This window comes from Mytilus trossulus, chromosome 2 (assembly GCF_036588685.1).
Source record: "Mytilus trossulus isolate FHL-02 chromosome 2, PNRI_Mtr1.1.1.hap1, whole genome shotgun sequence".
NCBI classification, from domain to species: domain Eukaryota; kingdom Metazoa; phylum Mollusca; class Bivalvia; order Mytilida; family Mytilidae; genus Mytilus; species Mytilus trossulus.
Genome location: NC_086374.1, coordinates 103,433,569 through 103,494,516, shown reverse-complemented (window position 1 = coordinate 103,494,516; position 60,948 = coordinate 103,433,569). Strand labels below are relative to the sequence as shown.

Sequence of the window (60,948 nt, the reverse complement as noted above, 5' to 3'; positions counted from 1 at the left end):
TTGGCTGAAAGTTCATTAGTTATTACAAGGAAACTATTGGCAGCAGCTCACTGTCTCACCTACCGTACTTTACCATTTAGATACACAGATTTTTAAAACCATACACCAAAATATCAATAGCTGGTGCGTGTAAACTATTTCTTTCCCCAAATATTCCCCTCAGAAGTCATTATTAGACCAGTTTCATGAAATATTGACATATGTCACATATGGTTAAAAAGTATCATCCGGTAACCAAAATTTTGTCAGAATTGCAATCTAAATAGATGCCGTGAACATCACATTTGTCTAGACTAAGTGATCAACACTAAATCGTTTTGACAAAGTATCTTTTGTTTTGGGGTTTGCATTTGGATATTTAAAGTGTTGTTATACAGTGTATATACAGTGTATATACATCCATCTTCTATTTCGAAATGCGCATCTGGTGCAGAAAAATTGGTACCGTTATTATTAATTCAGATCTTTTGTTAAATTCAGTTTCTCATCTGTTGTTTCACTAGCTTCTTTCATTGTACATCTTTTGTTACATCAGTTTGTCATCTTTTGTTTCATCAGTTTGTATTCTGTTGTTTCATTTGTTTTACATTTGTTGTTTCAAACGCTTCATTCCTGTTGTTTTATCAGTTTTTATTAGTTGTGTTATCCGTTTCCCATTCAGATTGTTGTTTCGTTTATTTTCATCTGTTGTTTCATCAGTTTTTCAAAAGTTGTTTCATCAGTTTCTCAAAAGTTGTTTCATCAGATTCTCATCTTTCGTAAGTTAAATCTGTTGTTTCATGGGCCATTTTATTCATTTTTCATCAGTTGTTTAATCAGTTTCTCATCTACTGATTCATTTTATCCGGTTCTCATTTTTTGTTTCACCAGATTCTCATCAGTTGTTTAATCAGTTTTGCATCTTATGTAATATATCTTTCATCTGTTGTTTAATTAATTTCTAATCTGTTGTATCATTAGTTTGTCATCTGTTGGTTCAGCAGCTTCTCATCTGGTGTTTCATCAGTTCGTCTTCTACAGGTTCATATGTTTCGTATCTTTTGTTTCGTCTGTTTCACATATATATTGTTAAATCTGTTTCTTATCTGTATTTTCATTAGTTTTTAAACTGTTGTTGCATCAGTTTGTCATCTGTTGTTGCATTTGTGTGTCACCATTCTGTTGTTTGATACTTTTTCCTCTGTTGTTTAGGCAGTTTGTCATCGGTTGTTTCATCGGCTTCTCATTTGTGGTTTCATTAATTTTACATCTGTTGTTAACTTCTTAAATCAGTTTGTCATTTGTTGTTTCATCCGTTTGCTATTTGCTGTTTATTTTTTCTCTCCTTTGTTGTTTTGTCTTCTTCTCTCCAGTTCTTCACAAGTTTTACATCTGTTGCTAATCTGTTGTTTCATTCGTTTGCTGGTTTTTTTTCCTTTGTTGTTTCGTTTGCTTCTCTTCATTTGTTTCACAAGTTTTACATCAGTTTGTCATCTGTTGTTTCATCCGTTTGCTATATGCTCTTTTATTTTTCTCCTTTGTTGTTTCGTCTGCTTCCCAGTTGTTTCATAAGTTTTACATCTGTTGGTAATCTGTTGCTTCATCCGTTTTCTATTTGCTGTTTATTTTTTCTCCTTTGTTGTTTCGTCTGCTTCTCTCAAGTTGTTTCATAAGTTTTACATCTGTTGGTGATCTGTTTGTCATCTACAGGTTCATTAGTTTTGCATCTGTATAGTTTTCTCACCTTTTTTGTCATAAATTCTCATTTGTTTTTTCACCAGTTTCTCATCTGTCGTTTCACCCCTTTCTCGTCTGTTGTTTTATCAATTTCTGTTGTTGTTTTATCAATTTCTGTTGTTGTTTTTGTCATCTACAGGTTCATTTGTTTTGCATCTGTATAGTTTTCTCACCTTTTTTTGTCATAAATTCTCATTTGTTTTTTCACCAGTTTCTCATCTGTCGTTTCATCACTTTCTCGTCTGTTGTTTTATCAATTTCTGATGTTGTTTTGACAATTTTTCAACCCTAGTTTCATCAGTGTTATATCTGTTGTTTAATCAGATTCTCATCTGTTGTTTCTCTGTATATTTTCAAAATAACTATTAATATAATATGTGGTTCTACCGTGTATTACCTTCACTGGTGATCTCATGGGTGAAATTGTCACTTGTAAAGTACTAATGTCATCAACTCTAAAACAGATCCATGAATCCATTGGATCATCAGTGAACGTGACACACGACTGGTAGCACATATTATATTTATAATTACTCTTAATATCAGCACAACAATGTAAAATATCTTTACTAGCCTGGATTCGAACTCATGGTATTGGGATATCGGGACAACACCGCCTACATTATGGCCAACGCTCTAGACCACTCGATCATCTAGGCTGAACTAAAAATTCTGCATTCGGTAGCCTAGTGTTACCCTTCCTCGTCACAAGAGTTGAAACATTTATAGATATATTATTTTCATGAAGAAAATTAATGAAAATCGATTTGCTTATTTTGTTACCATTAACTTATCAAATTTATAACAGAAATCAGAGCAATTCTTTGATATACTGCAAATATCATAGCTAGAAAATTATGCAGAATTTGGCTTCCTTATTATATGAGAGTTTAAAATACGAAAACTCAAAGATCATCTAGGACTATTATACTATAGTATAATTGTTCCATAGATTATCTAGTTGATAGATATAGAAAGATGTGATACGAGTGTCAATGAGACAACTCTCCATCCAAATAACAATTTATAAAAATAAACCATTATAGGTCAAGGTATGCCTCAACATGGAGCCTTGACTCACAACAAAAAGCAAGCTATAAAGGACCCTAAAAATACTATCAGGGTATTGAAATAGCCATCATGACTGTGCATGATATGTTAAAAGTAAACTACGTTGACTCATAGATGTCATTTTCAGCTATTTATCATTGGCTTACTGTTTAGCCATATGACAGTTAGTTTGCACCAATTACTTAAGTACCTCAAATAATCTAAAGAGCTACAGCTTAATTGGTCATTAATATCCATACATATGGATTCATATTTGAATTTGTGAACCACTTAAGATTAAGAATACAATTTTGAAATGCACATATGGCTCATATTTAAAATGTCTTACAGTAGGATAACAGAAGATCAGAATAGCCCTTATAAAACAAAGGTGAACTCTATGATATTGTGTTGATTTCTGACAAATAAATGAGAATTTCTTACAGATATTTATCTACTGCCCAATCAAACATACACACGTACCTTTTGATTCCATTGAAACATTGAAATGGTGTTCCTTTATTGACTTTGTAAATAATACGTAATTGACATCAAATGCAAATCAAGATTATGCAATACAATCCAATTCTCCCTACAACAGCATGAATCTGCTTTAGTTCATCTCAAGTCAGAAAATCAATCAATAGTTGATTTTACTTTTATCAATTTGCAGTCTAATAAATCACAACTTGTCGGTTTAATTTTCAGCTATAAACACTGCATAGTTGAAACAGGTAGGTTGACCTCTATATGTAATTTTCAACTTGACACAAGGTATAAACACTGCATAGTTGAAACAGGTAGGTTGACCTCTATATGGAAGTTTACCCCCTTCTACATAGTAGCAGAGACTTTTATAGTTTATACCTGTCCGCCGGTCAATGCACCACAGTTTAGCACAATTTCTTTACTTTGTATTGAACCTATACTGGGATATATAGTAACAAGTAATAAGAGGAAGATTCCTCTAGATTTTTAGGTCATCATGTTAAAGGTCAAGGTGGTAGTTAAATAAGCACCAATTTCTCCAGGTAATGGTTTCTAGATGCTAAATTAATTAAATGTTGACACAGAGATATGTCTTGCTAATCAGCATACATCTCAGAAAAAAGACGATATGCTTGACAGCAACATTGCTCATCAATTCAGTCCTTGGACCAAGATCTTGGTCAGGGCTTGAAAATGGTCAACCAACTGAAGTATTCAGACAGTAATGTTATTTTATTATACAAAATATCATTGATATATCACAAGTAAATTCTATCAATTTAACTTGAGCAGAAAACATAACATTGAAAAATTCTAATTAATTCAAAGTCACTGGACCATGTCCTAGTGGGCAGGGCCTCAAAATAGTCATCAAACTGATATGAGCTGGTAGTAAAGTAACTTCTAAGTTAATATCACAAGTAGTTCTAATCAAACTAACTAAAGCAGAAAACTTTACAATTGTTGACGCTTGAGCTGAGGCTGTTGTTGCCAGATGAGCAATCCCTGTCAGGCTTTCTACAACTTTCATCAAAGACAAGCAATCCATGTCTTGCTTTCTGCGACTTTCATCAGAGACAAGCAATCCCTGTCTGGCTTTCTGCTACTTTTATTACAACCAATTTTCATGCCACTTCCTTAGCCTAAAGTTACTAAATAAATTGAAATTTGAGCAGATAAATGCTATTGGCTTCAGTTTTGCCCCAACTCTATGTATTACAATAAAAAAGTCATGCATATAAAATGTTTAACACATATTTTCTGTTTTAGTTTTAATCCTCAATAAGTAAACAACAATTACATACAGTTTCATAGACTTTACACAAAACAACTAACAGTCTGCATTAGATCATTACACATACAACTCTTGAAAAATTATCTTATAAAAAGAACCATAGTACTCTCAATCAGGTATCCATATGTCGTCTGCTAAACCAATTGCATGTGCAGATAATGGCAGATAAAATAATGTAAGGTGTATAAATAAGAGGCAGCAGATTTTAACCTATGTTCAAATATATATATAATTGTACTTGGACATTCAAAATCTAATGGATTATGGGTAATTTCATTGTTTGTATACTAATCTGAAATTGAGATTAACCAAAAGGTAACTTATATAGAATTTAATACTTTATTAGAGGCAATCATAACATTTTTAGTGTACACCTTTGAAAAAATTACCCAGAAAGCATCATATTCTGGAACAGTGAATTTGGCATAATAATTTTGTCAACGTACAGGTAGCAATAAAAAAGAAAAGCTGTTTATACAAATGTTTTTACGCATAAATAAATGCTTGCCTTTTAACATTTCTATATTGTGAAAATCATTGCTTATAATCTAAATATTACCAAAAAAACATTTATTCTCTTTGAAATTTAGTTTTTACATGATTTAAATTACTCTAAGATGATTAATTTCAACAATAAATCAAATTCTATAAAATACTGGTCTTAATAATGAAAAATATAACAAAAAGTTAATTGCAATACAACAAAGTTTACATGTCCAACCAGACAAGGGTATATATTAGCTAATAAACATTTAATTGTTGGTCCTAATCAATTCCTTGCAAAATCTGGGACAAAGTAAATAATTCCCTTATGGTTGCTCCCTATGAGTTTACCTGATAAAACTAGAGGCTCCAAAGAGCCTGTGTCGCTCACCTTGGTCTATGTGAATATTAAACAAAGGACGCATTTGAATTCATGACAAAATCGTGTTTTGGTGATGGTGATGTGTTTGTACATCTTACTTTACTGAACATTCTTGCTGCTTACAAACATTCTATCTATATTGAACTTGGCCTAAGAGTTTCAGTCGAAAATGTTAATTAAAGTTTACAAATTTTATGAAAATTGTTAAAAATTGACTTTAAAGGGCAATAACTCCTTATGGGGTCAATTGACCATTTAGGTCATGTTGACTTATTTTTAAGTCTTACTCTGCTGTACATAGTTGCTCTTTACAGTTTATCTCTATCTATAATAATATTCAAGATAATAACAAAAAACGGCAAAATTTCCTTAAAATGACTAATTCAGGGGCATCAATCAAACAGCGGTTTGTCCGATCCATCTGAAAATTTCATGGCAGATAGATCTTGACCTGATAAACAATTTTATTCCCTGTTTGATTTGCTCTAAATGCTTTGGTTTTTGAGTTATAAGCCAAAAACTGCATTTTACCCCTATGTTCTATTTTTAGCCATGGCGGCCATCTTGGTTAGTTGGCCGGGTCATGCCACACATTTTTTAAACTAGATACCCCAATGATGATTGCGGCCAAGTTTGTTCAAATTTGGCCTGGTAGTTTCAGAGAAGAAGATTTTTGTAAAAGATTACTAAGATTTACGAAAAATGGTTAAAAATTGACTATAAAGGGCAATAACTCCTAAAGGGGTCAACTGACCACTTTGATTATGTTGACTTATTTGTAGATCTTACTTTGCTGAACATTATTGTTGTTAACAGTTTATCTCTATCTATAATAATATTCATGATAATAACCAAAAACAGCAAAATTTCCCCAAAATTACCAATTCAGGGGCAGCAACCCAACAACAGGTTGTCTGATTCATCTGAAAATTTCAGGGCAGATAGATCTTGACCTGATGAACATTTTTACCCCATGTCAGAATTGCTCTAAATGCTTTGGTTTTTGAGTTATAAGCCAAAAACTGCATTTTACCCCTATGTTCTATTTTTAGCCATGGGGGCCATCTTGGTTGGTTGGCGGGGTCACGCCACACAATTTTTAAACTAGATACCCAAATGATGATTATGGCCAAGTTTGGATTAATTTGGCCCAGCAGTTTCAGAGGAGAAGATTTTTGTAAAAGTTAAAGACGACGGACGACGCCGGACGCCAAGTGATGAGAAAAGCTCACTTGGCCCTTTGGGCCAGGTGAGCTAAAAAAGGTGCCAGATACGAGAGAAAGTTTTCAATACATTTTACAAATGTTACGCTAAGAATTTCAAGTTATCTTCTCCACCACCAAGATTGTTTTTAAGAAAAAGCCATAGACATTTTATCATTTACGGTGCAGGTGCTCTTTTCACCAAAAAAATGTTAAGACAAAAATCATCACTTATTTTTAAATGTTCAGGACTTAAAAGTAATTTTTTTTTTATGAAATAGATGTCTTTAAAATAGCAATAGACCCTAGACACAAGGAATGTAATCATAAACATAAAACCAGTTTTATGTATTCCACTATTAACAAAAAAAATGTATTTGTGACAAAGATTCTTCATTTTTGTAAGATACTGGGTTTAGTAAGTTTTAAAGCCTCTTTGCTTCATACCAGTAAGATAACAAATAATAAATATATGTTTTTGAGATTTTTTTCTCAATTTTGGCATTTGCTGCATGTAACCTAGGAAGTATACTCAGTCTAATATATATATATATTCCTGGCTTTATATAAAAAAAAATAACATCATTTTTTTTAATTGTGACATTTCTTGACCATTGCAACATGTCAAAGTATGAATAATATTTTACATCCATCACAATAGTTTGTTATATAGGCCATGTTCCAAAAACGTTCATACTGGTGTCATCTAAACAAGTTAATCAGGCATGAATCAAAAACTTTGATACTGGTGTCATCTAAACAACAGTTAATCAGGCATGAATCAAAAACTTTCAGCATAAATGGGGGAAATTGTAACTAACTAGTAGTATATTTTCTTTATTTACCATGCAACATCTACTCTGGATTTAATGTATTCGTTGGATACCAGTTTTGGTGGATTTCATGGCTTTAGGTTAACCACAAGTTTTGATGTTCAACAGAGTACACATATTTGATAGCTTGTTTAAAGATTTAAGCAAACTAAGAAAACAAATATCAATGAAAGAAATTAAATGTGGGTGTTCGTGTTTGTGGAATTAGCCATTCTCTCCCTAGTATTATGGTAATAGTGAATATTAGGGGCAACATTTTATATAAATCACCTTGGTTTACTTGAAAAATCTGTGAAGAGTGAAGAAGAAAGTGCATTAACCCACTTGCATGGAAAGGATTAACGAGATTATTTATTGTATCTGTAATAGGGATTTCTTTCCTTGGATCTTTTAGGACTATATATAAATACTACAATATAAATATATCCTAAGAAATTCAATGTACTTACTTAAAAACTTTAAATCCAACAGGCAGAAAATGGACCTTTATTTTTCCTACTAAAAATCATCTTATTCAGCAGGAAGAAAATAAACCTTTACTTTGATAACTTTACGAATGAATAATTTTTATCAATAAATACCCATGGGCAGTTTAGACACCAAATTAGCAAATGTGTATTATCATCAATAAAGACTACAAAAGAACATCCACTAAAATCGTAATCAAATTGTAATAATATGTTGTAAAAATATGAATACAAAAACAGAAAATTACAACACAAACATATTCTTCCACTTCCTAAACATTTAAACTGCATTTACACAAAAGCTGAAACTTGTACACTAAAGACATTTAAGTCCTTACCAAATTTATATACGTGACCATAAAAATACACCACCAAAAGTAAATGCTGCTCAACCACAAATTCCCACACGAAACATGGGCATTATAGAGAAAAGTGTTAAAATAAATGTACAACAGAATTCAACCAGATTAAAACAATTCCGATGTCCCTCAGACATTCTTTATACAAAAAAAAAGAGATTAAAATTTATCACCAGTGATATATGGAAATGTTTGTGAATTATATTATCTTTATAGGTTTTTGTGAAAGTTTTTTAAGTTTTTTAAAAAGAGCTGGAGAAAATTATTTGATGGCAGTAATTTAAAGAATTATAGGCATAAATAGATGTTTTGTTGCAGTAATGTATTACTTCCTTAAAAATATATAAACCATCAATTGAGGCATATGTTATGTCAACTCTTCAAATATGTCTAGCTTTCAATGAATAAAAATGAAAAATCAATCAAAATAAATGAACAGAACATAAAGCTAGACGCTACCTTCAAAGTAACAAACAAAATTCCTCAACAAGATTTTTGGTTTCTATGGGTACTATCTTACAAGTACTGCTTTAAATAAAAGAATTGGTGAAACAAGGTCAACTCTCAATGCATATTACTGATGATTGATTTAGTTAAAGCTGTCATGTTGCTGTAAATACCTCAACAAACTTTTATATTTGTTACAAAAGTATCAACATTGCAGATTACTATATATCTGTGGCCTGTAGTTTTGTGACAACTACTTATATAGAAAGACATTACAGATAAGTAATTACAAAAAAAAAAAAAAAAACTTTAGTGCCTCCTATCTATTTTCACACAATAATATTTTAACACCCTTAGTGACTGACAGAAAAAAGACCACCATGCAAGATATTCTATAAACTATGCAATGTCTGTATCTAACCACTTGTACGTACAATTAATAGATCTTATTACAATGAAATAGTAAGGTCTAATTTGCTGGTGAATTGTGAACAAAATTCTTAGGATGATATTTCATGTCAGGAAGTCATTAATAAAAAAAAATATTTCAAGAATCATATTCACTTCTTATGATAATGGAATGACATTTAATGTAGAACTATTCTCCTTAATTTAAAAATAATTGCACCAAAACATAATACAGAAAAAAAGCATATTAAATTTATTGATATAAATTTAAATAAAATTAATTAACAAATTAATAACAACACATACTATTAAATGAAATATAAAGATGCTCTCAAAATCATTGTCAATTTCCTTTCTCAACACATATCAACTCTTTCTTACACCGCATGCACCTTATAATGAAGACAACTTTTTCACATTCATTTTAAAGAAATTTATGTATAATATCTACACTAATGATTGAAGTCAAAATAAAGAATGCTAAATTATAAAATGTGACCTCTGATTATTGTGGATCTAAATAACAAGATTCTATCATGTATTAACAGGGTACAAAAGTCTGTTTTCGGAAAAAATATCTTTTCAAAATAATAACTTTTGAAAAAAAACCAAAAAAAACCATCACAATCATACAAAGGCATTCACTTAATATATCCCCAATTCACCCTAATGACAATATATGACCATTTTGAAATCAATGATATTAAATTTTTACATCTTTATAGTATGAAAGAATACAAGAACTATACTTTTAATAGTATTCATAATTCTTCAAAGCAAATAATTTGGAACTGTGGATTCATTTATCATGTGATATTGAAGAATTTTAGGGGAACCTGTAAACAGTAATTTAAATTTGCAATTTAGTAAAGATTTCTAAAGGCTTGTATGCAGACTAAGAAAATACCATGAAATTAAAAATAAACAAAAATCGAATTTTTCCTTAATTGACAAAAATTGAAATTTGAACAGTATTTATTCAAATCTAGTACTTTCTTATACATTCAAATACCATCATCACTATCTCATTTTTTAACAAAAGTTAAATATTTCTTAACTCATCGAAAAGGTTTTAGAAACCTAAAAACAAGCTAAGAAATCAATTATGGTATTTCTAATAGTTACATCTTATATTCCTTCATCGACACAAATTTTTAAGTTTTTGAAAAAAGCTGAAGTTTTAATTTTTTGTGACTATAAAAGCCAAGGAAAATTCTAACAAATCATCCATGAAAACAATTGTTTTTAAATAGCAATTAAATAGACATTCCACTTTCTCACTTGTACCATGTTATTATCAGATATATACTGGCAAATATTTTATACAAATTTTAAAGGAACCCAAAAAAATGTCTCAGATGATATGTTCCAAATTCTCCAACAATAAATTCCAAAGGTGACCATGTTCCTTTAGTGTCCATGCTTGTTATAATCAAAAACACAACAGACTCATACAAAGCATCCTTCCAGTTCAGTCAAACCATGTGTCCCAACAGCATCCATACCTTATTCAAATAACGCGTCTAATTCTTTGATTTGCTGAGTTTCTTCCCCTTCTTTACCACAGGCTTGTGTTTGATGGAACCAGTCTTCTTTTTACCAGTCTGTAAATAGAAAATCATTCCTCTTAAAAAAGTGGTAAAACAACAAGTTCATAAAAACAACAAAAATATGCAGTCATATTCAACAAATATATCTAAAAATTTTCATAATCAAGTAAGATTCAAATCTTGTGGCTACAATTTTTAAAAACTGTACAGTTTATACATTGTTCCATTTTTAAAAAGAATCCTAAAAATCAGCTTGTCTAAATTCATATTCAATAGCAAATACAAGGCAATTCTGAAGATCGTTTTTGAAATATAAATGTGACTACCATTCCTACCCCTCCCTAAAAAAAAAAATCTGATAAATTAACTTTAAATAACCAATTAAAGCATTATAAATAAAAAAAAATTTTTTTAAACATTATATATATAATTAACAGTATAATATTTTGTTTTTATTTGTCAGAAGGATGCTTATCATTTCACTTTGAAAACCAACAACATAATAGGCCCAAAAGAAAGTTCTTCAGTGTAGATGTGTTACATATGAGAGTCTCTTAACAATACTACATATCCTTAAATACACAGATAATTAGGTCATACTGTATCAATCTAGATCTAATTTACCAACAATCTGTGCCAAATCTGTAAGTATAATGAAAATGTCCAAATAAGTTCTAGACAGAATGGCTAAAGGATAAAAAAAAAGATCACACAATATGCCTATGCCACTCAATGTCTGAGAATAAAAATGTTTGGGAGTCACATATACAAATTTTGAGAATCACCACCTATGCACTGGTAATAAGACATCTGTGTAATGATAAAACCCTTCTATTTACTTATATTCCTGAATTTTATCCTTTAAAACAACTACCTTCTTGCTCCTCTTCTTTGGTTTAACTTTTGGCATAGCTTGATTTGTGACAATATCTCTATTTGTCAAATCTTTGACCCGATATATCCTAACCAACCAATGTTCAGTAGTGTAAGCCTCTTCTAAGTGTGTCAAATCAAAGTTCTTGTTTCCAATCTCTACATTTCTTGTCCTATCAAATCCAGGGGGACTTCTGAAGTCAAGCTGGAAAACAAGATTTAACCTGTTATTAAATTATTATCTTCATATTATCAGCATATTCCAATGCGAAACTATCATTCATATGGGATGCATCACCTGCAATTTTAAGTAGTTAAATTTCTGACTGTCTGGGTGAAGATTCACATGTACATTGTACTGCAGATTCCAAAGATGACCTAAACAATAGTGATCTTAAAATATTTCCACTGATTTTTTGCAATGTTGATTTTTGATAGCAGTGTGTTTGGATGCTAAATTGCAATTAAAAGGAATAACATTTTAATCTTAATTTGATTAGTCCTGTAATATTTCACAGTAAGTTACTTCCTCATGTTTATAATTTTCCTTTTCTTTTAATACCTACTTAATTTTCTTATGCTATAATCAAAAACATAACTTATTCGTTAACTTTTACAAATTATGACTTGGATGGAGAGTTGTCTCATTGGCACTCAAACCACATCTTCCTATATCTATAAATTATATTTTTAAAGTAATTTACCTTAAACAAAATTTCTTCAAATCTATGTACAGGTATTAAAATTTTCTTCATGCCAACAACACAGATAAGTGTTATAATAAATGCAATACAAAGCTAGTTACCTGAAGTTCTCCAAATCTGTAGTAGGATAGTTTGTACATCAAACAATTCAGTAATGTCTTAGACCCAGCAGAATCAACACGGAACTCTCCTTGAGGTGTAAAATAATCACTTTCCTGCAAATGGAAATTTATCAGTTTTAACAAATATGATTTGGTTTAGTTCTATTGCATAGAATTTCTGTGATTTTCTAGAAAGTAATTTATGCTTTTTGGTTTTTTTCAATCTGTTGGTTTAATATTTTTATATCTGAAAAAAGGTTGTGTTGATTGGTTGGTCAGGATTCTGGGACAATAATTTCAATTGTTTGCAACTAACTGTAGAAACGTCATGAATTGTAAACAAAATTACATACATCTTTTTCTGTGTTAAAATATTTTCATAAGAAATTTTCAATAGTGGAGCATAAATTCAAAGCTTTTATGGAATTTACTTGTAATTCTTTATAATTCTAATATCCAGATGATAAATTTTGTTTGTTAATATGTATTTTTAATTGTAGGATTGTCCTTGACCAAATGAATATTAAGATGTAGCCATTGAAATAATGGAAATATTGTAATATCTTAAACGAGCAGCCTTTTAATGTTGCTTTTCATCAAGCTATTTGCTAAATATGATTTTCAGCAATATTGTTAAAAGATGGTCCTGTAAAACCGCATGCATATTTACTTCTAAATTTTTTGCTGTTCTTCTGTCTTACCCTTATATCTTTCGGATGTTCACCTTCTGCAATTCTAACCATCCATAAGAATTTGTTGATATCATCTCCAGAGTAACCTATGACCCCACCAAATATCACCAATACATAGTCCACGTCTAACGCCCTCATGATGTCATAAGCTGCTGTCTCATTGGAGGACATGGCTTTACCAACCTATATCAAATATGAAATAATAAAATTTAAAACTTTGCAAAATTAAAACACTCCATGGAAGACTACTGTGTCACTTGATATGGTCTTCAAAAAATATATATTGCTCAGGATGGGTATATTCTTCATGTCTTGTTCAACAGCCTGAATGAATGGAGTAAAAGCTCCTATTCAAACATTTTAAAATCTGTGTATACGTAAAATGAGTGAGAAAAGGGAAATTAGGTTGCACAAGAGGAAAATCTTGGAGAGCATTGGGTAAGATTAAAGTTTGTCTCAAAATCAGATAAACTAAAAAATGGAAATGACAATAGTTACCACTTTATAATCTTCATACTTTAACCACAACCAAATTCTTAACAACTTTTGTCATGTTATTCTTAACTTGGGAAAACAGTATTTTTTAGACCAGAGAAAAAATATAATATCCTCTGCATGACCTTATGTTTATTGTTAAGTACAAATATCATTCTGCTACTTTCAACCAAGAATATGGTAGCTGACATACTAACCAGAGCTATGTGACTATTGTTCCACGTATTATTATCCACGGTAGAATAGTAACATACTAACCAGAGCTATCTGACTATTGTTCCACGTATTATTATCCACGGTAGAATAGTAACATACTAACCAGAGCTATGTGACTATTGTTCTACATATTATTATGATATGGTAGAATAGTAACATACTAACCAGAGCTATGTGACTATTGTTCCACGTATTATTATGATATGGTAGAATAGTAAGATACTAACCAGAGCTATATGACTATTGTTCCACATATTATTATGATATGGTAGAATAGTAAGATACTAACCAGAGCTATATGACTATTGTTCCACGTATTATTATGATATGGTAGAATAGTAAGATACTAACCAGAGCTATATGACTATTGTTCCACGTATTATTATGATATGGTAGAATAGTAAGATACTAACCAGAGCTATATGACTATTGTTCCAAGTATTATTATCCACCAGTGTTGTCCTGTTCCCCATACCCGCTATCTGGTACCCATAATCCCACCATGACATTACTCTAGCTTTGTCACCAGTATTCTGTCTTAACCAGAAATATGCCTCTCTGAAGTCATCCAATATTGTTCTGCTTCTATATAACAGAAATGAGAACAATTGTATTTTCAAAAGTCAATTTGTGAAGAATGAAAAAGTAATACAAATGTAATAAAACATAACAATTTCAATTTCTTGAGTGTAAAATTCCTAATTTTGTAGGAATGTGCATTATGATCATGATGATATAAAAAATTGCTGATGAGATTCAATCTTAATTTAATTAAATTTTACCAAGCTTTACTGTTTTGATTTAAACAATCATTTTTTTTACCTTCTTTTATCTCAAATCTAAGACATATCCAACGTATAAAAAATTAAAACAATGTAAATGGGAGTGTTCAGCTAAAAATGCATCTAAGGCACGATTTGAAGGTTGTACCTTGACTTATAATGGTTTACTTTTATAAATTGTTACTTGGATGGAGAGTTGTCTCATTGGCACTCATACCACATCTTCCTATATCTATCAAAACTTTTTTGCATCCCTTAAACTATATCTAAAATGAACAGGTACAAAGAGACTATTTACCCATCATGATTATAGGAAGCCAGTACAATACTAGGACTAGAGTAAGCACTACTTGTGACCCATGTACAATGGACAGCAAACAACATTAACATCATCAGTAGGGCTATAACAATGATTGTTTTAATGTTCATTCCAACACTGTCCTGATCTTTTGGACGGTCTTCTTTTACTTTCTTTGGTTTGGCAACCTGTAAAAAAACATGCTAGTTTTAAATAAGTTTGAAACACTGGGGAGTATATTAAAATTCAGGAAAACAATTATGCATTTTCTGGATCAGGAATCATTTTCTGACTTGTGAATTCCTGGTTTAAATATAAGGATGATTGTTTCTTTGTGTTTAAATCCAGTTGTAGCACTATTGGCTATATCTTGGCAGCCAGGTATTGTTATTGAAGAAGCTGATATGCTCAGGTAGAACAACAAACCTTTGACAGGAAAACTAACAATCTTAGTCAATTAAGTTTGGAGTGGAACACACATGAAACCTCAGTGTTGAGTAGCTAGTGATACAATATATGATCTACTATAGCAACCTATGTCCCTTTTTTGATTTTTCAAATTGTAACAAATAAATAATGATCAATCTAGACAACTATAGAATCCAAGTACCTGAGGTTTGTCGTAAAGTCTGTCGTTTTTATTGTCTTGTTTCTTTTCTTCCTCTTCCTCCTTAGAACTGGACTTTGGTGAATCATCCTTTAGATAGATCTCAAATGTCTTGGAGAATGCAATGGCAGCTAAGACACACACCACAGGAGTCAGCGTCAACATCAAACGTACCATTACTCCAGCGAAATAACTGGCAAAGATTGCATACAATATCACTGAAAACAATACAAAAAATAGAATTAATGTCAAAATCCTGTCAGTACTAAAGCAAAATGTCTTGCCAATTGTGGGCACACAAAAAAAAATCTAAAATTAATGAGGTAAATTTTGTTGCTGAGGAGTCATTTAGCAAACATCCATTTGATCTTGTGAAAAAGTATCCCAAATTTCAATGCAGCCAATGCCCACAGAGACAACAAGCTAAAGTATTCTTATCAAGACTATCATAATAAACTAGACATAAATCTAACCTCCCTCATCATTAACTTCCTTTACACAATACCATACACTAGCAGGGATACACTCACTAAAATATGAGACTTAATTATAAATATCTTACCAAACACACGCTCATCATTAACTTCCTTTACACAATACCACACACCAGCAGGGAATGCACACACTAATATATGAAGATCAAAGAAGAATGAGACCCATGTTGTAGGCTGATGTTCTGACACACTGGCAATGATTGGGATGTGGATTTTAGCATATCCTGTGTCCCATAGGGAATAAAATCTCCCACTCCATGGATGAATGTAACCTACAAAAAAATAGGACTACTTTTAATATATCTTCTATTAAGTATGCAGTTAGTTGAAGTAAGACTAGACAACAATATTTCACATTTTTTTTTATTTAGACACTTCAGAAACTTTTATTCACATTTAAGGACCCAAATCAGACCATGTAATAAGTCAGGAATATGTCTTTTTTTTTGTCATTTGATTAGTGACTATCAGTTTTGAATTTTCTTAGTTCAGTATTTTTGTGATTTTACTTTTTAAGGTGTTTAGTGGTAGCTTTTCTTAAGTACTTTTCCAAACAATTTTTCTTTTATTTTCTGTAGAAAATGTTAAAATGTTTTTAATTATAGAGAAAATTGCAATGAGTTGGGTTAGGGTTAGGGTGTGTATGCAGCATTTTTGGAAATCACTAAAATAAAACTTGCATGTGTGTTGTCCTACAATTTCCAAGTCCCCAGAATGTAGGAACTAATTTTGCTCAAACCAAAGTGAACAACATTATAACAAAATCTACACATACCTGCCCACGTTAATCCTACGACAGTACAGAATATAAAGCCTGCAGCGCTTGCTGCTGATACTAAGAAAAAATATTTAAATTCTGCTTTGCTTAAAAATGATTGTGTATACTTCAATGCGGAATAGGCTATCACTAAGGCAAATACACCTGCAATGAAACAAACATAGGAATAAATGGAGGTGTTAATATATGTCAATCAGACAGTAACCCAAACAAAAACAGACTAAAATTTAACACGATAATTTTTTTTAAAGTTTCTACCAACAATTTGAAATTATTTGAACATATTAATTAAACAAGATGAATACATAAACTATATAAAAAAAATGACTAAAGAGTGTCACATGCCTATAACTACTGTTCTTAATAAGAATTAGTTACCTGCTGATGCCATATGTTCACTTGTTTTAATTGGCTGGAATCCTACAAATGGTATCTGCATTGAACATATTAATCCTACGATGAAAAATGATGTGTATGCTGAAAAATAAAAGTAGATACTGTAAATTCAGGGCATTGTAGTGTGAATGTAAAATCTTCAGTATATATAATTCTTCTATCTTAACATTCAAAATATTTCCAGTTTTTTTCTTTTCTTTTTCATGAAATTTTTTTTTGTGAGCCTTGTAAATTTAACAATTATTTATATGTGCTAGAAAATGCATAGAAATATTGAGATTAGGTGTTATCCTAGTGATGAGTGATATATATATTTCTCTAACTCTATGGGAATTTATCCCTTTCCGAACCCATTGTATAAAAAAATTTAATCAACGTGTGGTTGCTGGTGATCTCAAAAGATCATTGGATGATTTTAAGGGTCATGACCTTTTAAGCTAACTGAATGAATCAAAATATGATAACAGGTGTTAATGAAATTGACAACTTCGTGCAATGTGAAAGGCACTCGAAGGGGATTTTCGGTTAACAAAAAAAAGGAAATGTCTTTTTAATCATTAGAGAAACAGATTCTTACATAGTTACTCGTGGATTATCGGATTTATCCAATCTCGATAGTTAAATTATAAATTTTAAAGTCCTCGCCGAGGCGGCTCGGACTTTAAAATTGATAATTTAACTATCTCGATTGGATAAATCCGATAATCCACTGGTATCAATGTAAGAATCTATATATATATACAGACAGAATAAAAGTTCAAAAAGATTTTGCTCCCTCAAACTGCAATCGTTTTTGGTAAATTTTGTAAATCTTATCAAAAGTAATGTTTGAGACATGCCTTAGAAAAAAGAAAAAATCTCAAAATTATCAGCAATTAACAATGGTAAAGATTGATATAAAAGCCGGAAGACTCACCTATAAAGATTCTTCTAGAATATCTACCCATGAGTAGTAACACAAATACATGAAGTGGTATTAGATTTATAATAAACACATAGCCTCCCCATGCTGAGACCTGGAAAAATATAATATAACTGGTGTGTATTACAGCTTAATCATTTGAGTATGTTATCACTTCATAGAACAAATTTACTATTTGTTTAGTGAACTATGCCATGGTTCTAAAGAAATGCATTTTACTTTTTGGGTGATGAACTATTCTGACTCCTACAACAGGAAGCAAACAAATTTAGACCTTTGTGTCTTTTAGTCATTTTTAACTGATTTTTAGTTTGTTCTTATACTGTGCTGTAACACCAACATAATTTGTTGCTGAATATCATATTTTGTTGTTTTAAAACTAAATCAGGCTGTCAGTTGACTTGTATAATTGTTTTACATTTGTCCTGAAAGGGCTTTCTAAAACTTGATATGTTGTATGGGTTATGCTCATTTTCAGAAAGCTGTACAGCAACCATTATCTGTTTGCAGTATGTCAAAATCACAACATCCAATTTTCATGAACATACAATTCTTTTCACTCAACTAAAATAAGTACCCAAAACAATGAATTAATCTTTGGCAAGTCAACTGTAAGCATATTTGTGCAGCTAGAATTGACATATTTTTTTACTGTATAAGATATAGAAATATTTACTATTGCCCCAAACTTACCATATAAAAGTAAGATAAAGCTGTTAAAACTGCCCAGAACACAGATCCTGTTTTTACTGCTTTAATCTGAAACATAACAATTATTTTTTCATCTATTTAACTCAATTACTAATGATATATAATAATTTTTTTTTATTGCATACAATTTTTATTTTAATGAAGAAAAAAAAATTAGAGTTAAATTTTACCTGGTAACTTGTAACATTATCATTGTCCATAATTTTATTGCATATTTGTTTTCCATTTATATCAAGAGAAATCCATCTAATTTTCTTTGCATAAAATTTTGTTACATTTAAATGGCCAAAAATGTTGATCCACTCCTTTTGTGATTAGTACTGTGAATTTATTATTGGTACGATACCAATTATCAACAATTTCATGGGTTTAGGCAAATCTTGAATTTAAGGTTCAACAAAGTACACTTTTTCTGAAGGCTTGTTCGTAGTCTTGAGCCAAAGCATTAATTCAAGTATCCATGATATAAATACATTCCTCTTCCCACAAAAATTAGTAATCAATGAAAAAAAAGTAAAATAATCCACAGTTAGTTACTACAATGTTTATTTATTCCATTTTCAGCAATGATCTTAATATCTAAAATTTTCTCTGTATTTTCTTACTCTACTTCTGTATGCATTCACCCAACAGCACTATTTTTCAGTCCACATTGTTTTTTTTTCAATTTTTTAGGTAAGTATCATGAGTATCCATGTAAATGTATAATAGATACTCTATATGTGTGTGCAAACTTGAAAACATTCGTTTTATAGTACATGTAGTAAGGAAAAACTTTAAATAGTAACAAATCAAATTCAGAAATGAAACTTTTAATTATTAATGTACATGTTGTGCATACAATTTATCAATATAAGAATGTGTGTTTCACTCACCCATAAATAATATGTAAACATTAAGGCAAATATAGCTATTCCTTCATTATCATAACTTCCTGCTACAGAACGACTGATATAGCCTGGCACTACAAAAGTAAATAAACAACTAACTATTGCTCTAAGTTGACAGTCCATTTAAGAATCATACAAAATCTTATTCATGAGTTGGGATGCCTTTAAATTTATTTTCTTTTGGGAAAATATTATTTTATTTCAATGGGATATAAATATATATTGAAATGAATATAGTTTCCCATATAAACCCTTACCAGGTGAGATGCAAAATTTATATAGAATGCGATGTAAACTTGTACTAAGGTAGACAATTCCCTTAATCAAGTTTATTCTCTTCTTTATAACATGTGATTTCAATGACACTGTGTTAACTAATTTATTTCCATGACTACACATGTACATCCTAATTATCCGTATGCAAAAAAAGGCCACCAGCAGAGTTTTTTTTTAATGTCTTTAGTTACAGTACTATATCATAAAACATCATACTTAAACCTTTTCATTGAGAGTTTTGACCCAAAAGAAGAATGCCTAGTTGAGTACAAACCTATAGCTATAAAGCATGCAGCAAAAAGCCCTGCTCCTTTACTCCATATTTCTTTGGTGAAAAAGTAAGTGGCCAGTGCTGTTAAACCACTGTAAATAAACAAATTTATATTAGTCATTCCATTCAATAAATATTGATTTTGTTTATATTTTTCATTCCTTTTATGGTACCAATTTTGAGGAAAAATTGTATTTTTCATGGATATTTGATTTTGTGGTTTTGCAAGAATACAAGTCTATGGAACATTGTGCAATATCTATACTTCCTTGAACATTTAAAATAAACCAAAAAAATCCACAAAATTTAATATTCTGTGAACAATAATGACCACAGTAGTTGACTAAACAATCTTATTATTTTCAATCATTAAATATATGTCTGTTCTGTCTCAAATTCTTTTTTTTTATTAATATGAATCTGGTTATTAGCCTTTAGTGATACCAGGATTAAGTTTGATGCACAAATTGATGCTTCAACTCAACAAAAACATGTAACCCTAACCCTAACCCTAACCCTAACCCACACACTAACCTGAATATTGGTGCTAAAAATACACATATATCTCTAATGTGAACTGGTATATTGAGGTGACTTAGGACCCAGTGAATAGTTCCTGATGTCACCATCAACCCAGGGTACACCTACAATAAATATATACATTCAATTCACAGTAAACTTTCAACATGTACAATAAATATACATTTCATGCGACATATTTATTTTGTTTTTGTACTTTATAATGAGATTGTAAAGCAGATTATGACATTTTTTGGATTAGCAAAAGTCTACATGCAAGACAATAGAAAATTTGGATATTGTTGAACACCTTAACTCTTTCACTGATTGCTGCCTAGACAGAAGCTACTCTGAGACGATGGCTTCCCTGGCTACATTTGTACTTTTACTCAAGTGGGAGATCTTCATAATAAATGTCAATAAAAACTTGTTTGTAGTTATTTGTGTATTTATTTCTTTTACTAACACCATGTTCACAGTTTTGTTCATGTTTTGATTTTTTTCTTCATAAAATATTCAAATTTTCAAATTTTCAGGATTTTCTAGGTGAAATTCTCAAAGTTCTGCTTATTGACCCCAAATCGTAATTTTTTAACCCAAAACGGCAAAATTTAGAAAAATTTTATGAGGCTGTACAAATTCCTCACACTGAACGATGTCCATTCCGAGTGTTTTGTACATAAAAAAACATTTTAAGTCAAAAAGTATACTAGTTTGGCTTCAATTCTTCCATATTCTTTCAAAAAAAATGTTCCCTCATTTCAAATTGTCGTAAATTCCGTAAATTTCCTCTGATTTTAACACGGTAATCAACAAACGGAAGCGCCATGTTTACACTTTCATCCTGGTATTCATCAAAGAAAGATAACTTATGTTTGCACTGTTTTGAGCGGGAATCATAAAAGAGGTATTCCTATCCCGGTAAAACGGGACTCATTGTCAGCTGTCTGAAGCCTGAATCCTGGTAAACCGGGACTCTTTGGCAAAAAGGTTAATCTATGTTTCATCATTATCCAGGAAAATAAGTAATACACGGATAAAAAATTGTTGTAAAAAATGTATAATATTTCTACTCACAGTACCCCCTACAATCCTCCCTAGAGGATACCATGCTCTGTCATCAAACCAATTTAGAAAATTATAAAATCCATTTTCTACCATATAATGTGTTGACCTGTAGTTAAACCTACAAAATAAACAAGAATTCATTAGCAACAGTTACATAAATAAGAAATTCTTGTTTGATTTGAATATCTAAGAAGAGGCTGTCACAACAACAGCAAACTGGATTTATTAAATTTATTTGTGTCCTGGCAATATCACAAGAACCATTACTGATGAATGATGAAAGTGAAAATCGTCAAAATAAAATTTGACCTCTATTTTGTCATCAGTATCAACATATTAAAATTTGAAAAGCTTAGATCAAATGGTTCATGAGTAAATGCAACAACGTGAATGGAAACGCCATTTTACGATCTTTCAAGAACAATAACTCCTAAACAGAAAAAGTCAAAATCGTCATTATTGTATTTGACCTCCATTTTTTTATCAGTAACAACATATTAAAATTTGAGAAGCTTTGGTAAAACAGTTAATGCGTAAATACACTGACACGACTGGAAACACCATTTTTCAATCTTTCAAGAACCATAACTCCTGAACGATAAAAGTCAAAATCACCATTATTGAACTTGACTTTCATTTAGTTGTCAGTAACAACATATTAAAATTTTAAAAGCTTTGGTTGAATGGTTCATGAGTTAATGCACGGACAACATTTGATTGCTGCCCGCCTGACGGACCGTGGTTCAACTGAAAATATATAATTTATAAACAGATAAATAGTGTCTCTCAACACTCTCATCTTTCAAAATATTTAAAATTATAAAACAGGGCTGAGAAGTCATGAGGACAAATATTCAGGAAAAAACTAACATTTTGGGACTATTATACATGTAGTTCTCTATATATGAGGTATGGGTTTTGTTCATTTTTGAAGGCTGTACAGTTACATCATTTTGTCTTTGGTGGAAATTACTCATTGGTAATGATACTACATTTTCTTATTTACAATTTCAACTAATTTTTTTTATAATGGTAGTTGTAAACATAAAATTCAATCAGATCTAGATTAAGTTATTCCATACTGATACTAAGTGAAGTTGGACAAAGTCACCCCCTCCCCCCTTTTGGAGGGACCTTTGAATCTTTTTAGAACTTTGAAAATGGGTACTATGTATTGTAGCACCTTTCATGTGGTGTTTTAATTAGTCATATGGTAAAATACAATTATATACCAAAGACAGAATTGATTTGCCTGGGGTCATAAAGGTTGACAAGTGTATTGTATAAACCTCAACATTTGTAGCCTCACTAGCCTGAGGGTCAACACAGATAAATAACATTTATGCTTCCTGATTGACACTGATCATGACCATCTTTATATAGGGATCTACAGTCAATGCAAGGTGGTATGGTATGGCTAATTATCATGCTGTTGGTTTTGACTTGAGTAAACCAAAATTTATAATTTCATATATATTTAATATCAAATATATTAAATAACAACCCATACATGCCATATATATACTACCTGAGAATCAATCATATTTACTTCCTAGCATATATTTTGTTTAGAATATCTGCAAACCATGTAAACAGGAATTGTTAGCTTGGTTAGTGACAATATTTGTACTGTAGAAAGGAGTAGGTCCAGTAACACCCCTTTTTGGCTTCAAAATATAGCAGTTTTACAAAATTGTTGAAATATAGTCTTTTGGTTACCTATTAAAAAGCAGAATGCTTCCACTACATAAATATGGTCTGTTTTTGACTATACAATGCACATATATTGGGTACTAGCATCATTAAGTCATGTGAAATTACCGAAATCTTCACAAATTTAGTTAAATTTTAGTCAGTTTCCGTTTTTTAAATAAGTTTGGATTTTAGACGGTTTTAGTTTTTAAACTTTGGATCAGAGTAGGTTAAGAGGTCCAACAGGTTGATTCTGTTGCAACCTGGTTGAATGGACAAGTTAGACAAAAAGGATAATCTAGAAGTTTGACATGTCAAACATATTCTGCATTACTTGAAATGCTCAACACAGAATCCATGACAAGTCGCCCCACACCTAATCGCCCCACTTTTTCACCAACTCACCCCACTTTAAAAAAAACGCCCCAACCTGGATTACCAAATCGCCCCACTTGTGAAATGTGTTAAATCCCGTTAATATTACTCCTGAAAACTCGCCCTACTGAATGGAAAACGATAATATCTAGATAAATATATTATTAACCAGGATGAATGTAGTAATGCCAACTCGCCCCACTTATGGAAAAAGATGTTACCCGTTGTATATAAGTTAAATTCCGTGAATATTACTCCTGCCAACTCGCCCCACTTATGGAAAAGATGTTATCCCGTTTTAAATAAGTTAAATTCCGTGAATATTACTCCTGCCAACTCGCCCCACTTATGGAAAACGATAATATCTAGATAAATATATTATTAACCAGGATAAATTTAGTAAAGCCAACTCGCCCCACTTATGGTAAAAGATGTTATCCCGTTTTATACAAGTTAAAAATTCCGTGAATATTACTCCTGCCAACTCGCCCCACTTATGGAAAAAGATGCTATCCCAATGAAAACCTTATAGAAACTCATATATTATTTATATATTACTAACAAAAACACGACTCACGCTTATGGTAAATGAATGAATAGGCATTCTCTTTGATATTTACTTGAAAGAAACATTTGCCTTTCTCTGATTGCTTGTTGAATTATTCTTCAGAGACAAAAGTAATCAATCTGGTAATTGCTATGATAACAAATTGCTGTTAATTGAAATCCGTTAATTATTATGATATATTGCATTATGATACAATTAACATGTTTCTTTTCAATTGTTATGCAAATAACTAATCTTTAAAAAAAAAAACAGTTATTCTTCAACAATACGAAAATTATTTTTAGAATTATAATCTCAGTATATAAATAATAGTAATTAAATAAATTTTTTTCAAAAATTGGGGCGAGCGAGCGATTTGAAAATTTTAATAAAAAAATATTTAATTTGCAAATTTTTGAGGCGAAGCTTAAAAAGTAAAGGTGAGCGATTATATTTTTTTTTGTAAACATAAAATAGTAGGTTTTGACTATATTAAAACTTGATTTTTCACTTGTACCTTGACATTTCTTTAATTTATGAAATATTTCCCCCCTGTTCAACAAGAAATAATTGAATAATTAAATCTGGTCTATGTATGTGTAACTGACAATGAGACAATTCTCCATCCAAGTTATAATCAGGTTCAGAACAACCCCTTAATGTTATGAATATCCTTTTTATGAGGGGTCATTATATAACTTAAGTTATAATATATTTTTTTTGTAAAAACACTTTAAGTACAAAAGGGCTAATATTTTCCGAAAGAACTATAATATTTGGTATTAAATGGTCAAAACATGTCCACGAATATTGTAGTATTCCTGGACTTTAACCATGTTCACACATTTACTTTAACAGTTTAATATAAATCAAAATAAGTGGACCCATCCCTCTTTTAGAAAAGTTGTTTAAAATATAATGTATTTCTCCTCTTTTTGAGTAAGTTCTAAGTTGTCAAAGGTTTTGTATAGTAGCATTATACAAATCCTTAGTACTTGTATTTCTATTTTCTTTCCTACATCAGTAAACATGGTAAAATGACACCTTCAAAGCCCTTGTCCGAGGGAGGACTGTTCCCAACCTGATACTAACAAACATAGGTCAAAGTACGGCCTTTTACACAGAGCTTTGATCCAGACCAACCAGCAACCTATAAGGGACCACAACTTAGTATTGTACACAATTCGAACAGGAAAACCATCGATCTAATATTTCCAAACGGGAAAATACCAATGAACCACATCAACAAACGATAACGGCTGAACAACAGGTCCCTGAATAAACCAGGACAGGTGCACAAACCTGCAGCGGGTATGACCGTCACCATACATTATAATTGCAGTTGAAGGCAAATCCTTCAGAAGTTCTTTGTACTTTATTTTAACAACGAACATTTTTTTATAGTGAATATAAGTTTGGGGGAAAGAAACCAACGTTTTGTTAGTACTGGTATTTCCGGTTATATATTTATATCGGAGCACTCCCAGGTGAAATAAATTGGTTTCATGCCGAAACAAATATTCTCGCAGATATTTACAGTGTTGTGGGGTACTGATAGGTTTAAACTCGTTATTTAAAGGCTAGACTGTGATTTTATAAACAAATGTTGAGATCTTTTTATAATATTTACAAAAAAACGGTGCGGGAAATGGACATGATTTCATTTCCGGATGCGGGAAGCGGGAATATAATAAAAATAAAAAAAATATGTTTTGAAAAAAATAGGTGCGGGCGGGTCCGTCGAACAAGGAATCAAAATGTGTGGCCTAATCTAAATATTACCGTTTTCCATTAAATGGAGAGTTAGCAGGAGTAATATTAAACAGGATTTAACCAATTTCACATGTGGGGCGATTTTTTTCAAAGTGGGGCGATTTGGTAATCCAGGTTGGGGCGTTTTTTTTAAAAAGTGGGGCGAGTTGGTGAAAAAGGGGGGCTATTATGTGTGGGGCGACTTGTCCTGCTTCCCTTAACACAACAATAGAGATAAATGCCAGACTGAAATGTTTACAATACATTATTTTACTAAAACAAGTTCTAATAATGACATCATTCATTGTCATTGGAAAATTAGACATGAAAATATTTTCTTTGTGACCTCATTTTTTTAATGGAAATAGCAACAGTTGATTTGATTTGATTTTTGGTGTTTTAATGCCACTTTTAAGCACCGCATTTAGGCTATTTATTTGGGGCCAGTTTTAATTTTTATACCACTGACCTTCTATAGGAAAACTGACAATTCTAGTCAATAAAGATTTGATTTGAGTGCACCCTTATGAGCAGGGTTCAAACTCACAACCCCAGTGTTGACTGGCTAGTGATAACATCATAACAGTAGTACATGTAACTACTGAAGAACACTCGGCCACCAAGGCTCCAAGCACCAGTTGAAGGATGGCAGTGTCTGCGCATACCCGCATGCGGGTACGAATAGTCAAATATATACGAAAATAATTTATTATCGATAATATGGGAATTTCGTGTAAAACGAGTGAAGAATATGAAAAAATAATATTTTCAAATTGTATTTATCAAATAATGATACATTCTAAACATTGCAAAATTAAATGCACAATGATGGAACTGCATGTACAGTCCCTGTAAAGAAAAAAAGTAAAAGAAAACTAAAGATTGAGTTTATAAAAATTAAAGAAGCAAGTAATAATATCAATTTTAAGTAATTATAAAAGATTCATGCAACTAATTAAGATTTAGAACAAATTTTACATATCAAATATGATTGTTTTGGCACAGATTTCAACCCGGCTGCACATTTCAAATGTTGCCAACCTACATTCATGTTTCATTATGCATTATTACTTGCTTCTTTAAATTTTAATTTTTATAAACTCAAGCTTTAATCTTAGTAGTTTTATTTATTTTTAAATTTTAGTTTCTGTTTTACATTTTACTAAAAGATTATTTTAGAATATCTTGATTTATAAAAAACATATTCTTTAAATTTGCATTAAAATTTTGTAATAGTATTAATTTCTATCATATTTTTTTCTTTTACAGGGACTGTACAGTTTAATTTTCCATCATTGTGCATTTAATTTTGCAATGTTTATTATGTATCATATTTTAATAAATACAATTTGAAAATATCATTTTCATACTCTTCACTCGTTCTACGCGATATCCCCATATTATCGATAATTTCCGTAGATATTCACGTTTTAAGCCCGATTCCGATGGCATTTCATTAGAAAACCGGATGTGGTCACGCGCAGCCTAGAACGGCAATTTGACTATTCTTACCTGCATGCGGGTACGCGCAGACACTGCCTTGAAGGATCATGTATACCAAATATAGATTAGTGCTTTTAGAACCTGCTTAACAGACATTATCACAAAACTGTAATGGTGACAAGATTTCAGTGATGAGGCCAAAAAAACCCTGTCTAGCAGACATGAATGTAGTCCAAATAATTAGGTCTTATGACGTCTTGAAAGGCTATAATATTTATTTTCCTTGACGCCTTTAACCTTACATCGCAGGAAGGGGTTAAGCAAAAATTTAAAATAGCCTTCCAAGACATCATAAATTAATTAATTGGACTAACTTCAATGTGCACAATGAGACATCTGATTTTTATTAAATTTTATTTGGAACATTTAATTGACATACTTTTGTAAAAACCAGAGGGATTTCATAATTTCTACAGGCAATTTTACTTTACGTGACCTATACACATTATAGATTGCAAATCAAAAGAGCAACGTCTATAAATAATTAGCATATGTGTGTGATAATTATGCTGTTGGCACATGCAGGAAACCGCAAAACGGTCACTTACCAAGGATCAAACTCGTGAATTATACTTTCGAAGCGAATGACAGCAAATAAACGTGAGCTAAAAGCCACAACATAAGTTAAAGTCAAAATAACAAATGTCAATAAGCTTTGTAAACCGCCGGGATTCCACATTGAAGATCTGATCTCTGTTTTCACACCGGCGTCCGCCATGTTGATTTATGCTAGCTTCCGCCACGTTATTTTGGTCAGCCAATCACACTATGGCATGTGCCATTTACACAGTGTGTCATGCAATAGTCGACAAAACGATTTTCGCCGGTAGAAGAAAAAGAAAAAGAAATGTATGAAGGCTCTAATTATTTTAGATTTTAACTTTTATAAATCTAAAGTATATATTTAAATACTGAAATAGCAAATAAGTCTTACTAAAATGTTCTAGATTTTAACTGTTAAAGTTTTCAAGTAATATAACACCGAAATCGTAAATATATGGTGTGTACTGTCTGCATGGGATGCCAAGCTAACTAGTACACTCTATAATATCTTCAAATCAAGAGCAATATCCAATATAGTCTGTACAGTCTGCATGGGATGCCAAGCTAACTTGTATCAGTCTATCAAGAAGTGCGTGATTTATACTTTTAACGATAGCCTTGGCAGGGCACTTATAGTTTTATTAAATAAGCTGTAAATTACATTTTTATCATAATCTGAGACTACTATAGTAGTCTCAGTCATAATATAGTGGTGAACGCTATTGCCGCAATTGTTCTGTGTACATTTCTTATCGTGATATTGTATTTGCAACTTGTGCTGTGTACATTTTTATTGTGATACAAGTGGTGAACATTAGCTGCATACATTTTTACCGTGATATCGTGTTGATTCTTATTACCGCAATACACCTTATCGCTATTTGTCCGCCATTACTGGATATCACACAGGTTCCCGTAAAAATATGACGTCATATAACAGAATAGCTGACGCCACAATGAAAAAGTGATTGTTGTTTGCGTCAAAAGTTCAAGCGGCAGGGTCAGCCGGGAATAGCGATAAGGTGTATTGTGATGTGTACATAATATTTTTAACTTATTATCGTCGTAATATTTTAAGACTTTTAAAATATTTCTTTTAATTCGCATTCAAAAGATTTTATAATTGTCGTACATATTTTTAATGTAAATATAAAGATATCCGCAATCTCGGTGTGTAAATTAAATTGCTCATCCGATAAGTGGAGTGCTCCGATTAAACGGAGGTGAATACCTGTACAGAACAGAACAGTGACTAGAACACAACAGACAACATTACAATCGAGATTTTTTTCAAATGACAATAAACAACATAAAACAAAATGAAAATAGAAATAGAAATAGAAATAGAAATAGAAATAGAAAAAGAAATAGAAATAGAAAAGAAATAGAAATAGAAATAGAAATAGAAATAGAAATAGAAATAGAAATGTTGAAGCTAGCATTTGTTCCACTATAATCATGACATATACTCCGCGCATGCAACACTTCGTAGTCTTCAATATAAACGAAGCTGTCACTGTATGTCAGAAGAAAATAGAAATAAAAATAAAAATAAAAAAATAAAAATAAAAATAAAAATAAAAATAAAAATAAAAATAAAAATAAAAATAAAAGTAAAAATAAAGATAATAATAAAAATAAAAATAGAAATTGAAATAGAAATAAGATAGAAATAGAAATTAGACAGAAATAGAAATAAGATAGAAATAGAAATAAGATAGAAATAGATATAAGATAGAAATTGACAGTACAAATTAAGTACTTTGATATATTCCAGGGGCGGATCCAGCCAATGATAATGTATTCGATCAACTAAGCAATCAACAAGTGCAGTAACCGATGTAACTTTTATAAAGGAAGCTAGAGGGTGAAACAATACATTGAATTACAATTAAATATTTCATATAAAATCAGCTGTATTCCATGCTGTTATATTATTTGTATCTATCGTCAATGAATGAACCCAACCTTTAAAAGGGTGATTGGAAAATCATGAATAAACGGCCGAAAGTTGAAATGTGAAAACTTGATATGTCTTTGTCTTTTCAAAAAAGAAACAGATGTATAAATTCAGGACACACTAGAACAATATGATTACTAGTATTCAAGTCGTGAAAAAAGTGCATTATATCTGAGACGCACTTCTGTGCCACATATGAAATCATCCATATACAAATGAATGCTACATCCCTAAGTATACATAGGAATTATTATCAGTATTTCAGTGCACTATCGTTAAAAAAAATATTGCCGCTACATAAACAGTACTTTGAGAAAACATCACTAATCAGTACATTAAATTCCGATATATATAAACAGTACTTTTAAGAAACATCACTAATCAGTACATTTATTTATATATCAATTTTAGTAATGTTGAGAAAAATACAGAAAATATCGGTCATTTTTCAGTACTGAAAATTTCAGTCATTTTTCAGTACTGAAAATTTCAGTCACTTTTCAGTACTGAAAATTACTGAAATTTTCAGTACTATAAAAAACTTTTTCTCAATATTACTAAAAATGATGTATAAAATAATGTACTGAAAATGTATGGGTAAGAAATGTACTAAATATATAGCGGCATTTAATGTACTGATTAGTAATGTTTCCTAACAGTACTGTTTATATAGCTGCATTTAACGTTGGCACTCACACCACATCTTCCTATATCTATGTAAAGTTTAGGCAAATTGTTAGTAGTGTATGTTAGTTAACTTTAGTCGTACAAGTGAGAAGTTTAGCGTTATAAAACTCGGTTCAATCCACCATTTTCTTCATAAGAAAATGCCTGTATTAAGTCAGGATTATGACAGTTCTTATCCATTCATTTGGTGTGTTTTCGCTTTTGAGTTTGCCATTTGATTAGGGACTTTCCGTTTAGAATTTTCCTCGAAGTTCTGTATTTTTAGTAATTTTACTTTTTAGTTTAATTTTATCTTTACAGGTGTCAATTATTTTTGAGTAACCTCCCTTTTGACTAAATAGTTATCAAAGGTACCAGGATTATAATTTAGTACGCCAGACGCGCGTTTCGTCTATATAAGACTCATCAGTGACGCTCATATCAAAATATTTATAAAGCCAAACAAATAAAAAGTTGAAAATCATTGAAGAACCAAAATTCCAAAAAAATTTGTGCCAAATACGGCCAAGGTAATCTATGCCTGGGATAAGAAAATCCTTAGTTTTTCGAAAAATTCAAAATTTTGTACACAGGAAATTTATAAAATGACCGCATTATTGATATTGATGTCAACACCGAAGTGTTGACTACTGGGCTGGTGATACCCTCGGGGACAAAACGTCCACCAGCAGTGGCATCGACCCAGTGGTGCAAATAGTTATCAAAGGTACCAGGATTATAATTTAGTACGCCAGACGCACGTTTCGTCTACACAAGACTCATCAGTGACGCTCATATCAAAATATTTATAAAGCCAAACAAGTAAAAAGTTGAAGAGCATTGAAAAACCAAAATTCCAAAAAAATTGTGCCAAATACGGCCAAGGTAATCTATGCCTGGGATGTTTTTCGAAAAATTCAAAATTTTGAACACAGGAAATTTATAAAAATGACAACATTATAGATATTCATGTCAACACCGAAGTGTTGACCACTGGGCTGGTGATACCCTCGGTGACGAAACGTCCACCAGCAGTAGCATCGACCCAGTGATGTAAATAGTTATCAAAGGTACAATGATTATAATTTTGTACGCCAGACGCGCGTTTCGTCTACATAAGACTAAACAATGTGCATGCTAGGAGATAAAAAATAAGAGGTAGATAATATTTATCTGGTTTTAAGTAGATATCCTCATAATTATATTTGAAATCGGGCACTTAACATGGATGATTTTAAAAAAAAATAATATAATCCCTTCTGTATTAAAGAGCATGTTTTTAGATCTTATTCCTGGAGGTTTAGAATATAGATACAATAGAAAACATTAAATATCCTAAGTAGCAAAAAATAACTTTAACGAATAAGAACAAAATGTAGTGTTATGCAATCGTACACAAATCAATACCCATGATGATATTACCCTCTGAGCGTAAAGATTTGGGAAACATAAAAAAGTACAATAAAAAATTATAGATAAGAGGTGGTAATTAAAGATTTTTTTTAAAGAAAGATGATAATCTACAATGTTACGGTATTAATGTTACGACACCAAGACGCACATTTCGACAATCTTGCTCTCTTCAGCGGAGCTTGAGGCCAAAATATTTGAAAACCAAAAACTTTGTTCGAACATTGAAGAGCTGGTAAAACCAAATGGACTAAAAGATAAATCCAAATTCGGACAAATTTCACCTGAAATCATTTCAGTGGCGTTAAAGGCTCTATGGATACAAAATGCCTTGGTCCTTTTGCTGATGTGACGGAAATCATGATACATTCTACATTTATAAGCAGTAAATAATAAATATGAATATGATTTTTTTCACAGAGAGTAAATTAAAACAGCTGTTATCATGTTAAAATCTAGTTCGACTGTCCACACAACTGGATGAAGCCATAAAAGTTGTTTTGTCAGAAAATCTACCTTTTAGGAGCAATGATTTTTTTCCTCATTCACTCCAAATGACGTAATTTGTTATAATTATATGTAAACTAACATCAGATATATGATACATAAAAGTAGACAGCTTTATCAGCAACACACGGGTACAACATTAATGACCTTAATTGTTTATACTAGTATCTAATAATCAGGGTCATCAATGACAATATGATATTATACATAATGAATTAGTAAATATATTAATAAAGCTACTCATCTGGACACAAACAAAAATGGATCTTTTAATAAGCCTCGTAACTTTGTATTGTTTTGGATATAGTGAAAGCATAGCAGAGACAACAAAATATTTAAATAGTTGTTCAGATGTCGGTGGAAAGAATTCATTTTTCACGATTGATGAAAATACAGAAGTAGGTTACGTTATGTATAACATCAGCAATATTGACAACTCTTTGTTTTATGTTAGTCCTGGCGCACCTGTATCTACGACTATTAATAATAGTTTTGGGCTTATTCAGCTGATTGAATCACTTGATTATGAAAATCATACACTATATTCATATAGCCTTGTGTGTAAATATAGATATGATATGAGTATAATTGTTCAAAACATTATTGAAGGGAGATTATCATTCGAAAAATCAACATACACGGCGTCTACATTAAGCATCAAAACCGTTGGATCAGTAGTCATTTCCAGTATTAGGATCCTATACACAGATGCAGATACAAGTGACATTAGATTTAATATGACACAATCGGAATTTTTCTTATCATACATCAGACCAGGTATATTCCAATTACAACAAAGGAAACGTTTGGTAAATTCTGTGTACAAGTTTCACATTACTGTATACCTAGAAGGCTTTCCGGAAAACAACGACACAGCGTCAATTGTTATCAACGTTATCGACAACGATCTGTCGAATGTTTCTGGAAGCTGCAAGGAAGCAATTTATATAGATCTTACTATCGTATTTGCAATCTCAACAGGACTTCTCCTACTTCTACATGCAGTTGAAATCCGATGGCTATATCGGCTATATCAAGTAAAACGTTCAAAGAAAACTAACAAATTTACTACAAAACAAATCTTTGTGTAATAACAAATTTTATCTCTACACATCATACTTTGATTGTATGTAATAACAAAATGTCACCCCCAAACAAAAACAACAAAAAAACCGAACAACATACGTTTGCTTGTATTGCTTACGATTAAAATTAGTCATATTAAATGACAGGCTGGTTTTGTTTAATATGTATGTTTAAAAGAAGAATCAGATAAACATCAGAGCGTCTATCAATGTTATCATGTAAAGTGTTAAAAATGCTTTTGTTAAAAATGACATCTATACAGAAACCATCTCAAATGTATATATAATATTATGCTAGACAAGATTGAATATTTAAAGTAACAAATTATAACAATTTCACAACTAGAAAAAGAAGAGAGAAAGAGGGACGAAAGATACCAAAGGGACAGTCAAACTCATAAATCTAAAAACAAACTGACAACACCATGGCTAAAATTGAAAAAGACAAACAGAAAAACAACAGCACACATGACAAAACATAGAAAACTAAAGAATAAACAACACGAACCCCTCCAAAAACTAGGGGTGATCTCAGGTGCTCCGGAAGGGTGAGCAGATCCTGCTCCACATGTGGCACCCGTCGTGTTGCTTATGAGATTACAAATCCGGTAAATAGTCTAATTCGGTAGGTCACATTCATGAACGGGAAGGGGATTGTAGTTACGACGTAAGGAACATATCCAATATCCTTTGTGAAACGGTTATTCCATAACGGTCAACCAACTCGTGATGGCGTCCGTAAAATTTACGAAGGGATGATTTCAACTTCACCATTTGGAACTCCTTGTTTAATAGCTTCCTTGTAAGCAGCAACCCTCTATCAAGAAAATCATGATAGGAAATGCAAGCACGGGAATATCGTATCAATTGGGAGATACATACCCCGTATGCAGGTGCTGCTGGAATGTTGCTACTTAGAAATGGAAAGTTCAAAATTGGAAAGCTGAAATCATCTCTTTTGTCGTAAAGTTTTGTTTTCAACCGACCCTCATTGTCAATTTCTAGATGTAAGTCAAGATATGAAGCCGACTTAACTGTATCTGTAGTATTCTTGAAGAAACTGATGCTAAAGTTTAAATGTAATGTGTAAAATTATATCAAATATGTAAATTGTAATTCGATATCTATTTTTCTCAATGAATATTATACTTTGTTAGTAGTGTTAAACCAACAGACAGTAACTTTCAAATATAAGTGTCAGATAAATAACGAAGTGATTTAATAAAAACCTTGCAATAAGTTCACTAAAACATTTGCAATTGTATTAGTTCTTTGGAATCCAATGCGAATGAACAGACATCAATTGTTAAACTTGCATCTAATTCTTCCAACAAACTCATCCAATATAATATGCGTATTCATCGGACGCCCGTTTCATCACCAGTAGCTATTGATTCAAAACAGTGTGTAGACCAAATCAAATCCGACAAGTGCCACATATGGAGCAGGCCATGTTCACCTTGATGTCATCTCAGTTATCCGACAAGTGCCACCTATGGAGCAGGCCATGTTCGCCTTGATGTTATCTCAGTTATCCGACAAGTGCCACGTATGGAGCAGGCCATGTTCACCTTGACCAAATCAAATCCGACAAGTGCCACATATGGAGCAGGCCATGTTCACCTTGATGTCATCTCAGTTATCCGACAAGTGCCACATATGGAGCAGGCCATGTTCACCTTGATGTCATCTCAGTTATCCGACAAGTGCCACATATGGAGCAGGCCATGTTCACCTTGATGTCATCTCAGTTATCCGACAAGTGCCACATATGGAGCAGGCCATGTTCACCTTGATGTCATCTCAGTTATCCGACAAGTGCCACATATGGAGCAGGCCATGTTCACCTTGATGTCATCTCAGTTATCCGACAAGTGCCACATATGGAGCAGGCCATGTTCACCTTGATGTCATCTCAGTTATCCGACAAGTGCCACATATGGAGCAGGCCATGTTCACCTTGATGTCATCTCAGTTATCCGACAAGTGCCACATATGGAGCAGGCCATGTTCACCTTGATGTCATCTCAGTTATCCGACAAGTGCCACATATGGAGCAGGCCATGTTCACCTTGATGTCATCTCAGTTATCCGACAAGTGCCACATATGGAGCAGGCCATGTTCGCCTTGATGTCATCTCAGTTATCCGACAAGTGCCACATATGGAGCAGGCCATGTTCACCTTGATGTCATCTCAGTTCCTGATGGGGTTTGATTTGCTACTTCTTCAGATTTCTAAAAAGTAAAACCACAAAAATACTGAACTCAGAGGAAAATCAATTTGGAAAGTCCATAATCACATGGCAAAATCAAAAAACAAAACGCATCAAAAACGAATGGACAAGAACTGTCATATTCCTGACTTGGTACAGGCATTTTCAAATGTAGAAAATGGTTGATTTAACCTGGTTCTATAGCGCTAACCCTCTCTCTAACTGATTTGTTAACCGTCATTTTTTAATATGGCGTTGGCAACTTATATTCGACTTAATGTTTTGGAAATGCTTTTGATAATGTCTGTCTCTCTTTTAAAAATTAATCCCTTAACAATAAATAAATTTCTAAATAACTCGAAGGAAATGGTTAAATTTTATTTAAGTCGACAATAATACCTCAAGAAATTCAATAAATTAACATAACAACGTAGTACCATTTCAATGTATTTTAATGAGGAGCTTGAACTTTCAAATATATTAATTTAAGCATGTTATCTTTTTTAAGTATTTGGAGATGTAAATGCACATAAGCCAGTATTTTGGAAATAGTTTAAATGTAACTTTTGGTATCTTGACTAGTATGAAACACTTGACATACTTGAGAAGGCTACACACACGTATGTGTGGTCATAGTTCAGACATTAACCTCAATGCAAACTACATACTTTACCAGCATTTCAATCAGCCCGATCATTCCATCGTTTATATAACAGTTCGCATTATCAAAAAAATATACCATAGCTGTAATAATCCTAATCTTGCAACGTCTCTCCGTAGACAAAAAGAGGACTATTGGATTAGACAATTGGGAACTGCGACACCATATGGTTGCAATGACAAAATTGATGGTATAGGTATTCATTCTAGTCCTTCGTGTAGCTCGGTGAATGTGATGAATATTTTCAACTCTACTCCTCGACGTAGACGCAGTCATAGTTATTGTCATTATACATCATCTACTTTGCACGATGTCTCTAATAATGACTTGCTGCAATTTATACACAAGCCGTTAGGTATTCATCACATTCGCACGCAATTTTATTCATTTCACCTTTCAAAACTTCTCTGTTCAATTTATGCTTGGAAACCACTGTTACAAACCTGTTAATTAAACCAAGAGTTCCAAATAGTGAAGTTGAAAACATCACTTTGTTCATTTTACGGACGCCATCACGTTATGGAATAACCGTTTCTTAAATGATATCAGATATGTTCCTTACGTCGTAACTACAATCCCCTACCCTTTAATGAGTGTGACCTACCAAATTAAACTATTTACCGCATTTGTAATTACATAAATAAAGGCAACAGGAGTATACCGCTATTCAAACTCATAAATCTATGGACAAAAAACAAAATCGGGGTAACAAACTAAAACCGAGGGAAACGCATTAAATATAAGAGGAGAACATCGACAGAACACCAAAATGTAACACACACAGAAACGGACCAAGCATCAGACAAAATCCCACGAGAATAATACATATAACTTCAAAACCAAATACAGTGAAACCTGTCCAAACCGAACTCCTACGGGACTTTGCGTTTTGTTCGGTTTTCACAGGTGTTCGGATTGAAGAGGTAAACGGAAGTCGACACCAAAATAATTTTGGCACTTACTGACAAGGCACGATAGGTGAAACAAAAGACGACAATTTATTTTCATGATGATTTAGATGTTAATGTAAAAATCTAGATAGATGAAGATAGACGTATATTCCTTTTTTGATATAAATCAAACGCCGCTCCGTCAATCACAATCCTCGTTGTGTAAAGGTATAAATCGTTCAATAATGTCCGACGTGGAGCGAATTTGCTTTTTATAATTATTTTTTAATCCGTTAATTCAGTGACCAATTCAGATTCTTAGTCACTGTCAAAAGACGATTCCGTTGTTGAATCGATATCGTCATTTTCAATAATCTGAACACACGAGTCCTTGGACTAAACTGGTCACCCACTGATCGATACCTTGACACAAGATAAGAGCGAAACAACAACAGGGGTCCAGTTTATTCTCGGACTTTATCGTTGACAAATAGATAACGGAGGAGGAGCATGAATTATATAAATAGGGCATCAAAAGGGAATCCGGCATCCCGTAAATATAATTAGAAAGTCTTGCACGACTTCTTAATCCAGCGAAACGCTTTAAAACTATTGTTTAATTAAACAGTTTAGATACTAAATGACAGTTACCAATTTATGACCGTAAATATTTGAGTAACGAGCATTTAATTGATCTAAGGAAAATATCCATTCTTGTCCTTTTCGGCGATAGGGCAGCTGACCAATTTAACGTTTCTTTACAAACAAATCATTTGATCACTGAATACAAAGACACAAACATGCTAATTAACTGATTAGTTTGTAATAACAACTCACCAGTTCATTAAACCTCAATTACCCTCGGGGATACCCTGTCATCCTGTGTTTGTTTAATTAAATCATGCAAATAATTAAAAATACTTTTTTGTTTTGATTGCTATCAATCGATTTTGACAGGTAATTTTTAGATACATACTTACTAACGAGCCTTCAAAAAACGTTCGGAATTCTGTGTTGACAGGGTTCGGTTTTTTGAGGTTAGATTAACGTTAATTGAAGGGAAATTTTGCGGGACTTTGAAAATTGTTCGGTTTAAACTGAAATTCGGTTTTATCAGGGTTCGGTTACCCAGGTTTCACTGTACATGAATTTTGGATAGACAAGTACCGTGACACGTTTTATCGCAATGCGAATTTACACTGAAAAATAAGAGAAAACAAACGACGCAACGTTAAAATGTATCACACGCAGAAACGAACAATAATATAACAATTGCCAAATTACTGACTTGATACAGGACATTTAAAAAAAAATAAAAATGGTGGGTTGAACCTGGTTTTGTGGCATGCCAAACCTCGCACTTTAATGGCAATGTTAAATATAACATTGAAATTACAACATAATATTACAGGACTACAATACAAATAAATTGGAGAACGTATTATACATAAGCAACACGACGGGTGCTACACGAGGAGCAGGATCTGCTTACCCTTTCGGAGTACCTGAGATTCCCCTAGTTTTTGGTGGGGTTAGTGCTGTTTATTCTTTAGTTTTCTATGCTGTGTCATGTGTACTATTGTTTGTCTGTTTGTCTTTTTTATTTTTAGCCATGGCGTTGTCAGTTTATTTTCGATTTATGAGTCTGACTATCCCTCTTGTATCTTGCGTCCCTCTCTTTGACATCGACGAATCAAATGTCATTCCTATTGGTGCTCATATTTTATTTGTTGCAATGATTTATGTCTTCTTAACTGCTTTATGAGATTGATATAATGCAAAATACAGTGGCTCAAATTTTAACATAAATTTCCAATTTACAATCAACGTATTTGTACTCAATCATACATTTAAATTACAATTCCTCCAGGATAGACTACGATTTTGTATGTACTTCTTGCACCGTGTTTTTTTTCAAACTTTCAAGTATCTTTAATGTTTTTGCATTACAAACTTTTATACTACAGTTGAGGGTTAATCTAGAGTCTTACACAACAAAAACAGGTAGGGCGATATGTGTTTACGAATAAAATGCTTGATAGAAATATTATAGAATAGTATGATGACGTCCGTATTATAACCAATTGTTTTACGTTTATCTTATTTGCATTTTGCCTCAAGAAACCTTCCTTGAATTGATGATATTACATCAAAATTTTGATAAAATTATGCCCTGATTTTAAGGTCACTATATTGATTAATATATGGTGCATCAAATTAAGTGTTTCCGTTATGTATAAGTTGTTGTTTTGGATAACATATTTATAAAGGTTACAATAACAAATTAAGATACCGAAATGATTATGTCAAAAGGACAATAAAACATAAAAGTTGCATTCCAATGTAAGTTAAAGTCCAGGTATGAAATATATCACATTAACGTATAATTATTCCGGATACACGGCATTTGACACATTTTTCTGAAATAAACCAGATGACATTTATATAGAAAAAACATAACATGGAGTGAAAAATACATGTATTCCGGAAAAACCAAAAGCGATGACTAAATCAATTCATTTCACCAGGAACGCGCCCAGCAGAATATTTTAGCTAAAGATGAAGAACAACAGACATATTTGAAGAGCTTTATGACTAAAAAAAACCTTATCATAGTCCAATTCCATTTAAATTCAGCTTTGCCTGAGGCAGTTAAAACCTTCGTTTCTTAATCATGACGCTATTTGAAAACTGAATAAAAAAGATCAGACAATACACACTATCACTAAAATAGAGAATAATGTTAGGTGCTTCTAAAGAGAAAAGAAATGTATGCGTCGTATATAAACTCATCATAGATACCAGGATTAAAAAAAAAAAGTTTTATATTTACGCCAGACGCGCGTTTCGTCTACTAAAGACTCATCAGTGACGCTCGAATAACAAAAAGTTTAAAAGGCCAAATAAAGTATGAAGTCGAAAAGCCTTTGAACAAATTCAAAGTTTTGTTAACAGTTAATTAATATCTATTAACACAAAGATAACAGAAGTTCTGACTACTGGGCTTGTGATACCCTCTGGGAAATATCTCTACAGCAGCTTATGCTACAACCATTGTCGTGCTCCAAGAAATCAAGTTTAAAGTTCAAACTTTCCAAAGTATCACAAATAAAGAAAATCTTGTACATTTTGTTCAAACAACAGTTACAAACGGATAATTTAGTGATAACAACTCAATATTTGATGATTCAGGCGAGTTCAGAAATTCAAGAAATACATTTCAGTAAATGTACATGCTTAAAAAATTAAGTGATTAACATGATCTTATGCATTTGTAAAACACATTATTTTGTGGTCATATACCTCTTGAACTATTTCAGTTCTTATATAATTTTGGCTTTAAGATATTTTAAGATATTTGGCTTTGAGAGTTTCCGATAAATTTTAATCCAGAAAAAATCTTCGGACATGGCATTTATATATATTTTTTTCTCTCCATCTTTACATCGATACTGCTGCTGACGGTCGATAGATAGGTCTACGAGGGTATCATCAGCCCGTTCTGACATAGATATTACTAATACTTTTTATTAAAAAAATTATCTGTTTATATATTTAAAAGTGAGGTCTAAACTCATGCAGGTAAAGTTGGCCTTAGATGAATTTTGCTATAATTTTTAGATCAATATGGGATTAGCTTTTCAACTATTCGTATACATCTTCTGCCTGCAAATATTTGATTTTGAATGTTTCCGCTGAATGAGGATCCAGCTTATGACTCGTAAAATTTGTAAAGTGTTGTTTTCTTTTTTTTCAAATAACTAGTATTATTGTATTCCCAAGTATCTATTCCATTTAATTAAAATTGTTAACTTATTATAAGCTTTAAACCCAATATAGTCGATAACGTTTTGCTCTTAAAATATTCATATTAAAAAAAATATAGTATGTTAATACAAATACTCATCATTTGTTTGGAAATATTTAAGAAATACCTTGTACCTTGGGAAACAGAAAATAAGAATTTTACAATTTAAAATCTTTAAGGTTCCTGTCGACACCTATTAAATCTTTTCATCTTCTTAATGTTAAACCCTGTGGCAAACGAATTTTGTTGATTGTTAACAAAATAATAATGAGATTTTCTCGTATTATTCTACAACATTATGTAGTAGTTTTAATTTTTAAATCACTATGATGCATTAGCTCAAACATATTTAACATCTCTTTTCTAACAATATACATGAATTTCAATTAAATAATGACACTAACTGCAATTTAATTAAATTCTTCAAAAATGTAAATGTTATTTTTGACAAATACAACTAAAAATATCATATGTTTCTTTTTATGACTCAAACAAATATTTTATTTTATCAGGAATAACTAAACAAACATATTTTTTTTCGAAGTTTTACATCATGATCACATGATGATTGAAATCCCGTTCCTGAACTGTGAAACCTGCATTTACAAAATAGACTAATTTATATTGAAATGATTTTCTGTATCTTTTCCAAATATTTCCTGCTTCCTTGACAATAAAAAGAGAACATAGAAACACATAATAAATGCAGAGACGTTCAGAAAAAGTATTCATATAAAATGATAAATATCTAACTTCAAGGTATTTTCAAAAATTAGTTGAGAAAAACTGACAAATTCAAACAACCAACGAAACAAATGAAAATGTTATTTCAGGACTTGGTGGAGACATTTTCCGGGGAAAAAAAATTATGGGTTAAGAATCATTACTTAAAGATAACTATATATAGTTGGAGTTGTAATTTCCTCACAAAGAACGGTAAAAAATACCAATAATAATAATAAAAAAATTAAGCCACCAATACATTAGAGAAGTTTTTGTTTTTAGTGTTTGAAAGAAAAATATTGTGACTTTTATTGTTTTGAAACTTACACTCACTTTTGGGGGAATAATAGGATGCAGTATAACGTATGATATATGAGAAAAAAATCTGCGTTTTCACAAGTTTTTAATTAATCTAAGGCCTTTAACATACTGTTGATACGTAAACGATCATTCAGTCAGGAATTTAACAGTTTTTTTTATGCCCCATTTATGGACATTATCTTTTCTGGTCTGTGCGTCTGTCTGTTCGTCCGTCCGTTCGTCCCACTTCAGGTTAAAGGTTTTGGTCGAGGTAGTTTTCCATTAAGTTGAAGTCCAATCATCTTGACACTTAGTAAACATGTATCCTATGACATGACCTTTCTAATTTTTATGCCAAATTAGTGATTTTATCCTATTTTCACTGTCCACTGAACATAGAAAAATGATAGTGCGGATGGAGCATTCATGTACTTTTGACACATTCTTGTTTCCATATGTTTCTTTGATTGATATAGTTTGATAGTTGATTAATTGGTGTTTGCTTTACGCCATCTCAGTACAAAAAGGTTAATCGGTCATGAGGTTTTATATTTAACAGATTGGTAAATCCATCATTTCTAATCAACAAGGGCATTACCAGCATTCGACAATAAAATCAAAAAATCAAAAAATTTGAACCAACCATTTTATCAGAAAAATTACACTGGTTATATAGTAGCTTGACAAACAATAATTTTGATCATTGAGAAGCTTAATATTCCCTTAACAACACGACGTAATTAAAACGTTTAGCTGATTTTACAGAGTAATCTCCCTGTAGTGTATCACCTTAAACATAACATAAAAAAAACCACTTTTTTTTCGTGGAAATGATAAAAAGGGTCATCGTGCAGAAAGAATCAACACAACCGATCAGAACAACATATCGCATACTGCTTTAATTTTGATTGATTAGTAATTGGAAGATTTTATATTCTGTTCGATGGTTTATATTCTAGCAACAGAAAACCAATCAAAGCGACATGTCTTGATCGAAATTAGATATATATCAAGAGGTCAATAACCATGCTCTGTTCTGGTCAGATGAGAAACTGAGAAACTGAGACACTGTTATGACCAACGTGTGACGTGTTGATGCCAAAAGGGAAAAAAAACCCGAAATAACCAAACAAATAAACAAGACCAAATTATTGAGAAACAGGAAAGTCACAAAATCGGAAGGAACAATTAATATTGCGATACCTGAACGTATTCATTTATCTTAACAACAGTGTATCATTGTCTGCTACATGTGCCATGCATATAACTCGTATTAGATGACAAAATAAATGCAGATTCAACAAAGAAATATACCAGACATTTTAATATTTCAAACAAAGATAACCTTCTTGGTCAACACAGAAGTAGTCAGCAATTCACGCACTTAATGTGATCGATGGGAAATCCTAGAGTTAGTCACAATTCGTTTTATACACTAGATAGTATAAAAAAAAACAAAAAAGAAAAAAACAAAACAAACAATTATTGTCATTGAGGAATGAATTGCCCTTTGGTTTTCGCAATTGATGTTTAGAGGGAATAAAAAGGGAAGAAGAAAAACGAAATTTTATAGAAACAGAAAGTACAAAGAAGCGTTTGGTAATCCGTTTAAGGACTTAATTCTTTAAGTTACCCACTTTCAATTAGCTCAATATAGGTTATCTGATAAGAAAAGTGTTCAATTGTTAACTGATATCATAACAACTGAATTTCGAACAAATGGATGCATTATTAATTCTGATAACTATTTGTTGTTTTTACTTCGCCTGATAGGAACAACTAAGTACATAAATAACTGCTCTGAGATTTATGTTAATACACTTTTCATAGTTGATGAAAACATAGGTAATGCTTATGTTATGTATAATATAAGTAATGTGGATAACGAGACTTTTTATGTGGACAAAAATGATTTTGTATCTACAAGACGTAATAGAAATTTTGGAACTATTGAATTGTTTAAACCACTAGACTTCGAAAACATTAAGCACTTCCAGTACAACTTGACTTGCAAATATAAATACTCTATGAATATATTAGTTAGAAATATCATAGAGGGAAGTTTGTCATTTGAGAATCCAACATACATGGCACATATAACAAGCGATCAAGTTATTGGTTCTGTTGTCATACCAGTTGTGAGAATAAAGTACAGTGATGCAAACCCGAGTGATATAAAGCTTGATGTCAGAAAACCGGTATTTGTGTTGTCGTATATAAAACCTGCAGAATATAAACTTCAAGTGAATAAACTTTTAACGAAACGCTCATATCAGTTTAATGTTACTGCTTATCTTGAACAATTTCCAAACAAGAACTGTACAGCTGTTTTCATTATAAGTGTTGGTGAGAATTGTATTCCAAAAATATGTAAAGCTTGTGAAAATTGTAAAGCTTGTGAAAATTGTAAGACTTGTGAAAATGTACAAATATATAAGATTATGAATGCTACATTTGGAACATCCACAGCCATTCTTGTACTGATAACAGTAATAACGTGTTATCATTTGTCTCGCACTACTAGAAATGACCCGGAAATTAACGAACATAATTATGACACCGTAAATGAATCTTACGAAACGGGAGCTGCTGATTATACTAGTTTGCATGTAGATTAAAGAAGATATTTCTGGTCTCTTTAGCTTACTTTTCGAACTAATAAACTAATAGTTTTCTACCTTAGCACTCAATTAACAAGACTGTTTGAAGAAATCAAAGTTACAAATAGATTTAATGATTTTGGGGGTAAACTTGGTGATAGCATATATATTGAACTTTTCTGTATGATTGATGATGAGTTTCATATCTATTTTCTGTTCGTCAATTTGAGTTGGTTTATGCCAACAGACCAGCCAGATTAGACTGAGAAGTATTTAATAAATTGCGTTTTACCTATAGCTACCTTAGTGTCATAGTACAGCATTTCTAAAAAAATCAGATAAAATAAAGATAATCTCATTTAAAATTTAATTTAAATCTATTTACGTCACTTAATTTTTTGCTACACTTTTCCAACTGCTATGGTTTGTTTTGTACACATTTTGAAATCCGAAAGTTTTGGACAATGCTAATGGTTTCGATTGGTACAAAACTACTTTCTTTTAAGAAATTTGATATTTACTATTTTTCTTTACTACACTATACCAATAACTAAACAAAATCGTTCCCAATTTTCAAAAGATATGACCTATACATGTACAAATAGGACTAAAAAGGTGTATTATTGGGATAGACATAAATTACCGTATATATTATATATGCACCATGTCATCGAACCCTCCCTTTTTCTAAAGTCCAAAGACCCATAAAATTCGGGGAGATTTATGGACCGCATTAAACTTCTTTCATGCACGTAAGTATATGTTTTTTTTATGCAAACGAAAGTTTGAAGATTGCTTTATCCTCATATTAAGTTGAGAACGTTGAAGGATGTTCTAGTCTATTTATTTTTCATGCAAGAGTTACGGAACTTTGGCTATAACCAATATGATCATGAGTGTTACATATCCTTTGAAATAGTTTTCAGATACACATTACTTTTTAAATGTTGTGTAATCTCAAAAGAAGTATATGATAAGATTTTAATCAGTAAACATTTCGATAAATTAGAACACATTTGTCAAATTTTATTCGCTTTTTTCAAGAATACCCAGAACATTATTGCAATTTATATTGATGATTTGTTTTTGGGAAAATATCAATGTAGTACATATACGTTTATACGTAACCCATTAAGAATAACTGCTAGTTAATGTTATATATAACTGCTTTTTTACTAATGCTATGCGTATAACTCCGTTCTGACTGTATGTGGTTTAAGATTTTAAACTTGAAATAATTATACTAATATTCATATATGACTATCAAATTATTGTGTGAATTATCAAAATCATTGTAACAAATTACTTGACTCTTCGTGGGCCCTTTAATTGGAATACAATTTTTTTTTATCTTGTTATGTACATACGAACATTAAAGTATGTTACGGTACGAAGACCACATAATGATCACCAACTCAGCGAGAAAATCCTTCACCTGGAGACGGACTTACATATAATCAACCAAAACGTGTACAAGTTCACCGAAAACGGACGTCACTCCGAAACATATAAATGAAACAAAATTAAAAAAACATATACAAGACTAAAAAAGTCCAGAGAACCCTGTCTATGGACTGGGCATACATACGGCGGGATTAAACATGTTTTGTGAGTTCTCAAAGGGAAAACATATCATAAGTGTTGAGATTGTCCACTGCTATTGGAAAAAAGTACAATAACAAAAATACCGAACTCCGACGGAAACTATAAACGGAAAGTCCCTAAGCAAAAAGTAAAAACACAAAAAATACTCCGAGAAAAATTCAAAAAGGAAAATCAAAAATCAAAAGGCAAAATCAAAAGTCCAAACACATCAAACGAATGGACAACAACTGTCATATTCCTGACTCTGGCGTATAAAATTATAATCCTGGTACTTTTGATAACTATTGGTACAGGCATTTTCTAATGTAGAAAATGGTGGATTGAACCTGGTTTTATAGCTAGCTAAACCTCTCACTTGAATGACAGTCGCATCAAATTCCATTACATTGTCAACGATGTATGAACAAAACAAACATACTCAAAGAGTACAAATGTCAAAAATAGGGATGCAGCAGTCAATATTGTGTTATCATCTTAATATCACTATAAAAACAACAAATGTAACGTAAAAGCACAAAAAAGGCATACATCAAATTTAACATATTCATTTTGCTTTTCTTAGACCACTTAATTTATCTATTTAAAGTCTACCCGTAAAGGATAGAAGGTTTTCTTTGCTGGTGTATAATTGTGCGTTTGAAATTCGCACAGGTAGACATAAAAATATTTTTTTCGTTCAAAGTATGAGGGCATACATACATGCATCACTATATAAACAACAAATGTAACGAAAAGCACAAAAAGGCATACATCAAACCCAACATACTCATTTTGCTTTTCTTATATCACTTAATTTATCTATATAAAGTCTACCCGTAAAAGGATAGAAGGTTTTCATTGTTGGTGTAAAATTGCGCGTTTGAAATTCGTACAGGTAGACATAAAAATAATTTTGTCGTTCAAAGTATGAAGGCATACATACATGCATAGTCACGTAAAGTTGATATAAAAAACAACAGATTCAACAGTAAAGGTAATAATAATAAATAAAATAATGTGTGGTTCAAAGTATGACGGGATACATACGTACAGTTTCACGTCAAATGTATAACATAAAAAACAGACAACAGAAAAAGTATTATTATTGAATAAAATAATTTTGTCATTCATAGTATGTCAATGTCCATAAGTAAAAGTAATATTTGTAAATGAAATAATTTTGTCGTTCAAAGTATGATGTTTTTATATAACCACAGAGTCAATTCAAAAGAATTTCACAAAAACTGACTTAACAGTTCAAGTAATATAAATTAAGACAAATAAAAGAATACTATAACACGTTATTAAGATAATAACCAACGCCAGTACGCAAAATCTATACTTCAAGACCATCTTGTATTATTTGTGAAGTTGATACGGAATATTTTTCAACGAGTTCTGGGTATCTTCCGATGACCTGTTTTTAGAAAAATGACACACTCAATCGTATCAAACAAATGAATTACAACTGTCATATTCTGACTTGGTACAGGCATTTTTTTACGTAGAAAACGGTGCATTAAACCTAGTTTTATAGCTGGGTAATAGACGTAGTATTTTCCTGATTACTAGAAAGATTACCAAATCAGTCATATCAATGGAGTATCTTATATGAAATCTTATGAGAGTGATACATTTAATAACAACATTAAGATGAACCTTATACATAACAGGAAATATTAAAGAATTATTGTTTGCTGACATAGGTATTTTGTTTCATATTCCTCGGATGATACCTACAGGTTCTGAAGATATGTATTCAGTTGTAGTGCAATGAAAAGTACAAACACCTAAAGTTACACTGTGTAAGATAGACTTAAATATTGTCACTGCCTGAGAGAACTCAAATGTTATGTAACACACTACAAAAGGGAGAACGTATTGTCTGCAGAACACAACAACATTTGCTAGTTGACATTGATCAGGCTTGCATAGCTTTTGCTTTACTTTTTTATATTTTGTAATTAGTAGATCTTGTTATTTTGTTTAATATTTTTTTGTATTTTGAATATTTTGCATCACTGAAGAAACTAAAATTGTCAAGATGCATTTCTATTGCTGGAAAATTTAAATGCGACTGTTATACAAATGAGATACTTAGCCAGCTACACAGCTACTTTTTCATAGGTACTATTTCTGTACTAAAAATCTGTAGCATTGGAAATTTACTTTTAATATTCAGTACATTAGTGTAATATTTAGGTACCTGTATTTTACAGTACTTAATTTGAACTTGAAATTTAGGTACTGCATATTTCTGGTTATTACCGTTACGGGTTCAGCATTTTGAAAGCTTTTCTATTTCAAATCTCTTAAATTTATGATTTTCAAACATGGAATATTGTATTATTTCTGAACCAAAATATTTAGTACAAATCAAGTACTGTAAAATACAAGTACCTACTATTACAATAATTCTAAAGTAAAGAAATAGTACTAAATATTAAAAGTAAAGAAATAGTACTAAATATTAAAAGTAAATTTCCAGTACTACATATTTTTAGCACAGAAATAGCACCTATGCAAAAGTAGCTGTGTATAGAACCAGGTTAAACCCACCATTTTCTACATTAGAAAATGCCTGTACAAAGTCAGGATTGTGAAAGTTTTTATTCGTTCGTTTGACGTGTTTTGGTGGCTTTTGTTTGTCTAGTCTGTGTATCATTATGGTGACTTCGTGATCGTATTACAACCTATTATTATAAATTGTCTTCTGAGTATCTTCCTGTTTTGTCTTATCAAATATTGTAAAAATAAATTAAACATTCCAACATGAACAATGTAATGTTTACCAATCTCATTTTTTTTTGCATTTTTTTCATTAATTTTTTCAAGGGATTTATAACAACACCGCAATCTAATCACAATTATACAAAAAAGAAATAATGCGAATCAATTTATTCTAAATGATACCAATATGCGTTGATTAAGAAAAAAATGCATATCCGTTGACATTTCATTTCGTGGAGTTTTGTACTGTTCTATAAAAAAATATAATTCGTTAAACATTTAATTTCTTGTTTTACCTATACCCACGAACCCACGAAAAAAGGTATCCAACGAAAAATAATGAATTCACAATAACAGAAACAAGAGGCTCTCAAGAGCCTGAATCGCTCACCTGAATTTTTTTGGTTTAATCTCTCATCAATGATTATTTTGGCTTTTCAATTTATTTAAATGTTCTTTGATCGTCCTGTTTTCTTCCAAAGCAAAAAAAATGATTTTCTCCTATGTTCTATTTTAGCCATAGGAGCTATGTTTTTTGACATACAAGGAAATGAAATAAAAAATTTATACTAGATACTCTGAAACTCATTTAGCCTAAGGTTGGCTAAAATTGATACTGCAGTTTCAAAGGAGAAGATTTTTTAAAGTAAGTCAACATGATGAACAAATTGTGAAAAAAAGTCTTTAAAGGGCAATAACTCCTTAAGAGGTCAATTGACAATTTTGGTCACTTGACTTATTTGTAGATCTTACTTTGCTTAACATTTTTGCTTTTAACAGTTTATTTGTATCTATAATAATATTCAAGATAATGACCAAAAACTGCAAAATTTCCTTAAAATTACCAATTAAGTGGCAGCAACCCAAAAATGGTTTGTTTGATTCATCTGAAAATTTCAGGGCTTATAGATCTTGACCTAATGAACATTTTTATCCCTTGTCAGATTTGCTCTAAATGCTTTGGTTTTTGAGATATAAGCCAAAAACTGCATTTGACCCCTATGTTCTATTTTAAGTAACGGCGGCCATGTTTTTTGACGGATCAAGAATCGAAGCACACACTTTGTGCAGGATACTCTAAGGAACAATCATGCTAAGTTTCATTCAAATCCATTCAGTAGTTTCAGAGGAGAAGATGTTTGAAAAATTGTTAACGGCGACAGACGACGACGACGGACGCCAAGTGATGAGAAAAGCTCACATGGCCTTTTAGGCCAGGTGAGCTAAAAAGAAGACACATAGGAATAGACAATCGACAACCTTTACAGAACAAACTCAATTAAGCAATACGAAGCCAACTAGATACCACGATGAACCTATACTCTTCGTCAAATCAGAAGTTCCTGCTGCGATAGATACATGTCACCTATCGATTCGTGTTACTGTAATGCAATAAGGCAGAAAGTCATAATCTATCAAGGGGTATCATTCATTAAAGATGCCTCATGTCTTACCTGTAAAAACATTACAAAATACAAAATTAATCGAAACTTGGGAATACACTTATAATAAAAGAATATTTAGTTTGATAAATTAGATGGCACAAAACTGAAACTATGGCATAATATACTATTACCGTCGATAACACATTGTCAACCTTGACTTATCCTCGGTTGACGATGGTTTCTCTGGGGGAAACTCTTCTCTATAATCCTCTCAGACTTTCGCTCAATGTATGATAGTACACATGAGAAAAGGGCCACAGCTTTATTAGTGCGAATGGTCTTTCGTTTTACCAATGCCTAGCTTGTGATTCCATTTCCCTAACTAGCGAATATGCATGATACCAACCAATTTCATTTATCAAAAAAGTACAGTATATGGGGTATTTATGAAGTTATAGTTTTAGATGCTAACTTTTGTTAGTATAGATTAAAAACAAACAATTAAGATTATTTTCGAATGTAATATACAACGCACACACACAGGGTTGGGCAAATACCGATAAACTAAAATATGATACGTTTTCTAGCAACATCAAATTGCAGAAATGTACAAGATCGAAAATAAAAACAAGTATCTAACAAGAGGGCAATAAAACTTTATGATGTGTTGGTGCGATAAGAAACATAAATACTACATATAACGACCAACCAAATATTTATGACGATAATAAAATGTTTGACAGTTTGGTTTCTTTTTTTTTCAAGAAATTCATAGAACAATTTGCCGAAGGAAAACGACGAAAATAACAAACATATTAATAAAATCCAAGTCTAAAGAAACACAAAAGTCACCCAAACCGAAATGCACTGATTTAATGGAATCTTAATGATTTCCTGCATCTTTACAGTAGTATTCCATTGTATGTAACTTCTGTTTTAAAGAACAGAGACAAACAAAATTCAAGGAGCATTCAAAATCATCAGTCGAAAAAAAAAAATTGTACACAATACACAACATAGAAAAATAAAAAAAATTCACTCGTATCGGTGAAGTAATGACAGAGGACAAACAAAATTACAGATACACATCATAAAATGTGAAAATAAAGATATTTCTAATTTGACAATACAGGTGAAGACAGCAGTTCATTCATTTTATATAAGTAAGTTTATATGACTCATGGAAGATCCAGGAGTCACTTTATATGACTAATTAGAGATCCATGACTCAATTTTTATGACTCATGGGAGATCCATGACTCAATTTTTATGACTCATGGGAGATCCATGACTCAATCTTTATGACTCATAGGAGATACATGACTCAATTTTAATGACTCATGGGTGATCCATGACTCAATTTTTATGACTCATGGGTGATCCATGACTCACTTTATATGACTCATGGTAGATCAAGGACTCACTTTATATGACTCATGGGAGATCCATGACTCAATCTTTATGACTCATGGGAGATACATGACTCAATTTTAATGACTCATGGGTGATCCATGACTCAATTTTTATGACTCATGGGTGATCCATGACTCACTTTATATGACTCATGGTAGATCAAGGACTCACTTTATATGACTCGTGGGAGATTCAGAATTCACTTCATATGACTCATGCTGAATCCAGGAATGACTTTATTTGACTCATGGAAGAACAGAAAGTCACTTTATATGACCCAGGAGTCACTTTATATGACTTATTGGAGATTCAGGAATCACTTTATATGACTAATGTGAAACCAAGGAGTCACTTTATATGACTCATGGGGGATTCAGGAGTCACTTTATATGACTCATGGGAGATTCAAGAACTCTTTGCATGACTCCAGTAGTGAGTCATATTTCCGTTATATAGATAGTACAACTGAGATAATCACCTATGACCAGTAATGAACACATTTTTGTCAAAATTTAAGTTTGCAATTATTGTTTAATGTAATGAAAGAATGTGAAAGCTTATATAATATAAGGTACAAGGAAGCGTTGTGTAACCATTTGTAGAACTAAAATCTTTAGATTACCGACTGTCAATCAGATCAATTGAGGTTATCTTATAACAAATATTGTTAAATCTGTACTGATAACATAACAATTCAACCGATTTTAGATCGAAAACATGGATGCATTAATATTTCTCATAATAAATTGTTTTTTAGGACTGGCAGAAACAACAAAATACCTTAATAACTGCTCTGAGATTAATGCAAATACACTGTTTACAATTGACGAAAACATAGGCAACAGTTATGCTATGTATAATATAAGTAATGTGGATAACGAAACATTTTATGTGAGTAAGAATGATTTTGTATCGACAAGACTAGATGGACATTTTGGAATTATCGAAGTGATCAAACCACTGGATTACGAAATGGTTAAATTCTTTCAGTACAACTTAACTTGCAAGTATAAGTACTCTATGAATATACACGTTATAAATGTCATAGAGGGAAGTTTATCATTTGAGAATTCAACATACAGAGCACGCATAACAAGCGATCAAGTTATTGGCTCTGTAGTAATACCAGTTGTGAGAATAAAGTACAGTGATGCAAACCCGAGTGATATAAAGCTTAATATAAGACAACCGGAGTTTTTGCTATCATATATAAATCAAGCAGAATATAAACTTCAATTGAATAAACTTTTAAGAAAAGGTTCATATCAGTTCAATGTGACAGCTTATCTGGAACAATATCCGAACAAGAATGGCACGGCCAGTTTCCTCATTTATGTTGATGAGAATCATAATTCGAAAGTATGCAAAGCTTGTGAAAATATGGAATCTTATAAAATTATGAGTGCTGCCTTTGGAACATCCACTGCCGTGCTCGCACTTATAACAGTTGTAACTTGTTGTAAGTTGTCTCGCTCTAATGGAACTAAAGTATGATATCAACGCATACATTACATTGAACTACTATAAACGGGAGAAAAGGAGTTTACTCTTTTCTCTACATTCTTCAAAACTATTTTTTGATATCAACGCATACATTACATTGAACTACTATAAACGGGAGAAAAGGAGTTTACTCTTTTCTCTACATTCTTCAAAACTATTTTTTGATATAAAGTCACGTTTAAGGACCAAGATTGGAATGTCTAAATTTTGTTTTTTAAAAACATGTTTTAGGTCATTTCCCTGTATTTTTGAATTTTGCCAATCATAATTTAGTATCCTGTTCTGTATTTTATTGTTTTAGTCCGTATATACTAGTTTTTTACCATTATCATCTTTATTATGTCATCCTATTCAGATAATCAGGTATAACACATATCAAATATAAAACGATGACTGACGAATCTTTCTTAAAATTTATAAATTAGTTTGCATATATGCATGGATAAAGCTTAGAAATATGAAAAAGCGAAAACAAAAATACCAAATTCCGAGGAATATTCGTAAGGGAAAGTCGCTAAGTAAATGACAAAATTGAAGTCTCGAATACATCAAACGAATGGATAAAAACTACCATATTCCTGACTTGGAACAGAAATTTTCAAATATAGAATATTGATTTTATAATGACAATGTTAGTAAAATGAATGTTTATTGCATAAAATATTTATCCAGCATAACTTATATATTTGTACACGTGTTTAATGAAAAAGTCTTCAAGTGCATTATAAAATTATAACATGGATTGTTCTGTCAAAAATATTATAATCCTGATAAGTTTATCGTTAAGTGGTACTGTTTATGGTCATGAAGAGTCTTATGTGATTATTACATAGCATTTAGAGTTTTCCAATATTTACATAAGATATCAATTTTGTGATGTAGTTTAATATGTGACATGAAACTTGTTTTGGTTAATCTCATTTGATCCAAAGTTAATGTTGTGCCTTTCCCTCAGTTTGGTATCTGGTTTGTGGTTAGCAGTTGATTTTTCAATGTAAAAAAAAAACAGAAAAAATATTTGAAAAAACCATTGAACACTGTATTGTAAAAAGATTGTGCCATTTGAATGTCCTTAACCCTTTATTTGGAAAATATTAAAAACTTTATATACTGATATGTAGTTTGTTAAATTAAAGTAATAGAATAATTATGTTACAAATGGAATCAAATTGTATCAACATTATGTGCCTATGTTTGCGTATTTTATTTTATTTTGTGTGGTTTTTTTCTCCTAGCCTTCAAATCCGTTTTAAAGTTTACATGACGAATAAATAAAAAAACACGTCTATAATATTAACATCGCAGCAGTGATAAACATATACCAAATAAAATTTGACTGTGCATCGTAATTGAAATTGAAATAATCAAAAACTGTAAATAATGGATGTGGCTAAAATCTTATCGAACCATATTATCTGCACTATAAACCCTGTTGTCCACGCTACGAAATAATGTCCGTCCGTCGGTCTATCCATAAAAGGGTTATCCAGTTAACCTCTCCTATTATGTAGGGTGTAAGTGCATTTGATTTTCTTTTATCTTTGCAAAATGTAGAGTTATAAAGTTATAATGGTATAACAACTAAAATGTCTTGCATATTTTGACTTTAATTTATTATGGAGTTCAGTATTTTTGTGATTTTACTTTTTACATTAAGGAAAAACATAATACATTAGTCTAACATACACAAACATTTTAAGATGTACTTCAGCAATGTTTGTAAATCTAATTATATATTCATACATTCAGCGAGAACATAACTTGTATCTAGTCTACGTGAATCTGTACCTTACAGCTCCAACAATTGGAACGCAACACTAAGATGTTGCATACAAAAACAGCTAAACGTATGTCTTTGAAATGTATAAAATATTAAAATAGTGAAAATCTATCAAATATTTGGTATAAATACACTTACTACCACAAAAAAAACCCCAAACAAACAAGTCAGATCAAGACACACCGTTACTGATCACATCGATTGACAACAGATAAAAGTGCAAGATAAACAGCGATAAATGATGACCAGTGTATCATAAATAAGTGGGGAATAGGACAAGTTAAATCAGGAGTTTATTGTCAAAATGTAGTATCTAAATTTAGAGATAATGCAGGCTTACCATTAATTAATATTGTATGATTAAATAATGAGACAACGTAATTAGATATAATGATATAAGCAGTCTATATAATGGAAAGCATACACTAACGGGTAGTTGTCAAAAAGCAATTTACCTATTCAATAAAAGACTACGTTGTATATTTTTTTTACTGATAAGTGACTAAAATTAACATATCAAAAGTACACAATGCCGCTCTGACACCTAAATATCCTATTAGTTTAATGTTTTATACAGGTCTGTAAATCGTTAGATTATTTCACAAACCGATATGTTCCGTTGTATTTCGGGGAATGTTCTTTTGCCAAGTTTTTTTTCTGTTTTTTGGTTCCTCGAAATTGTTTACACGCAGTGTTCTGTTTATTTTGTATTTTTATTATCTCATGATGCCTTGTATTATCTAGAAGAAGATGGCAGAAGCCATATCCTCTAATTCCTCATTCAGATATATTGATGATGTATTTTCCATAAACAATTCCAACTTTTCTGATTGTGTTATGACTCTCATTTTATTAACTTGTACCTTTAATTTGAAATAAGCGGTCATCAAATTACCACAATCTATGACGAATCTAATTTTGTAATTATATATGTTATACACACAAGAAGCACTATACCAATTCCACCTGCATATGTTATATACGTTCCCAACTAATTCGATATTAGCTTGCAGCTGCTATCCATACTTTAAATATCACCAGTAGTGTCTGCGCATAAAGTTGAAAAGACATGGTTATGTCAACAAACGTCTCCTTTTTCTAAAAATGTTCAGCGGATGATATCAAGTCTTTGTTGATGAATATTTTTCATCAGCTGCGTCAATAATGCATGATGGTCTCGAACAATAGTTTTAAGGTACAAACATGGTTAATCCTTGTTATAACGTGTTATAGTGTTCTTTTTCTTTTTCTTTGTGTTATCATATCATTTAGAAATTTTTGTAATATATTAGAGGTGTGGCACGGTTTATTTACATCTTGCCATTATGTTTTTGTGCTATTGTAATTTTTTGTATTCTGGTCTTTAAATTTTGTTTATGTACTTTATTTAAAGAGTGACTATATGACAATTTGTTTTTCTTTCTCATGTCACAATGGTGACAACTGTAGAAGATTTCTGTACTATGTCACACATTTGTTATCTGTTTGGTACTGACTGTTGTTTGTATATTCGTCGTTTTTGGTTGGTTTTCTTGTGATGGTGTTGTTAGTTTGTTCTATGGAAATCCAATATTTCTTGGTGCATATATCAACAAACATAATCAGTTAATAAAACACCCCAAGACAGAACACTAGACGAAGCAACACGAAACCAACAAAAAACAAGGAATAATCTTAGGTGCTTTAGATCATTCTTTGGATTTTGTTGGTTTCGTGTTGCTTCCATTTTCTATCTCAATTTCAATTATATACTTAGAAATTTACATTTAATGTGCTTTCATTTATGCAATTAAACCATTATGACCTCATAAATTTAAATTGTTAAACATAGTTATGGGAATATTTTTATAGATCAGCGAACGTTCCTACTTAAAACAACCCTAAATGTAATGCAAATGTTAAGAATAAATGTTAAGAATAAACAAGCCTTTTATAATTTCTTGATTAGAAACATTGCACGACCGAACATTTTTCGAATTTTGATTTCATAGTGTTCGATAAGATTTTGTTAACAATCCGCTAATTCATGAATTTAATATACTTGAAATAGCCCTTTTTACTGATTAACTATTTTATAGGGGCAACAAATTAAAAACTACGGGTGTCACACATGGACCTAGCTCTGTAAATTTCTAAGTAAAATTAAAAATTGATAAAGAAAATAGGGAATATAAGGAGACAAAAATCCAACCAAAAAGCAGATAAGAGCCAAAGGCCACCGATAGGTCTTCAATGCAGCGAGAAATTCCCGCATCCGGAGGTGGGACTCAGCTGGCCCCATGTTCAGTTTGTTGTACTTTACATAATGTGAATGCACCACACTCAGGTTAACCGATACGATGTCTGGGGTCTCATCTTAAATCACATATTTTTAAGGATTTTAAGTTTTAGATACCAGTATATTATGGAAAGCCAACGGGGTCAAAATTCTTAATTCGTAACTTGTCAATTCGTAACTTGTAACTGTGTAATTTCTAAATTGTTAATTCGTAAATTGTTAGTTTGTAACTTGTTACTGTGAAATTCATTATGCTTAATTCGTAAATTGTCAATTTGTAACTTGCACCTTTGTAGTTTCAACATTCTTAATCGTTAAATTGTTAGTTTGTTATTTGTAACTGTGCAATTTTATAATGCTTCAATTTGTAACTTGTATCTTTGTATCAAAATTCAACATTCTTCATTTGTTAATTGTCAATTTGTTTAATCTTGAAGATTTTCTCAAAAATAAGAGAAAACAAACGACACAACCTTCAAATGCAACACACGCAGAAACGAACAATAATATTACAATAGCCATCTTCCTGACTTGGTACAGGACATTTTTAAAGGGGAATAAAATGGTGAGTTGAACCTGGTTTTGTGGCATGCCAAACCTTGCACTTTAATGGCAACGTTAAATATAACATTGAAATGACAACATAATATTACAGGACTACAATACAAATAAATAGGAGAACATTTTAGACAAAGAAACACATGATTGATAGATAACAAAAAGGATCAGGTTTAAAATTCAATACGTCAAAAACGCGCCTCGTCAACACAAGAACATTATGTATTCGGGTTTAGTTTTCAGTAATTAGTTAATACTTCAGTTTCATTATGTATATCTCTTTCATATTCATTTGATAACATTTACTGTTTACAATAGCATTAATTGTCGCCGTATTTGGCACAAGTTAGGAATGAGGAATTTTGACCCCGTTGGCTTTCCATAGTATATAATATTGCCTATTATGATATTTTGATGGAGAGTATTGCATTACATGCATATCAGAAGTCGCATTCCCTGTAGAAGCACCGTCTCGTTCTTTAAAGAGTTCACTTGACTCCCAAGATTACGTTTGTTTGTTATCTACTTGATCGAATAACGAAATTTCAATGTATGTAAAATATTGTCGCTTTATTTTAAGAAATTAAGGCTTCTTTGTGGAATCAATTTTAGAATCAATCAAAATGAAACGAAATTTGTTCTTGAAGTAAGAAAAAATATAGATTATTAAACGTTTGAATAATAGTGAAATCAATCAATCCAACAACAAAAAGAAACAAAACCGATGTAATCCTTATTATATCATTCCAGTGTGTAATGGAATTGACCTTTGTAAGGTCACTTTATCAATAGGGTCAAGGCGACTTATCAAATGTGTGAGTTCATGTTCGTTTCGCTCAGATTTTAGATTTAGTTTTGTGTTGCGGTTTGTGTACTGTGCCTTTTCCTTGTTTTTCTATTTTTGTAGCCATGACATTGCCAGTTTGTTTTCGACTTACGAGTGTGATTGTCCCTTTGGTTTATCGCCTCTTTTTTAACAGTTTTAAGGGCACCAAAACGAGTTTGTCGCGCTGGTTTATTATGCCTAGTTGGAATATGTTCTGGGAGAATCGTCGTGGATCTTGAAAGTTCTGATTTAATTTAGCAAAATTCTGACAGCGACGACAAATTCTAAAAATAATAAAAATTATTATAAGTTGAAATAAGAAAACCACCGAGTTTCCTAACATTGGAGATGAACAGGTGGCTTAGTTTAACTTTTTATTATACCTTAATCCTTCCCCTTTTTTTTAAAATCCCGATCAGTTGACTACAAATCAGGTACATATAGGTGAATATTGAAAGGACGTCATTTAATTTACACGAATTCATTTCTATATCCTTACAGATTTCTGAATGTTATTGATATCACTTCCGGTAAGAAAAACATAGATTTAAAGGAAAATATCCCAAACATTACATGATCAGTGGTCGACATTAATCTGTGTATTGCATGTAAAACTGACTGGTAGAAATACAGTTATAACAAGGTTCACCTTTTTAGAATGCAAAGCAGTACATGTAGTATCTATTCACAAGAATATACATAAAAACTGTGATTTATTGATAAATGTCCCTTAATAACATCCAATCAATGGATAAAGGTTAATTTAGTTTAATTAATCGAATAATGAAAGCACAAATACATTTGTACTACAAGAACAACAGGATCTGAATTATAATATGTGTGACCATTGATTAAAAAATGAGATAATTCATGAGCTTTTGCATCAATCATACAATATTTACCTTATTGAAATATTTTGTTGATTGATACCAAATAGTTATCAAAGGTACTAGAAATATGATTTAATACGTCAGACGCGTGTTTCGTCTACATAAGACTCAGCAGTGACGCTTATATCAAAATATTTATATAGCCAAACAAGTACAAAGTTGAAGAGCATTGAGGATCCAAAATTCCAAAAAGTTGTGACAAATACGGCTAAGGTAATCTATGTCGGGGATAAGAAAATCCTTAGTCTTTCGAAAAATTCAAAACTTGGTAAACAGGCAATTTATAAAAATGACCACATTATTGATATTCATGTCAACACCGGAGTGCTGACTACTGGGCTGGTGATACCCTCGGGGACGAATCGTCCACCAGCAGTCGATAATTGAGATGCATTGGGCATACTTGATACAAAATAAATCAGGGCAACGAAAGAGGTGTTTATGTTGAATTTAAAGCACAAAACAAAAACCCACCCAATATTCAACAGAACATAAACGATTATGTACATCGTGGGCAATGGTGAGTGCTTGCAACGCCCGTAATAATCCTTGAAGGGGAGGTTAACTTGCGTCTTGCCTATGAACCACCAGTATATATCCAGTTTTATACTGTTAAATCCATGTGACAAAAGACGAGAACAAATATTCTTCTAAGAATGATGAGGTGTGACATTTTAAAATTAGTTTGATTACTATCCTATAACTATAAGAGTTTTACGTACTGAGACTATTTTAGCAACTGGTCTCTCCAATACAACTGAATTCAAATAATAGCTAAGCTAATAACTGTTCCAGTAGAATATTTTGACAATGAATATCTCTTCAGTGATGCTAGAGGTCAAAATATTACATATCTAGAACGTATTATATAACGATAAAGTAAGAGTCATATCTAGTGAAACTGTCAAGCCTTCCATGAGGGAGATATATTAATCCTCAATTTAAAATAATTTCCCAAATTTAAAATTGCACATTTTAATAACGCAGTATTT

The 60,948-nt window shown here is 31.5% G+C and overlaps 1 protein-coding gene across 1 annotated transcript; it reads right to left on the bottom strand.

The window, feature by feature from the left end:
• Window positions 1-3,972: 3,972 nt before the first annotated feature.
• Window positions 3,973-28,373, bottom strand: LOC134708586 (dolichyl-diphosphooligosaccharide--protein glycosyltransferase subunit STT3B-like). The gene is made up of 17 exons (XM_063569235.1): window positions 28,191-28,373; window positions 21,783-21,891; window positions 20,721-20,830; window positions 20,190-20,278; window positions 19,625-19,713; window positions 18,732-18,797; window positions 18,033-18,132; window positions 17,099-17,197; window positions 16,718-16,864; window positions 16,011-16,214; window positions 15,452-15,666; window positions 14,842-15,029; window positions 14,175-14,346; window positions 13,060-13,233; window positions 12,359-12,472; window positions 11,555-11,758; window positions 3,973-10,734 (listed from the first exon to the last, which is right to left on the bottom strand). Exons 1-17 carry the CDS (start codon window positions 28,358-28,360, stop codon window positions 10,654-10,656), a joined length of 2,331 nt encoding a protein of 776 aa, XP_063425305.1. The 5' UTR covers window positions 28,361-28,373; the 3' UTR covers window positions 3,973-10,653.
• Window positions 28,374-60,948: the final 32,575 nt, after the last annotated feature.

What these genes read in the sequence shown, in the direction of transcription:
- LOC134708586 (XM_063569235.1), bottom strand. Translation starts at nt 28,360, where the DNA reads ATGGCGGACGCCGGTGTGAAAACAGAGATCAGATCTTCAATGTGGAAT. An exon ending in ATTCACGAGTTTGATCCTTG is followed by an intron (nt 21,892 to 28,190) that starts GTAAGTGACCGT and finishes TTTATTTTGTAG; the next exon opens with GTTTAACTACAGGTCAACAC. An exon ending in ACAGATTTGGAGAACTTCAG is followed by an intron (nt 11,759 to 12,358) that starts GTAACTAGCTTT and finishes CTTGTTTTCCAG; the next exon opens with CTTGACTTCAGAAGTCCCCC.